Below are 71,624 nucleotides of genomic sequence, written 5' to 3' on the forward strand. Positions count from 1 at the left end.
ATGCTCACAGACCCAACTTTAGAAGAAGTCAGATGCTCCCCATTTTGCAATTTGGAGACAAATCTTCTTCAATAACAAGTGGCCTCACGAAGGCCCCTGAGCCTCTAGTCTCCCACTCTTTGCCTTGCTGACTTGGGAGAATTCAAGGACATATGAAAAACTACTATATGAAGCCAAAATCAAAATCCAGAATTTAGTTAACATTCCTTCTATTTTCACCCTTTCTGTACCCAAGAACCCAACTATAGATCTTTGTGGTCCTCCTGAGAAGACTTGAGCAACCTGCATCTACCAAAAAAAAAAAAAAAAAAGGCTCTAGTAGAAAGGGAAATACTTTGGTTTATAAAGGTTGTTTTGTTAAATGAATGAGTGGTAATTTTACTTATGGAGGGAGAATAAGGCATCAGCTGGCAGGAGAAAGTTACATTGTTCAGACTTGTGCTTTCTACATTTTGTTGTTGCTGCATTCAGACCAGGGCCCAAGGGGTAATTAATCTTAAACAAGCTTAGAGATCTTTAGCAAGTAAAAGCCTGCTACAGAATAGCAGTAAAGGGGGGGCTGTGAGGCATAGAAATGAGGATTTTTTTTTTTAGAGCTTTGATAACATTGTAGCCTTTTATTAAATTAACAGGACTGGGAACTCTGTTCTGAATTTGGGGGCTCTTCCTCCAGCATCCCTGACTTGAATTTTGTTTACAATTCTGCCTTCCTGGGAGTGATTAAATCAAGTCTGTAGGACACAAAAGCCCTTAACCATGTATCTTTGGACAAGAGGAAGGGGACTCTTACCAGCAAAGTTTCTTTTATAAAGGGATGAGAATTTTACTAAGAATGTAAGGATAACACAGTTGCTATTTTTTTTTCTCTCTTCCTTCCCCATTTTTTTCAAGCTTCATATTCTTGTTTGTTCATGTTGAATTAATTCTTGAAGTTGATAAGAGTTGCTTTAACTTGCTTAGTAAGTTAATATTTTCCTTGTTTTTCATAGAAATTTCCCAGAGATATGGAGTGACTTTCTCCTGTGAATCCTGTGGTTCCCCAGTGTACTTGACTTCCTGACAACTGATAATAGACTTTTTTTTTTTTTTTTTTTTTTCCTGTGTCAGAGAACTTCAGCCACTGTGGTCTCTGTTATGAAGCACTCAAGGTTGGGGGTGGAGTGTGGTCTGAGCCCCTCGCAAACCCAAGACTGCCCTAGAGGAGTTGATATCCCGAAGGTGGACAAAATGAAGAAGCAGATAAGACTTCAAACACCTCCCCTTTGCGCCACCCTTTCTTGCTAAAGATACACATTTTGGGGGGGGTTTCAGGTTTTTCTTCCCTAAAAAGAGAATCCCCCAAATCGACAACTAGGTTTCATTTGCACAGTGGTGTGAATGAATTCACTGGATGACCTTGGGATTGTCACTTGAATGGAGTGAGACGTGTGAGTTGTGGTGAGGGGTGGTGTGCTCAAGTCCTCTGGCGAGGCCAGCTCAAACTCATTTTCTGATGGTGGAGTAAGAAGTGAATACGAGGATCCCAAGTCAGCAGCGGAGGCATCCGAAGAAAAGGCACTTAGAACCTAGGGATGCCATCCGCAGACGGGCGTGGGTCCTGGGTTATGCAGAGGCAAAGTACCTCAGACACACGCCATCGAGACATCCCAGACCCCTGGTGCATCCCTTAGGCCCAGACGGACGCTCTGGAAAAGCAACTCCATACTACGCTTTGGTGCCTAGTCTCTGGCCACCAGGGGAACAACCAGGGGAGCCCAGTACCGAGACTTTACCGCATCCATTGCGAAACCTCAGTGCCCTACGCAGCAGACGGGTCACGCTGGGGCTGCGTCACGGAAGGAAGGGCGCGGAGTACCATGGACTCTAAGTCTTTGCTGCCCAGTGGGGAAGCGCTCCCCACCACCCTCCCGGGACTCGGGCACGCGCACCCGTACCCGGGGCCCCGGCGCCCTCCTGCCTGGAGCCGGGACTGGCCGCAGCCAGCGCGCTCCCGGCCCGGGGGGAGGGTGGGACTTGGGGCGGGGGCGGAGCCAGCCCCGAGGCCGGTGTCAGGTTGCTCCGGTAACGGTGACGTGTGAGGCGTGGGCGGGGCCAGCACGCAGGTTGCATATTTTAGGAAGTGAGGAGGAGGCGCGGGCTTGAGCTGCGGCGGGGTCTGGGGCGCAGAGCAGCGGCGGGAGGAGACGGACACGTGGCAGCAGCGGCGGCAGCAACAGCGGCGGCGGCGGCGGCATCGACCCGAGCCGCCTGCCGCCCTCCCTCCCTCCCTCCCGCCCCGCGGCAGCCCTAGCTCCCTCCTCTAGGCTCCCCCGGCCCCGCTCGCTCGGCCGGGAGCTGCTCTCTTCTTTTTCTCTCTATTCTTCAGCGACCGGACCGGGCGCCAGGCACCGAGCATCGCCACCATGGGGAAGGGGGTGAGTGTCCGGTGACCCCGGGGAGGGGCGCGGGGAGCCCTGGAGGGGAAGAGAAGGAAGTCTGGAGGGCCACCGCAGCCAGCGGGAGGCCGCGGAGGAGGAAGCGGCGCGGCGCGGCGCGGCGCGGCTTAAAAGACGACGCACTTTGGAAATGGAGGCAGCCGCAGGGCGGTGCGCAGACCGCGGGCAGAGGCTGCGGGCCTCCGAGACCGTGCGCGCGGTGGCGGGGGGGGGGATTCTGGGGACCGCGCTCGGGAAGTGGCGCCAGGAGGAGGGCCAGAGATAGCGGGGCCGCCGCGGGACGGAGCGGGCCGCCGGTGGCATCCCCGAGCCCGGCTCCCCCCGCCCCGGCCGCCCTCACCTCCCGTCTCTCCTCTTCCTTTTTCCCTCCTCCCTCCGTGCCCGGAGGAAAGGCGCGCCCCTCCCCTTCCCCTGGGGCGCTCCGCCGGGGCCCCCTCCCCGGCTGCCGTTCCCGCCGAGGCCCGGCGCCGGCGGGGGCAGCCTCCGGGTCGAGGCTCCTTCTTGTGGAAGCGCTGGGGCTTAGCCAGCTCCCCGCCGAGGCGGCCGCCCTCCCCCAAAGGAAAAAACTGGCTTCCCCTTACTGCGGAGCCAGTCGGGCGTGCTGGTGCCAGAAAGGGTGTGTCTTCACCGCCCTAAGATGGCCTTTAAGGTATACTTTTGAGAGCTTTATTGGGCCACTTTCCATAACAGGATGCGCCCGAGGTAATCCGAGTTGCCTGGACGGTGGGGAGAGGTGTGCGGATTTATTCGAGGGATGGGCCTTGAAGGATGGCAGACTAACCAACCAGGGCCTCTGGGTACAATAAACCCGAAAAAAAAAAAAAAAAAAAAAAGACTTGGGTAGCACACGGGGGTAGGAATGACTTGCAGGTTTCCAGCACCCAAGAGGCATCTATCTGGAGGGCAGGAGAATGAGTAGCACCCAGCGCGAACAACATCGCTTTCTCACATTTCTGGAACCCTCTGTAGCCACTCCAGAACACCGAATTAAGGACCCCAAAAGAGCTCAAGTCCAATGGAGAAAAATTTACACAAAATGACCCTAAAAATTGTCCGTGGAACGAAAAAGCACTGAGTCATGAGACTCAGGTGGGGGAGAATCCACTCCTTTCTCTCCAGGGCTTAGCGCCTAACGCGCCCCATAGATCTTTGCTGGTTCTAAGGCTCCTGGATGTGGACAGAGAGATGGGTGCAGAGGGAGGGCCCATTCTTCAGTGACTTTAAATAGATTTTGAAGAAGGTGATTGAAAGGCTTGGGCCTGGGAGGGAGAGTGGGATCGAGTGCGAATGCATACCATGTGTTGTTTTTAGAAGCATAAAATGTGGAGGTCTGGTCCTGGTCAGGTAGCATCAGAGCAAAGAGCTGAATGCCTGCCCTCGTTTCCCCCTCCCCAGGATGGAAACTGGGTTAGTGGCCTGTATTGTGTACTACACCATCTAACCTTTCCCCATTCCTATAAATATTTCCTTCTTTAAAGCTCATTCTTTTTTATCTCTTCTTCCCTTAAGAGACTTTTTGTTTCTTTCCCAAATGGAGATACATTACTGATTTTAAGGAGTGTAGAGATCACAGATGTGTACTGAGGCCTAGGAAGGTGAAGTGACTTGCTCAAGGTCAAATGGTTGGTCAGTGAAAGAACAGACGTCCCTGATTCCTGAACAGCATGTGATCTCAAGCCTAAAGGTACACTTACTCCTTCACCATTGCCCTGTAGGCATGACTCTAAAGTTATTCTTCAAATGAAACTGAGGTATTTGTGGTATTGAATTCTAGGCCAAGCAGATGTTTAGGTAAGTAAGTTAATGTCCATATGACCTAGATGTCTCTTAAACACACACTCATGCCCAGTAGTGGTACAGTGTAGTAATATACCTTAGTAGTTAGTGGATGTTCAATCCACATGTCTTAATGATCAGGGCATTATCCAAATGTAGACATGACCCTGTTGTCTTCTGGTGTGCAAGCAGATTGTGGTTAACATAGGATTGCACAGTGCCTGTCTGCTGTGTAGTATTTAGTATTTGAAGTTCCCTGAATCATTGATTATTAGGTTGCAAGTGTACGTGTGTGTGTGCGCGCGCGCGCAAGCGTGTGCCTGTCCCAGTGGTTTATCGTGATAATCCAAATGTTCGGAAGAATATTTCATAGCGAAATGTTGGGATTTTTCCACATGGGGATTAGAATGTGGGTGGAGTGGTGACTAAAGCCCTGCTGATAATTGGTTAACCAGGAAGCCTGTGCCGGCAGTTAATTTTTAAGGTCATTGTTAATATCTTCCCCTCCTCTTCTCAGTACTGTTTAGGGTTTATGTCTTGATGATATTTCAGGTAATTCTTATGTCCTTAAAAATCTAGTTCCTAGCATTTGGTAAGAAAACAAAGAATGGCTCTTGCTGAATCATTCCTGGATGAAATAGGATTTTGTCCCCCCCCCCCTTTTTTTTTTCTTATTGGGTGTTTTTGCCAGTGACTTGGCCTAAGTCCTCAGCCATGCCTACCACCCACAATTGTTTAGCTCACCAAAGGTACACACCATAACTGTTTAGAACTGCAAGAAACTCTGTTCTTTCAAGTTTACTAAAGATGGGGGAGGGAGTTCTCACCATACTTTTCACTGTAGTTCTAGGTTTGGTTTGAATATTAACTTAGTCACCTGGAAAAAAATGGGTAGTGATTTAAAGAGGGGCGAGGGAAAGGATCAAGTGAAGGCTGCACTGGGGTACACATGTCAGCAGAAATCCTGGTTGCATGGTGACATTATCAGCTGCCCTTTTGAAGCTCAACTTGAAAGTGTGACTAAATATTCTTTGGCTGCTATAAAGCTAGTACTTTAGACTCAAAACATGGTAAGCCAGAGTCCTCCAAATGGAAAGTTGGCTGGCCTGGCCAGGAGCAGGTGGAGGGGTTACCGGAGGAACTGCCCTGGGGGGGGGGGGGGGGCTAGAGAAGAGTTTGAGGTTGCCTTTCACTGGTCCCTGCTAGTTATTGTATGTTTAAGTGTAGCAGTTCCTTGCCTCTTGGGTTCTTTCTGTACCCTCTTATCTGGGTTGTATCCTCTTTTGGTAACTTTCTGTTTGTTAATTTGTAGTGTTCTCTGCCAGCAAGTTTGTAGCACTACAGTGACTCACCTTTGGGTGGGAGGGGAGGAAAGGGGGAGGCCTGCATCATAAACCTGAGAAGATGGGGAACAGCCAAAAAACAAGCCTTTAAAAAAAAAAAAAAAAAAAAAAACTAAGAAGCTGCTTCAGAATATCCAGTAAGGTGTTTATGCAGGTGAGGGCTGAACTTTAAAAATGTAGACTGCTGGGAGTGTTAGTCCTAATTCACATTTACAAATAAGAAGTGAATTTCGACATCTGAAAGCACAATAGACCTGGCACTCGCCCATGTTCCATCTCGGAACCCTTCGAAATCATTGTCTGCTTATTATTTTAGCAAAAACTGCAATAAATGGCTTTTTCTTCAGATCAGACTGTGCTCTTTTAAATAAACCTAAACTGAATGAAAAAGAGGCTTTAAATAGCTTTGAAAGATTCTGTTGGAAAAGTGAAATAATTGCTTCCTTGGAAAACAAGCAGGTGTTTAAAAAGGAGAAGAAGAAAAAATCCTGACGCTTCATTTTCTGGTCTGGCCCAGGTGTAGAGTACTCACCCTGAGGATCAAGTGGAGTCATCTGTGTTGTTTATGCATCGAGCACAGGGCCAGTGTGTGCTGGGGCTTACAAAGTAATAGGAATTGAGAGAACATCAGATCTTGAACTGAGTTTGCTGTTTCTCAGTTAATTGTGAGCCCTTTCAAAGCTAGAGAACAATTTTTTCTTTCTCCTGAAAAAAAACATATTAAAGGTTGAAAATGTTGGGAAATACTGTGAGTCGCTCTTCAAAGGAAAAATCAAATGAAAGTGTCCATTGATATTGCTGAGAACTGTTATCTCTGCCCCCCAAAGAAAATATATTGAATAGCATCTTAAGAGTATTCATCTACTTTCACTTTTCAAGTAAAGGACTTTCATCATAATTGGTCATCATTTTACATTTTTTTTTTTTTTTTAAGTCTTGTAAAGCGAATCTGACTCTTGAGCTTTGCGATGGGAACTTGGATACAGGTCTGTGCTGCTTTCTTCTAGCTGCCCAGGGCCTTGTGCCAGCTAGCAGGCCAGAAGGAGAAACACGAGTGTCAGATCAGATGGGCTCTTGGTAATCAGAGTGGCTGGGTTTGGACAGCAAAATACTGGGCAAAATGTTTCCCCATCCCTGCCAGCGCTGTCCAAATCTAGATCACTCTGAAAATAAGGTGTCCAGTACGTGATAATATGAAATGAGGAGGACTTTTAAGTCTTCTCCTTTTTTAAAGCCCTTTTGTGAATGTGCTTTGGGGAAAGGAAACGTTAACCGAGTCTGGTCTGAACTTTCTCCCATTGCTATGAATTGAGTGTATGAAGGGAAGTGTGTTCTTTGGCCCAAGTCAGAGAGAGACTGTTCTTTGCATATGACTCACCTCATTAATTGTGCTGAAATCAGTTGTCAGGAATCCACAAGAAGTTCCTTGCATTTATCTGACCGACTTGGAGTAGCAGGTTATGTTGGCGAGAAAAGAGGTGCCCACCATCCCGTACTTTCTCTCTGGTTTCACTGGGGTCTGGAGCCAAGGGATTTTTATCCAATAGGCCTCATTCTCTAGTTTCTTTGTGAGTTTACAATGAAATATATTTGGACTTTATCTCTTTATCTGGTTTTATTGAAACCCTATTTAGTAACAATGATCTGATCTTCTCTGTTGGTGATCTAAAAAGTTGATTCCTGGTGCCTTATGCTTTATCTTTGGGACTTGCATTGTTTGGGGGCCTGATAATCAGCCTAAGGTTTTGTGATCAGTGGGCTTTGGTGTTTATCTTCCTAGTCTGTAATCATGATGTTATCTGGGGCCCTGGGGCACTTTAGGGCTTACCCTCATGTTTTCCTTTTCCTCCATGTGATGCTTCCATAACACCATTTTTGTTTATTTCCTTGGATGCCTTTAACAGTCATTTTACTTCCCAGTCTAGGCTTCAGGGTATCAGTTGAGGATGCAGGGTTGAATGGAAGGTGTGGCTCAGTGGTAGACGACTTTCTTAGCATGGACAAGACCCTGGGTTTCAGCCCCAAACCACCCCCCCCCAAAAAAAAATACTTGGAATTGATTTGGCCTCACAATTTTGCCAGTTATGAATCTGTTGTCTCTGAAACCAGATTGATCTGGCAAAAAAAAAAAAAAAAAAGAAAGAAAGAAAGAAAAAGGTGGGGTGAGAGATGAAGAGGAAAGCAAATGGAGGATGTTAAGAAAGAAGCAGAAGTTTTAACTGTTTCCGTGCCTAATGTAGAGGTAGAGTAAGTATCCCATTGAGAAACCTCAGAGGTATATATGTGTATGTTCATTTTTGTTATTCATTTTTTAATAAATAGAGAAAACTAAATATGTTTCTAAGCGAGAGCAACTTTAAAGTACACTTTTTAACATTTTTAGGATTTTCATTTTTTTAAGCAATTATAGATGCATGCTATTACAGTTAGGTAGGCTGGTAGGCTTGTTGAAATTTACATTCGGGCAGATGCGGGGGGGGGGGGGGAACAAAGGTTAAGTCCTGTGTGTTCCTCTTGGGATGACGGGGAACCCCATGGCTGGAAGTACAGCAGTTCTTTTTTGTCCCCTGCTGGCTGATGGGCTGCAGCCCAAGTTTAGTGATAGGTAGTGAGCCAGGCTCTCAAAGGGACCTCCAGCTTTGGCCATATTGGAGTATCTCTTCTCCAGCATGTGTGTCTGGGTGAGTGAGAGGAGGAGCAGGAAGGCATAGTAGTCTCTCAGGTATCTGGAGAGCAGCCACTGTATCATGACAATGTGTGTCCTTCCTCCCTCAGACGGGGCCATCTCAGCCTCAGGTCCCTGGCTAGAAAATTCCCTGTATGTAAACTATACCACTTAGTTTTAGGAACCAAAGGAGATAAAATAAACTGGGTTCATCATTTGTTGATTTGATATTTCCTTTAAGTTTTAATTGACAAGATGAAATTTTAAAGTGCCCAAAGTTGTTTTTCTTTAAGGGTTTGAAGAGTTTCTTAGAAAGTGAGGAATAGCAGTAGTATATGTTAATTGGAATGAAGTTAACATCATAATCTCTGTGTGGCACTGTGCAGAGTGCCTTTACATATACAACTGTATTTGATGATGATTTAATATGTTACCCAGGAAAATTTGACACACACACACACACAAACTCCACCACCTTTTATGTTAACCCCAAAATAGGCAGTTCCTCTGGGCAACCAGCCGGATTAGAGCTATCCCCTGGCTTCTCTGCCAAGGTAGAATTTGCCAAATTGAGTTCAAAGGTGCCATTTCTACAACTCTCAGCCAACCTTGAAGTGGGCTGCATGTGGGGCTGTTACTTTTGCCCTCCTTGTACCCCTAGTCCAAAGCTTCTGTTTGTAGGTTTTGGAAACTGCGGTTTGTAGATATGTCGTTTCCAGATTTGGTGACAGTTCCTTGACTAATCAAACTATCGAGATGCCTTCTGTAGGTTCTAATAGTTATGCCAAGTGCTGTTCTCATTTTGGGGAGGAGGATATGTTCAAGGTCATGTAGCTGGCAGGTGGCAGAACTAGAATGACTACAGGCTGAGTTCAAAGCATCACCAACAGGCTGTCTAAAGGAAGAGAGAACCTCGAGCTTCCTATTTTCCTCTGATCATTTTCAGCAGAAATTTCAGAAGTCTAAAATACGCCCAAGATCCCTCCTGGCCACAGGACTTAGGATGTCCTAGTGGGATTGTCCTTAATGCAAGGTGGACGAATCAATGAAGACTGGGGGCTGGGGCCGGCAGCTATTGGTGGCCACTGTGCTTAGGTAGACCTGAAGGGGTACGCTCTTTTTCTAATTTTGTTGCATTTTTTAGTGTGGCCTTTCCCCCGCCCCCTCACTGCTTATTTTTTGATAATTCTCTGTAGCTGTCATATGTGTTCCACACCCTTTCCCCCTTTAAGCAGTTAATTACTGAAGAAGAGGAAGGAGCATCTTCCTCTCTGAAGGTCTTGGGGCCATCTCCCTCACTCATTGTGAGGATTTGGAATATATCGCTAGATGATTGAAACTTGTTACATGGTTTAACTTTGGTTCTTGTCAAGAATTTCCTCTTCCTGGGTCTAATTTCCTTTCTCTGTACATGAATGAAATAGCAAAATTCCTAGTGAATCTTTGAGAAGACAGAAGAAAGTCATGGGAAGCACAGGATGAAACAGTGACACGGGCTGAAACTATGTCACACTGGGAGAGCCCCTGCCCTCTCTGTGACTTCCCAGTTCTTAAATTAGAATGGAAAAGCAACAACAGCAAAAAAAAAAAAAAAAACCCCACCACCCACTGTAGTTTTACCGGTGGCCCTTATGAGGATAGTGTGGCCTGTTGAGTGTCCCTTGGACTTTTCCTCATAGACTGTCAGCAGGGTGCCATGGTGCATGATGGGAGTGGGGAAGTGATCCCGACTTACTGACTGGAGAAGGGTCTGCAGGCCCAGTACCCAAACTAGTGGGAGGTCGCTGAAGTTGAAAAAATGCTGTGTTTGTCCTTCCTCCTTATGGTGACCTTTGTTTTCCCAAAAAAAAGCTTTTAAAAGAAATAATAAAGAAAATACTGTTGGATCCAGTTTTACCCATGTCACCTGTGTCACCCAGCACCCCAGACACACGCACACGCTCACGCTCACACAAGACCTTTTCAGGTTTGAAATTGTAGTAATTAAAACTGACAGGAACTTAAGTATTGCTTGATCCTTGCTAGGATCAGCTAGTTTTAAATTATTGTTTTACTTTTGTGGAGAAGAACTAAATTGAGTAAGCTGCTTAGTTTGGGACAAACATTGCCTGGTGGGGGAAGAAATTAAAAATTTGAAGAAAGACCAATTTCTTATGTGGATACTCTTTTTCATGTGCCTTTTCACAGATGACTTCATTTAAAACTATTGCCTTATGTGGCATGATTTGATGAAGAAAAGGGAGTTTTTAGGGAATCTAGGTTCTCCCAACTAGCTCACCATTGATAGCTATGGAGCTGCAAGCAAGACGTCTATTTTGTGAACGGCGATAAGACTTTGGAATACATCCAAGGCCTTGCTGCTCCAAAAATTCTCTCCCCCTTTCTTTTGGAGTGGAAAATATTGTAAAACTGAGAGTCATCAAAGCATACAGATGGTGAGGATGAGGGGTTTTAACTCTTGATTTCCATTTATTGACATATGTTTTAATGTACTCGGCTTCCTTAAAATTTTGTGAACTGGATTTTAAAAAGTCAAAACAGGACTGGCCAGATAAAAGATCTTAGAGATGCCTGGTCAGTGTCTTTAAAATGATTTTTTAAGTGTTGTGCTTTCCCATGAAGTATGTGATGGTAGTGGCACTTGAGACTGTGGACTCCTCACTGGTAGAAGCCCTCCCTCTCTTTTCCTTTTGTTTAGTTGGCCTCTCTGCTTCCAATGTGTGTGTGACTATTTTTCATTTTAACTCTGGCACCAAGAGCTGTACTCAAAAGAGGCACTCACCAATGTGGATGCCGCACGGTGAGGAGAATGTCAAGAATGTTGACTATCTTTAGACCTGCTCCATTCTGAACAGATAAGATGAAAACTAAAGTACCCCACTCTCTTGGAAGAAGTTTTTTGTCAAGTCACACTGCCAAGGACCGCAGAAGTCGAACAATGTAACTGATATAAATATCTCCCACACCCACTAATGTGGAGCAGGATTTCTCTTTGGAGTCTTAAATTCAAGTGGGAATACTGTATTTTATTTGCAGCTTGATTACTTATGACGGAGACATACTTTTCAACTTCCATTTCAGCACAATAAAAATATAATAATATAGACCCACGAGTTCCTGAGTATTGGTTTGGTGACTGTTAATGGACTTCTGGAAGTTAGAAATGAGTAAGGGCAAGCCAGGAAATAACAGTAACTCCACTTCTCCATTTTAAGGAAATTGCTCATTCCTACCTGGCCCCCTAACTTGTAGTTGTGGGAAGTAGACTGGGGAGTGGGTGTCTGGTCTGGGGACTGACTTCATAGCACCAAGTTGAGGCTTCGTGTAGATAAGCTCAGGCTTTTTAAATGGGTGGGGGAGTGGAACAATCTAAATTTAAACTATAGAATCAACATTTTCTTTAAAAAAAAATATATGTATATATTCTTCCAGTTTTCTAGAGGCGTAGGTGGATCCTGTGAATTATGTGATAGTGCACACGTTTTTCCTACACGCTGCTTATGTCAAAACATTTCCAGTGACTTTGATTTGGGGGATTTCATTTTTAGGTGACAAAATGAGGTGGGGACTCCCTTTGGGGTGGGGGGTCTCAAAGAATTTTAGGGACTTTCAGACTGACTTTTTTTCGAATGAAAGGATGGAAAGGTCATTGTCTTATGTGAGTAGTAACGATTTTTAAAACCAATACATAATATGACTTTGCAATGTAAAGAATTTAAACACAATGTAAAAGCAGCTAGCATTTAGATATGTCATTTAATCTTCTCAGAAAGCCGTGGCTGAGGAAATTGGGTAACAATGTAAAAGATGGTTCCATTGTTTCTGGGGGGAGGATGGAAGGCTGCTGAATAGGGATTTTGGTGGTGGCACAACTCTCCCTATTCACCCCAAATGGAAATTTCTCTGTCAAGGCCATTCTGAGGCTGGCCTGCTCTGACTTCCCTCCTGTTCCTCGTGCCCTTGGGTGGAGACGGAGTGTCTTACGTGGGTGTAGATGGTTGTCAGCGTAGTATGCTGTATCGCCGCGGACATTTTCAGGAATGTTACTCCAGCGACCGTTCCAAATGATGAGGCCCAACTTAAAACTCCGGGCATGCCCTGCCGCAGACCTGTCAGTCTCCGGGTGCTGCGCATCGTTCATAGCCACCCCTTTCCCACGTTCTCCTGTAGGTTGGACGTGATAAGTATGAACCTGCAGCCGTTTCAGAACATGTCGACAAAAAAGGCAAAAAGGCCAAGAAGGAGAGGGATATGGATGAACTAAAGAAAGAAGTTTCTATGGTAAGTACTGGAGGAAGGCTGCTTTCTGTTCTCCTTAAAAATATACAGACCCCTGCCCCAATCCTTCAGTCAGGGAATTGTTTTTTATTTTATAAGAGGTCATAGCATTGGGATAGCTCTTACCCAATTAATTTTATGTTAAAATTCACACTTTAAAAGCTTTTAGAGTATCAGAAAACTTAAAAACTTTGGGCGCAGTCAAAAGTCCACAGAAGGGGGCTGCAGCTGATCTCGTGGTTTTTGCTTTTCTCTGGCTTATTTTGAACCTGGGGGACTTCTAATCTCTTCAGACGTCCACCAACACAACCTATCTAGACTCTAAAGAAGTCAAACAAGGCTTACTAGATCTCAAAGCTGCTGGGTCTCCCTGACTGGATGTGGCAGGCGATAATGGACCGCCATCACCTGGCATTGGCTAGCTTGTGCAAGAGCTGTGTGGTTACCATGCCACTGGGCACTGGTACGGGCACACCGACTGAAGAGATGAGCTGCAAGATAGGAATAAGTAATGGTGCTCTTTTATGCGACAGTGTTTCATTCTTTTCTTCTTGTTTTCTCTTAGGATGACCATAAACTCAGCCTTGATGAACTTCATCGTAAATACGGAACAGACTTGAGCCGAGTATGTTTTGTTTGAAACTTGTGCAGAACCCTGTCACATTTTGCCTCGTGTCATAGGTCTGACCTTGGGGGCTCTTGGAGGATGGGAGGAGGCCTTTTAAATTTTTATAGACAGTGACTAAGAGGCTGAAATGTGTTGAATGCCTAATAGATACGTAGTCACTGTTTCAGTAAAGACTCCCTGGCCACCCTGAGCTGTGAGAGGGGCCTCAACTCAAATCAGTTGCTGACATGGTCACCTGCGCCACCCTATCTCTAAGCACGCTGCCCGTGTCATCTCACTAAGTCACTATTAGAGTCTACTGAAGAGTGCTGTGGCCTGAGTAGGTTACTGAAATGCTCTGGATTTATTTCCTTGCTTTTTTTTTTTTTTTTTTGTTACTGGAGATTGAAACCAGAGGCACTTAACCACTGAGCCACATCCCCGGACCCTTTTATATTTTATTTAGGGACAGGGTCTTGCTAAGTTGCTGAGGCTGGCTTTGAACTTGTGATCCTCTTGCCTCAGCCTCCCAAGTTGCTGGGATTACCTGTGTGAGCCACCATAATCAGCGATTTCCTTACATCTAAAAGGGGTTTAATAGTAGTTCTGAAAGAATTGTCATGAAAATTAAACAGGTTGATTAAAGCACAACACTAAGTACCTGGTGATAGTGCTTAGAAGTTTGTTTGTTGTGTTGATTATTCTTATTATAATTTTTTATTATTATTATTAATCCAGTATGGACTTGAGGCAGAGAGGGTCTTGAATATTTCCATGTTTTTTTTTCTCTGACTGCTTCATTTTTTCTTTCTGCTTTCCCCAAACTCTTGAGTGGATTCTAATATTAAACATAATGGTGACACAGAATATGTCTAAACTAATACTTTAGGCATAAATGTGTTTTATATTCTCTTTTTAGGCTTAGTATTTTGATAAGACCAAATAATCTTATTTTCCCAACTTGATGGGAGTCATATATCTGTATTGTCAGTGAACCTTGGCCCATGAGAAAATAGCAGGGCATCTGTACAGTGGACTTTCCCACTGATACTTTTCACCTGATAGGTTTACTGAGAGTTAGTTAAAATATGCACATTTATGAGCCCTTCCCCACCAGATGACTATCTTAATTGCCATCCTAAGAATAAAGTTCTATTCTTAAAACTTGGCTGTTAATCTGGCAAGAGGTTACATTTCTACAGAAAATTTTCCTTCTGAAGTTTGCAGAGGGTTTTTTCTCCTTTCCCTGACAGAGTCAATACATAGAATACTTGAAGTTTTTAATTTGCAAAACTAAACTGAGTAGTTAAAATAGATAATCTTTTTGGAAAAAATGCAATTTATCATGAATCCTTTGATCTGGAACTTAGGAAGAAAAACAGGCTGGATTCAGATGTGTCCTTGAATCGTTTTTTTTTTTTTTTAAGTTTTAATTGCAGTGTTCTGAGTTTGTCAGGAAACTTGGCCTTGTTCGTTTTCCCAAACCCTCAGAGTTAGTCATGGAGGGATCTGCCAGGTTCTACCTTGGCTCAGCAGCTTGGGAAGCTGTTTCCTCCGTATATCCTTCATTGCAGTCTCCCAGCTATCAGGGAAGCACATTAGCTTGCAGGTACTGGTGCCTGCCTTATCTTGCATTCGCCTTCTCCCCAGGGCTTGACAACTGCACGAGCTGCTGAGATCCTGGCCCGAGATGGTCCTAATGCACTTACACCCCCTCCCACGACCCCTGAATGGGTCAAGTTCTGCCGGCAGCTCTTTGGGGGATTCTCAATGTTGCTATGGATTGGAGCAATTCTTTGTTTCTTGGCTTATGGCATTCAAGCTGCCACAGAAGAGGAACCTCAAAACGATAATGTGAGTTCTGTAATTGTGCATGTGGATTAGAGGGGTACACAACAAGTCTCCATCCCCCCACCCCCCCCCTTTTTTTTTTAAGTTTACCACTAGTTACCTGATGGGTTTAAGCACACTTTCTTCCTAGTTTGTTCACTCTTCTCCCTCCACCTTGCACTCTTGGGTTCTCCTACTAGATGTGTACCCTAGGCAGCTGCTATGGTCTAGCTGTGGTCCTTAGATGACAGAGAACAGCTTTCCTAGTTGGCACATGACATGACACCTGTCCAGAAATGTTTGGTAGCTATTCTTTCAGAAGTCAGAAGTTGTTTGAAAAAAAAAACAAAACAAAACTCTTTGTTTCAGTAACACAGGAGAAATGAATTCATATAGGATATTTCCAAAAGTCTAACATTAGTGAACAGGTGTGTCTGTGACTATTTCTGACCCTTCTGTATGGAGGATCTGGAGAGAAAAGTAGAAGAAATGAGTTTTGCATTTCTGAAGACTTTATCTCTCTTGTTTAAATGTTTGCTTTTTATTCAGCCAAAAATGACCTGAATGTCCCCAGTTCTTTCCCAAGAGCCACTGTCCTAACTTGTCTTTGCCCTCCCAGCTCTACCTTGGAGTGGTGCTGTCAGCTGTCGTCATCATAACTGGTTGTTTCTCCTACTATCAAGAAGCTAAAAGTTCAAAGATCATGGAATCCTTCAAAAACATGGTCCCTCAGGTACCTCACGCTTTGTCCTTCCCCCCTGGGTGACTTAGCCCCTAAAATGTGAACCAATGTCAAGTTAAGATTTTCCAACTATTAAGTGACTCCATCCAAACATGAACTCTTAAAGCAAGCACAGTATCTAAAAAAAAAAAAAAAATACGTGACTACTGAGCAAGCTTTGATATCTCGTATAAATCCAAAGATGAATAATATCTTTGTTTATTATTCAGATAATTAGAAGTATGGGGGTCATTTATAATTTCGTTTTCTTGTTTTGGACACCACCCTTTCCTTGTCGGTATCCATTTAACAATATAAACTGTTTTTCCCCTTCCAAAGCAAGCCCTTGTGATTCGAAATGGTGAGAAAATGAGCATAAACGCGGAAGAAGTTGTAGTTGGGGATCTGGTGGAAGTGAAAGGAGGAGACCGAATCCCTGCCGATCTCAGAATCATATCTGCCAATGGCTGCAAGGTAGGTTTTTCTAGGCAAAAACCTCTCGTAGCTGGATCTGCTTCTTGGGCAGATCCAGTTGGGGATCGGAAGCCCCTGATGAGGCCAGCGTATTCACACGGCACCCTTCATTGTTTTCACACACACAGGTGGATAACTCCTCACTCACGGGTGAATCGGAACCCCAGACTAGGTCTCCAGATTTCACCAATGAAAACCCCCTGGAGACAAGGAACATTGCCTTTTTTTCAACCAACTGCGTGGAAGGTAAACCATTCTCAGGTGCCATTTGGCATGACACGCATTTACCTTGGGCACTAACAACACAGGAAAACCGTGGGGGCAATTGCTCTTCTTCCACTGGTTCCATTTCTGACAGCTTACATCAAGTGCAGAGCAGAGGAGGTTCCTTGCCGTCGGGAAACCTAGGTATCCTGGTTGACAGCACCAGTCCCCTATGAATATTGCAACTGCTGTACTGCCAGTGGGTAGAAATCCCTTTGCCAAACTTAGGTTTAAAACAGACGGCAAAAAGCAACCAAAGAGCTTTAAAGACGTTTATCTTGCCCCTTTCTAAAACCAACCTATGTCATTGTGCAAATTCTGGACTGTCATCCCTGTTCCGTACACAGTTTGGTTCAGTTTCTCTCTCCCTTTTCTCAGGCACTGCACGTGGTATTGTTGTGTACACCGGGGATCGCACTGTGATGGGAAGAATTGCCACCCTTGCTTCTGGGCTGGAAGGGGGCCAGACCCCCATTGCGGCAGAAATTGAACATTTTATCCAACTCATCACGGGGGTGGCTGTGTTCCTGGGTGTGTCTTTCTTCATCCTTTCTCTGATCCTTGAGTACACCTGGCTTGAAGCTGTCATCTTCCTCATCGGTATCATTGTAGCCAACGTGCCCGAAGGTTTGCTGGCCACTGTCACGGTGAGAGGCTCGGGGAAGGCGTGGTCACCCCCCCTCAGTGCGGCATGCAATGGTGCCAAATACACATGCTGGCTTCTTCTAAGGGGTTGCCCACTTAGGTTTTATTCCTCGTGTTTGTATGTCATCTTTCTGCAGCACCCCGTCATGTAGTGAGCTTTGATAGTGAGAAAACCTCAGCATGTGTTTATTCAAAACCCAAATATTTACATTGTGTTCCTAAATGATCACATGATCCAGAACAGTGGAATGGAGAAATGAAGAACTTTGGGATTAGTGGCAGGGTTGGGAGCATACCAATGGGCCCAACTTTGGCCATTATTATTTTTCTTAATTTTTTTTTTTTTTGCGGGGAGGAAGCCCCACATCCCTATTACCATCGTGTCTTCAGAATTCAGAAGACAGTTGAAAAGAATGTAATTTTCGACAAATTTCTTCCACGTTAGGGGATAACGGGTATTTGTGTAGAATCCCAGCCTGGCTCAGTGAAGTCCTCTTGTTCCTCACGCCACCCTAGGTGTGTCTGACGCTTACCGCCAAACGCATGGCAAGGAAAAACTGCTTAGTGAAGAACCTGGAGGCTGTGGAGACCTTGGGGTCCACATCCACCATCTGCTCTGATAAAACTGGAACTCTGACTCAGAACCGGATGACGGTAGCCCACATGTGGTTTGACAATCAAATCCACGAAGCTGATACAACAGAGAATCAGAGCGGTAAGACCTGTGGCTGCCTTGTACGGTAGCCACCTGCCAATGTTGAGCTTGCTTTTAGCTTTTTGATTTTGTGGTTGTTGTTGTTAGGCTCATGACAGTTTTTTTTTTTTTTTTTTTTTTTAATCATTTATAAAGAATCAAGGGTGTTTGGGGCATGTTGATAGATAAGTTAATGTACCCTGCACATGCCTGGAAAATGCCTAAAACCTGGTTTCGTTCATTAGGGAGCAAGACAGAGCATTTCATACTTAACAGAGGACTTTACTGGGATGACTTGAGAACGCAGCACTCTAAGTTAATGCGTCATTTTCCTGCTTGTTTTCTTGCCTCTGATAGGTGTCTCTTTCGACAAGACTTCCGCCACCTGGCTCGCTCTGTCCAGGATCGCAGGTCTTTGTAACAGGGCAGTGTTTCAGGCTAACCAGGAAAACCTGCCTATTCTTAAGGTATGATCAGGAGTTGCGGTTGGCCTGCGGTTGCTTCGGTGGGGGGCTGGGAACACCCCATGGGCACCGCCTCTCAGCAGTCCTGTTAAGAAGCAGCACTCTACCTTTGTGTGTGCCCAGTCACTTCACTGTAGAGGGCTTGGGCTGTCTGTGGGAGGCTTCATGTAGATAGTCCAGATTGTGTTGCCTATAGCTCTGAAGGACTTTTAGTGCCCATGGTCCATGTTCTTTGGGAAAAAGGGGAAATATAGTAAAACTCTGACCCAGGTGGGAGACAGTCTTTCTTGGTAAAGAACTAAGGATCCAGTTTTACTAGTCTTGAGTTCATATGATATTACCTAACCTAGAGGACACTGAGGGCTACTTTAGTGACTTGGATAATTATATTTTCATATTAGGATACACTAGATTCCAGTAAATCCCTTAAGCCATTTATTTTCTTAAAATAGCTCAGCTATTTCTCTTATCTTATTTGTTCTTAGCTTGTTAACTAATGATGCAAAAATAAGATCAAGACAAAAATAAGCTCAGCCTCATGGAATTCTCATGCAGTTTGGAATGACTGAGATTTTACTGTGTTGCCCAAGCAAAGACACAGGGTCAGAAGAATCACGAGGTGCACAGAGTCCTTGAGGAGTTCGGAGTGCTGTGCAAGGCTCCCTGGGCCCCTGTGTCCTCTAGTGCTATCTGTGGTAGTTCTCCATGTGAACAGAGTTGCCAAAACAACTGTGGCCTAGCTGTAACTGAACTGGCTTCTATTGTGAAGATAGCACTTGCTTATTCTTTTTTTTTTTTTAAAGAGAGAGAATATTTTAAGTATTTTTCAGTTTTCAGTGGACACAACATCTTTATTTTTATGTGGTGCTGAGGATCGAACCCAGCGCCCTGCGCATGGCAGGCGAGCGCCCTATCTCTTGAGCCACATCCCCAGCCCCAACTTGCTTATTCTTTAAAAGAGGCTTTCTTGCCGGGCGTGGGTAGTGCATGCCTATAATCCAGTGGCTTGGGAGGCTGAGGCAGGAGGACTGCAAGTTCAAATCCACCCTCAGCAACTTAGCAAGGGGCTCAGCAACTTAGTGAGACCCTGTCTTAAAAACTAAAAAGGGTTTGGGGATTTGACTCAGGGATAAAAGCGCTCCTGGTTTAATTATTCCCGGTACCAAAACAAAAAAAAATAAATTGGCATGAATTGATGCAGGTTTAAGAATGATGTTTATTTTGTGCATAAAACTAGAGATGCCTGCTTTTGAGTTTTTCCATACCTCAAAGTGGAAATTTTCAAGATTTGAACATCAAAACTCACAAGAATCAAATCTAAGTATTTGGGGAATTGATCCATGTCATTGGCATTATTACCATTAACTTGTAGAGGGGTCAGCAGTAGCTTCGCTCTGCTTAACAACTGACTTTTTTGAAGAATGATCCCTGCTTATTTTGTGTTTCTTACCAAACCCAGCCACATTCCTACTGTATTTGAAACCATTAATTTGTTCATCTGCATGTGCAGCCTTAAGGTCAGGGTCAGATGTTGCCCTGTGTAAAAGATATTTATAACTAGCGATGTTTACCTGAATAAAAGTTATTTGTAACGAGCAATGTTGTTAGTAAGACAAAATACGAGTGTTTCACCAGTAAGTGTATCACACGAACAAGGTATGTGTCTTCTGAGTGGAGGCTGTAATGAAAGTGCTGGCTGAGTACGTTGCCGTCTGAACTGACAACAGCCTGCAGTTTACAATCTTCGGGTCCAGATAATTTTGCACTGTTGAATTATGTTTAGAATATAAATTCCTTTGCTGTGCCCTTAACATAGTTTGTCCCCAGTTCTGAAACCACCCCCTTTCCCACGTCCATTTTTTACAAGTTGTAGGACAATGAGATGCTGTAAATGTTTACTTACTTCGTATTTTCAGATTCACAACCAGAAATATGTAGTTGGGAACAGCATTGGCTTTGTGACTTTTCAGCAGGCCAGGGAAGTTAAAAATAGGCAAAGCAGGTTGGGAGGGTGTTTTGCCTCTTCAGGGTAGGTGACACCTTCACCCAGCCTGCTGCCAGAAGCTGCTGTGGGTTGGGGAGGGAGGTTGGAGCTGGACTCTATGGGCTGGGAACCCGGTGGGCTGGGTGCCCTGGGTCCTAGTGATGCTGCTTTTCTCCTCACCTGTCTGGTCTCACCTGATAGGATTAGAATATGTCCAGAACTCTCTTTCATGTTTTCCAGTGATTCCTCGGTGAAGCCAGGCTTTGGCGGGTAATTAACAGGTGATGTTTCCTTCACAGCGGGCAGTTGCAGGAGATGCCTCTGAGTCAGCACTCTTAAAATGCATCGAGCTCTGCTGCGGCTCTGTGAAGGAGATGAGAGATAGATACGCCAAAATTGTCGAGATACCCTTCAACTCCACCAATAAGTACCAGGTCTGGAGATCCAGGGAAGCATGAGTGGGCAAGGGCAGGCTGGGGACAAGGCAAGGGAGGAACGTGAGCCCAAAGAGGACATGGGTAGAATATCAGTAGGATAAATGTCGTCTCTTCCAAAAGACTTGTTGGTGGGTGGGTGGGGTGGGGTGGGATGGGGAGAGGGATCAGGGGGCACATGTGACACTCCCCTTGTTCCCTGATTTCCTTCAGGAGAATTTTATGAACATACCCATAAAAAATGACATGTGTTCTCATAAAAGCTCGTGAATGCACCTACAGTATTAGTTTTCTCTGTAGCATTTAAAAGTTATGTCACCAGACATGAGCTACTTCAGAGTTCAGAAAGGAATTCTGGGTTCATTCTGTGACGTAGACCAAGTCGGGAGTGAAGCCTGTTTTCCTCCTGGATGGCCAGCAGGCGCAGCCAACCCTGTTTCCATCTGACTATTCCCTCTCAGTTGTCCATTCATAAGAACCTCAACGCCGGTGAGCCCCGACACCTGTTGGTGATGAAGGGCGCTCCAGAAAGGATCCTGGACCGCTGCAGCTCCATCCTCCTCCACGGCAAGGAGCAGCCCCTGGACGAGGAGCTGAAAGACGCCTTTCAGAACGCCTACCTGGAGCTGGGCGGCCTCGGAGAGCGTGTGCTAGGTAGGCAGCCGAGCTGCCAGGAGCACCTGGGTGGGACCCTGTCCAGTGCTCTAGTCTCAGGCAGTCACAGGTGACCACCTTCACTCGGCCTCTGTTGGCCTTCCTTTGAGTTGTTCTGGGGCCATCCTACTTCTTAATTCGCCCCCTCTTGCTTTGAAAACAGTAAGTGCTACGAGAGGATCGGCGCAGTGGGCTGTGGGAAGGGGAATCCTGATGGTTTGCCTCTGGCTTGTGGGCTCATGTTGGTCAGTTCTATTAAGGACAGGGGAGGGAATTTTATTATCTCACCTTTGTTGCGATGGCCGTGGTCTGCAAGTTTAATTAAGTTAATTAATTCTCAGCGCGCCTGGGGCGAAGCCTTTCCCGACTGCAGAGGGATAGTTGTGCTGCTCCAGGGGAGCTGGTGCACCCGCCCGGAACCTGGCAGTGACCTGGTTGGGCGAGGCTGCTTCCTGTCTTCTCTATCCTGACAGCTACAGGGGCTTTGAAGTTCATTATGTGGTTCTCAGTGTTCTCCTCAGCATGGCAAACTTACAACTAATTAGTTGGTCTCCTTCTCTGGTTCATACCCTTTGCTGCTGTCCAACCCAAAGATCACCGTCTTCTCTTAAGTCACTGTGCCTCTGCGCCTTTACCACCCCCGAAGTAGCATCGGCCTCTCTGCTTGAGTCCAAATTGCCACCTTTTATCTCCTTGAAAGACCCTTGTGACCATCCTACCGCATTCAAAGGAAGGTCTAGGACATCTTGTCTCTTGTGGCATCCTAATATGATAATATGAGTAATACACCCCTTGGCAGAACATCTGATCTGCATTTAATCTCTCAGCAGCTAGCATGAGTCGCTGCTTCGGTGCTCAGTAATAATATTTTAGATAAGTGAACAAGTGAGCAGATAGGTGACCCCCCACAGGAAGTAGCTGAGATGGAGAATTAAATATTTTTTGCCAAATCTAAACATCTTACTGTCAGTGGCAGCTCTAGAACCCTGGTAGGCTGGTGCCCAAAATTCGTGTTAGCAATTCAGTCTTTTCTACACGAAACAGATCTTCTTTCTTGATAATGCTTGGTGATGGATTCTGTCTTTTGGGGTGTTTCTTTCTTTTCTCAACAATTCTGTATTCTTCTTCATGTTAAATAAAATCTTTCCTCTGTTCTAAAACTGAGACCATCAAGAAATATTCCAGACTAAACATGCAGCAGGGGACGGGCCCCGAGCAGGGGTCCTTCATACAGTGCTTCGGGTCCTCATGGGCTCCCTGCCTTCCCTCGCAGGTTTCTGCCACCTCCTTCTGCCCGATGAGCAGTTTCCTGAAGGCTTCCAGTTCGACACTGATGAAGTGAACTTCCCTGTGGAAAACCTCTGCTTCGTTGGGCTCATCTCCATGATTGACCCTCCACGAGCTGCTGTTCCTGATGCCGTGGGCAAATGTCGAAGTGCTGGAATTAAGGTAGCGCCAGCCCCCTCCTTCCTTGGCCTCATCTATCTGTCTGGGCTTCAGGATGGCCCTCCCTTGTGACTGTCACCTCAGGGGCAGGCCGTTGCTTCTCCCACCTGGAGTATTCATTATAAAAATGTTGGTGTAAACATACAGATGAGCCATTAAAGGGGAGACCAGCTTTTAGATAAAAGTAAGCAAAGTAAAAAGCAAAAGATGTGGAGCTTTAAATTGGGAAATGTTCGAATTGCTCTACATCAATATTCTAAGCATTATCATCACATCAAAAAGAATGACAATTTTGAGTCCTTGTTACATGTTATTCTCTCTCAAAATTGGGCCAGTTCAAGAATGCCAGCTAGCAATGCAGAGCACCTTTACCAGCATCTGATTTTTTTTAATCTTTTTCTTGCTGGGTTTGGTAAGTTTGCATTATTTTTATGTGACTGTGTAAAAGGAAAAATAGGTACTGTGTGTGCATTGTGATGTGATCATGTACCGAGATAAAATCTGGGCATGGCTTTTTGTTTTCTTTCTGTGAATACAGTGTTTCAGCAAGTCGATGTTTATCAGCTTTATGTTTGCATTCTTTCCCTTTTGGCATTCCAGGCTAGATTATCCTAATTTCCTCTTGCCTACCTACATATAAGACTTTTTAAGGGCATTTGCCTGGCAGCCACATTCAGTCGGTTATCCCATCTGTTATCACAGGTCATCATGGTCACAGGCGACCATCCAATCACAGCCAAAGCCATTGCCAAAGGTGTGGGCATCATCTCGGAAGGCAATGAGACTGTGGAAGACATCGCTGCCCGCCTCAACATCCCAGTGAACCAGGTGAACCCCAGGTAAGGTGGGAAGCTTGGTTCTGTAACGGTTTGCTTCTGGGTTGTCCCTGGGTAGGGAACCCACCTGCACTGCCAGAGAGCTCAGCACAGTCGCCAACACTGAGATGCTGCTTCCTGTTCTGGGTGCTGTTTTATCTAGTGACATTGAGAGAGGGATGATTCCCACTGGGAAGCTGAAGCTTAGAAAGGTTCATAGCACCTCAGAACTGTTGAAGTCCTACAGTAAATCCCGACAGTCCCAATTTTGGGCTGTTAACCACTGAGCTATACTGTCTAACACTTAGTACCTTGTCAATCTCCAGATCCATACTAACACAATAAAATGAGAACCAGGTAATTCAGGCCAAAGTGGGGGTGGGGGGGTAGTTGGTAACAAAGTAAAATAGATAACGGGGACAAATTAGTTTTGTTTTGTTAAGGTTTAAGACCTCCTCCTCACTCAGTTTGGGTCTTAGGGTAAGCTTTGGGTCTTTTATCAGCTCTTCCACTTTCTAAAACTTGGCCATTTTATTTCAATGTGTGTCTGATAAAGATGAGGGAAAGGAAGATAGTAGGCAGTCCCCCCAACCCCGCCTAGTGGTTGTGAGACTTGAGTGGTAATATATATGAAAATGCCCTGTAGCCTGTAAAGTTCTGCACAAGAAGTAGCTCTGAGATGACGTTCTGTGTGTGCGGTGTTCTGCAGAGTTTAACAGCATCCCCGCTGGAGGTGACGAGTATCGTGCTGGTGAAGTGATGGATGACGACCTTTTTTATTTCTTTCTGCTCCTGATTCTAGAGATGCCAAGGCCTGTGTCGTGCATGGCAGTGATTTGAAGGACATGACACCCGAGCAGCTGGATGACATTTTGAAGTACCACACCGAGATTGTGTTTGCCAGGACCTCCCCTCAGCAGAAGCTTATCATCGTGGAAGGCTGCCAGAGACAGGTCAGTGGGCTGCCTCAGGCACGCACCCTTGGACTGATGCAGGCCATGTCGGTGAGCGGAGTTCCAGTAAGAACTTGGCCACGGTGGGGGGAGAGCCTGCCCGCTCGGCCAGACTGACGGTATTCATTGCCTCTCAGGAGTTCCCAGATAAGGGATGGGGGCGTATATGAACTGCTAAGCCGTGACAGAAGGACTTGCCAGTACAGGTCCCCACTGTGTGGCTGAAAACCTGATCCTCAGTGGCATCATCTGCATTCGCAGTATGAAGTCTTAGAAACTTAGTATACATGGAAATGGCTTGGAGACTCTGGTCTCCATAGGAATGAGACTTCCAAGAGTTCTCCATTCACCAAAGCCATTCCTAGGTAGCCCTAGTTAACACGGGGTGAATAGTTTATGCTCATTTCTCCCTTCCGGCACGTGGTCTGTCTAGTCTCAGCAGGAGGGGAGCCGTGGCCGTTATCGTGCTGCATGCATCACCCTCATTCCATCCCTGGAACCAGTAAGTTTTATTAACCCATCTCCCTTCTTGTTCTGGGCAGGGGGCTATCGTGGCTGTCACTGGTGATGGCGTTAATGACTCTCCAGCTCTGAAGAAAGCAGACATTGGGGTTGCTATGGGGATCGCCGGTTCAGATGTGTCTAAGCAAGCTGCTGACATGATTCTTTTGGATGACAACTTTGCCTCCATTGTGACTGGAGTAGAGGAAGGTGAGTGTCGTGCTTGAGGATATTCACCACCATCCAGATACTGCAGTTGGCATCCGTGTCTGCACTTGGTGGATATGTTCAGTTTCTAGTCTGCCTGTCTCTTTATTACACCAGACAGTAAAAGTCTTGCTTTCCTAGGTCGTCTGATCTTTGACAACTTGAAGAAATCCATTGCTTATACCCTAACCAGTAACATTCCGGAAATCACCCCCTTCCTGATATTTATTATTGCAAACATTCCACTCCCACTGGGGACCGTCACCATCCTCTGCATTGACTTGGGCACTGACATGGTAAGTGAATGTCACAGCCACTCGTCAGGAAGTAATAACGTCTCCTCCAACACCAGCCCGAGCATTCACTCCTTGTTACTGGGACCCACAAGGCTGGTGTTAGGAAAAGAGTTCTTAGGAGCAGAGTAGCCAGTGTGTGTCCCAACCTCAGCATCAAAGAATGAGTATGAGCATTTTCCAGTCTACACTCACTTATCAGATAGGAATCTTCCCTTTTATGTGGTTTGGTCTTTTTTAAAAAAAAAAAAAAAAAAAAAAACTGTGATCTATAATATTATGGGATTAAAAAAAATTTTTTTTGCACACCTGTAATCCCAATGGCTCAGGAAGCTGAGGCAGGAGGATCGCAAGTTCAAAGCCAGCCTCAGCAATGACAAGGTGCTAAACAACTCAGTAAGACCCTGTCTCTAAAGTCAAACACAAAATAAGGATGGGAATGTGGCTCAGTGGTCAAGTGCCCCGAGTTCAATCCCTCGTACCAAAAATAAATAAATAAATAAGATTTTTAAAAAGGGAGAGTAAGAATTTTATAACAAGAGGCTCATAAGACATCTTCCCTGTTTTTCGTGACTGTGAGTCCTTTCTCCCCTCCTGCAGGTTCCTGCCATCTCCCTGGCATATGAGCAAGCTGAGAGTGACATCATGAAGAGACAGCCCAGAAATCCCAAAACTGACAAACTTGTGAATGAGCGGCTGATTAGCATGGCCTACGGACAGATTGGTGAGCCACAGCACTGAGCAGGAAGCTGCCACATTGAAAGGATGTGTGGTGGCATGTCTGCCTCAGATCAGGACGGATTTCTGAGACTTCAAATCCAGTATGAGCCACATAATATAGGGTTTAGACTGGAGTTTTCTTCCATGTGAAGAGAAATAGAAATCTCTGGCCGCCTGCCCGCTGAGTTTTGTGGAGACTCTGAGTCTTTAGCCTGAGCACCCTGTTTTTGGGGCTTGACTTTGAGAACCAAGGAGGTGCTTCCTCACTGAGCCCTGCGGAACACCAGGTTCTGCTAAGGAACTGTGCGTCTCACTGACTCAAGGTCACCTTCCCTGGGGTTGCACACTTAACTGTCACTCATTTGGATAGAGGGTGAAGAACTTTAGAAATGTCTGGGTTTAACAGTGTGACCAACTGACAAGTGGTCTAGGTGGCATGCCCTTTCATTTCTAAATCCTTTGTTTGGTTTCCTTCAGGGGAACCTGTTGAAGATACCCTGAGCGTCTTGCTCTAGATTAATGGGTGGCCTTGCTGTGAAAACCAAGGTGAAGTAGAACAGATTAGCACCTTATGTACATTATGACCAAAAACTCATTAGACAGTGGCTGGCAGTAGAGTAATTGGATAGCAGCCCATGCCGAGCTCCAGGACAACTTGATTTTGAGAGGAAGACGGCCAGGTCTCCGGATGCATAGCATGAGTCCTATCCTGAGAAACTTGGGGTATGAGGTGGAAAAGAAGTCATTGCTTTTCAGATTAAAAAGGGGGAAGTCGATTTCACCTTGGAGTCATTGCCCATATACAAGAAGATGATCAAGTAAGGGAAGTGGCTGTTTTAAGAGCAAGGCCCACCAATTAATTTTTTTATACTCTAGAAAGAGACTCTAAAAGCAGAGAGGGCTTTATTTAGGTCAGTGCACCCTGCGGTCCTCAAGTCCATCACTCCTAGGGCCCACAAGTGACCAGGCATCTCTCCTGTGCCTTGGTGAGCCATGAGGACCTCCCTTTGTGCTCCCTCGGGCAGCCACCACGATCAGATGAAGGCTGCGGAGATGAACTTCTTGTTTAAAGGTGGTTTTCCCAACTCCAGGTATGATCCAGGCCCTGGGGGGCTTCTTCACTTACTTTGTGATTCTGGCTGAGAACGGCTTCCTCCCGATTCACCTGCTGGGCATCCGAGTGGACTGGGATGACCGCTGGGTCAATGATGTGGAAGACAGCTATGGGCAGCAGTGGGTGAGTGAGTGAGGGCCGCTTACCTGACCAGCCTAGTAGCATGGTAGCTCCTCGAGCCCTGAAGGACTGTGGCCCCACCGCCACCAGCCGTGTTGTCGAAGCACCGAGGCTGACGCTTTTGCCTTTGCGTTTCAGACCTATGAGCAGAGGAAAATCGTGGAGTTCACCTGCCACACAGCCTTCTTCGTCAGTATCGTGGTGGTGCAGTGGGCCGACTTGGTCATCTGTAAGACCCGGAGGAATTCTGTGTTCCAGCAGGGGATGAAGTGAGTAGCAAAGGGCACATCACGGGCTCTGGCGGCTTTTCATTCAGCCCTCTGCAAAAAATCCAGCGTTTGGCACATAATGGGCCAATTTTCTGGAATCTCTAGCCTTGGGAGCAAATTTAAGAAGCAAAATGGAATTTTCCAGTTGTTCTCATTTGGCCTCTGTGTGCTAGTTACGTAGGTAGACATGGATCTGCCGTTCAGTGCGTGGCATTGAAGGTAAACCTTTTTGTTCACATCTTGTATTAAGCTTTTCTTTTTCTCCCCTTGAATTTCAGGAACAAGATCTTAATATTTGGCCTCTTTGAAGAGACAGCCCTCGCTGCTTTCCTTTCCTACTGCCCTGGAATGGGTGTCGCCCTTAGGATGTATCCCCTCAAGTAAGTAGAGCCTCTCACATTCCAAAAAGTGTAGAAATAGCATGTGTGATGTGCGTGGCACCTCTTCAGAATTTTTGGGTGGTGTGTATGAGAATTCCTATGGATTGAAAAGTTAGGAAAGCTTGATGGAGCAGTAAATCGAGCTAGCAAATCCAGACTTGCATGGCTGCAGCTGGTGCCCGGGATTTGGCCCAGCGTGAGAATAGGCAGGCTCGGGTTCCTTGCAGTTGCTCAATAGCTAACTGTTAGGCCCTCAGGTCCCTTACAACTACAGTCCAGCTGTCTTTGGAGACCACCCGGAGCTGCCCTGGAGTTTAGGGACCCAGGCTCAAATCCTGATTTGCTGACCCTAGTCACTGTGTCCTACCTCACAAGCCCTCCTCCTTTTGAGGGCTCTGCTCCCGAAAGAAGATGGATGAAGAAGGAGATCTGAGGCCCCTTTTTAAGTTTATGATCTATCATAGTAGATCTGATGAGAGCCATCAGTCTGACTCCGTGTCTTTGGTCAGAACCAGGCTGGCCTTAAAACACAGTGAATGATTTTCGCACTTCTGTTTAAACTTAAATTTTCACATTCAGTGTTGACCATCATCTCTGGTAGCTGTTTGAAACCGAGTGGGTTTGATGATGTTTCGTAACCGGTTAAGGTGAAGCAGCTGTGACTTGATTAGAATATGTGAAGCCGCAGAATTGGGCACCCAGAAGAGCCTTTGAGAAAGCTTTTGGTTTAAAGCATCAGTGTCTAGGAATTCCCACTCCCCCGGTCTTTGCTCAGATTCAACTGGACCCTCTCTGAGCTGGCCTATTGCCAGCACTACCATTCACCATCCTTACACTCGTCAAAAACCACGGGCTTCATTCACTGTTGTGTATGTGCAGGCATCTGTCTGTGGTGCGAGGTGAGACTGGCATCCGGGGTCTATCTTACCAACCTAAACTGTTCTTTAGCCTTACCTTGCACCCCTGCAAGCCTATGGGAGGCGAGTTCAGTATTCCCCTGTCCTCCGCCTGTGGGTTTGGTAAGGTCCCTCCCTTCTGTTCCCCATCAATCCCGATGGGCTGATTTCCTTGGAGCTTGACTCTGAGTGATCTTGTCCTCTTTCTCCTGGACATTTGCATCTCTTCTTTGGCATTACTTGTCATTTCTTGTTCCCCGGTAGATAATGATCTTGAAGGCATGGCCCGTAGTGTCCTTTTTGTCTTTGTTTCCCCGATGCCCTGCACAGAGTTGGTGCACAGAGAGGCAAGACAGGTCTCAGTTGAATTCTGTCAGCTTGAGCCAGTTTTTATCAGGAGAAGGTCAGAAAAGGTCACCAGGCTCTCTAAAAGGCTTAAATGGAAAATCACACTAAAAGACAGTCATGCCTCAGGACATTGCCATTTTCTGGGCTCCTTCAACCCTTTGTGACCGCTAGAGAACTTGTTCTTTTTTTTAAAAACATTTTATTATTAGTTGTTGGTGGACCTTTATTTTATTTCTGTGTGGTGCTGAGGATCGAACCCACTGCCTCACACACGCTGGGCAAGCGCTCTGCCACCGAGCCACAACCCCCAGCCTCGAGAACTTGTTCTTGACGGGCTCTCTCCAGTTGTGGAAGGTGGTTTGGTTCCTCTGGTAGTTGAGTCAAGTGTGATCACCTGTTCCCTGCTGTGGAAGACACACAGGAGGTGACTTCCAAGGGACCTCCAGAGCCAGCTTCCTCACATGGGAGCTGGTTGTCAAGAGAGCAAGTGGAGGCTGCCCGGAGCCTGTCTCCAGCCTGGGGACCAGGTGGCAGCAGCCTCCAGGGCCCTTGAAGGCCTTTGTCATCTGTTAGAGCTCAGCTTTTTTTAGGTCTAGGACTCAGAACACACAGCTGGCTGTCCCAAATCTCATTGTCAGAGACCGAGCTTAGGGGATGAATAAAGGGGTTTTGATCCACCATGGCAGTTCTTTGTCTTCAGATGTCAAGACTTGAGACAAATGTGTTCAAACCCCTCTTAAGCTCTTTAGATAGGAAAAGAAGAAAGAAAATGTCCAGTTGCTCCAGGTTGTTAATAGAAAGTGTACTTGACTTGCCTGGTAAACCAGTTCTTCTGGAAAGGAAATGGAAGATGGTCAAGGCTTCCTTTAGGAAGCCCGCGGGCCGGCTTCTGCGTCTCCGGGCCCTGGGCACGTGCAGCAGTAATCTGCTCCTGAGGAGTTTCATCTGCTCTGTGATGACTCAGGACTTACCCGTGACCGTTCTGCGCCGATGGCTGCCTCATCACAGTGGTGGCGTGCGGTCTCCGTTCCTTTGAATTGACCGTGTTTGTGTGTGTGTCTAACTGGAACCTGGTTCTACTTCCAGGCCTACCTGGTGGTTCTGTGCCTTCCCCTACTCCCTCCTCATCTTCGTGTATGATGAAGTCAGGAAGCTCATCATCCGGCGACGCCCTGGCGGTAATTGGGACACTTTGGTTGGAAGGGGAGGGTGCTGTCCTTAGGGGGGGTCTCTGGTTTTCATCCTGATGGCTGAGGCCATTACCCCAGCACACTGAGCTGAATGCAGTCACATCTTCATTCCCTGCATCTCCTTCGGCTTTGAGAACAGATTGCATTTTAGATTTATCAAATATAACGTAGAGAATACTTGCCAGAAGCCCAGACAGCCTTTCCAGATGACAGTATTCCTCAAGAATTCAGTAAGTACACTTAGCCAGGCATCGTGGTGCCTACGTGTAATCCCAGCTGCCTGGGAGGCTGAGGCAGGAGGATCAAACTCAAGGCCAGTCTCAGCAACTTAGGGACAATCTGTCCCAAAACAAAAAAAAAGGTCTAGGGATGTAGCTTAGTGGTAAAGTACCCTGGGTTCAATCCCAAGTACTGCAATAAATAAATAAATATATCGATACCACACACACATACATTCAGTTGCGGTCCCGTGTTGAATTGGGGTTGTAACCTCACCCTACCTCCGTTGTTCTCGGGTCGGTTCTCATGAGATTTCTCTTGGAATGCTGGAGCGAGGACTCACTTTAGTATCTTTTTCTCTGTCACAGGCTGGGTGGAGAAGGAAACCTACTACTAGTCCCCTGTCCTGCACGCCGTGGAGTATCATACCACACACTCTGCATCCATCACCCACCCCCTCTCTGTGTACTTCAGTCTTGGAAACTCGGAATTCTACCCTGGTAGGAAAGCACCGAAGCATGTGGGGGAAGCCAGACGTCCTGGAATGAAGCATGTAGCTATACTGGGGGGGTGGGGGGAGGGCTGCCTGAAAAACATCCATCTATAGAATGACATCGGGGGAAGGTTTTTACGTGCCTTTTTGTTTTTGTAAAAAAGGAAAACCTGGAAAGACTGAAAGAATACATTTTATATCTGGATTTTTACAAATAAAGATGGCTATTATAATGGACTTTGTCTTGTGTCCGTGTCGCTTCTTGGGTGTGTGTGTGTATGTATGTGGGATCATCTGCAGTTCTCTGTGTGGGTCCCCAGGCCGGCAGCTTCCCCTGGGGCTTGTTAGGAAGGCCAGCCACACGCACGGAGGCCAATCAGCAGTGTGTGGAATGTGCTCTCCAGGTGCCTGGTTCCCATTCAGGTATGAGAAGCAGGGTTAAGAGGAAACCCTGTGCCCGTGCTTATTTGGAGTAGGTGAGGCTCCCTGGCCCATTTTTTTTCGGGTGCTGTGCTGTGACTCCACCTGCTGCCTGGGCTTCTGGCCCCTTGACAGGAAACTTCAGCTGAGGGACTTCCAGACGCAGGGTGTAATGAGCCTTAGCTCGGGCCTTCATGTGCGGGCCCCTCAGGCCTTCCCGCTGGCTCTCTGAAGACCACCGCAGCCTCCAGTGCCCCAGACTCAGGTTTGCCTGAGGCAGGGATCTGCACACACTAGTCAGGCCTGGGTGCTCATCCGGTGCTTCTCTCCATCCGACTCGTTCTGAAGTTGGCACCAGCAGAACCATTTCAAGAAGTGGTCATGTGCTGGAGGCCCTGGTAAAAAGGTGGAGGGGATCAGTTGCTTCAGGGTCGCAGCAGAAAACACCTGCTTTTAGGGGTCCTGTAAGGCCTCTCGGAGGACTGGTCACTGCCGAGCACTTCCGCTGGCGGTCATCGCCGATTTGTCCCCTTTGAGCAAGGAGCGAGTACGACAAGGAGTACTCTCACCTCGGGCACCAAACAGTGATCATCCTCCGCCAGAAGATCATCGTATTTTTTTCTTCTGTAAAGTTTAATTCATTCCTTAGGCTTCTGTGATGCTCTGACGGGAGGAAGGGGAGGAAGGAGGGTGACCCCCACACACTGCTGCTGCTGCTGCTGCCACTCCGGTGGCATGACCTGGAAGGGCAGGACTGTCCCTTCATCTGGGACACCTCTAGGCTTGCAGGCAAGGCCTCAATGAGCCGTGGTCCAGGCCAACGTAAGGACCCTTAAAGACCTCGAGATGAGGAGGCTGGAGACCAACGGTAATTAGGTCTAACTTGAGGTCATCTGGCACTGCAGGGACTCAGCTGCGATGGCAGGAGAGACGCCACTCTGTGTGCCTAGACTGGCACTGGTCTTCTCAGGCTTGTTCCCACCCCAGGCCCCAGATGTCCTTTTTTTCTGCCCTTTTCTATTTGACAAAAAAAAAAAAATACAAATTTTCACTAATCTATTTTTTTGAGGGATGTTTGGGAAGATTATTTTTTTTCTTTTTGTGGTGGTTACTATTTTTATTTTAATACTAGGATTGAACCCAGAGGTACTTTACCACTGAGCTGCACCCCTAGTCCTTCTCATTTTTTATTTTGAGACAGGGTCTCACTCAGTTGCCCAGGCTGGCCTTGAACTCGTGATCCTCCTGGCTCAGCCTCCGGAGTCACTGGGATTCCAGGTGTGTGCCACCGTGCCCAGCTCCCGCTCACCTTCTGGATAGCATTTAGGTCCTTCCTCTTGGGGAAACGCTCAGTGGGCCCTAGTGTTTGAATAACTTGCTGTGGCACTACACCCCTGTTTCTGTTCCCCAATGGACTGTGAGTTCTATAATATCACAGACCAGATTGTACCCTCCCCAACGTCAAGCACATTCAGTGTTTGCTGAGTGAATGAATGTTCATTCCCAGAATTTTTTTTTTTCTTTTTTCTTTTTTGGATGTTGCCCGAGCCGCCATAGTTTTAACATTGATGGTCCTCTCACCTGGAGTCTGTTTCTTGGCTCAGAGCTGACACTTCGCCCAAGGGAACTCCGTGCCCAGGCTTGCCACCAACCAGTCTGTTAGTTAGGGCCTCTCCTCCTCTCTCCAGGCTGAAGTTGCAAGACGGAGAGTTTACGAATGAACCCTGCATGGAACTGGCTGTGATGGCGTTGAGTGGGGACCGTGGCCAACAAAGGTCTTCGGTAAAAAGATGAGCTCAAAAAGAGACATGGGGACACTCATCCCTGGACTTGCCTGGGCTCTAGAGCTTTTTCATCCTTGTCCTGGGCCTCAAGTGATCTCACAGGAAAACCCTCCTTATTCCCGGCTAATGTGGAATCCGCTATGAAGAGCGCTGACGAGTCCCCGACACACAATTCTGACTCTCTCTCAGCTTTGAAATCATTAACAGCCTTTCCCCCCTCTAACCTAGAGGGTCTGTGAGGTCCCAGAACCTGACTGCTCATTTCCTTTTTTTCCCTAATGCCCAGGTCAGGGCCTCACACAGAAAACTCCTCATTAAGACAGTGGCCCAAGCTCTGTACTCACAGAGAAGGGCCAAGGGCCAAAGAGCTTCGTCCATGCACCATGTGGTCAGAGGTGAAGGCAAGATTGAGACCCACGGGCCCACATGTGACATGTCCCACCGTGACTCTGTGCCACCTCTGAGGCAAACCCGCTGGGCAGGCGTTGAGAGTGGTCTCCACTGTGGTTCCAGAAGCCTCACCCAGATTTTCAGGTGGGCAACGTGGGCACATGGCTCACCTCTCCAAAGCCTCTCTGTCTACAAATTGGAGAGGGCCACAGCCTCCCTCAGGAGGCTGCCGTGGAGTTTAAATGAAATAAAATGTGGAAAGGGCTTGGCACAGTGCCCGATCCTCTGTAAAGTTTCAGGAAACATTTCCCCACCCCCACACACATCTCCACTGCGACTGTACTCCAGGAGTCCCCTGAAGATAAACCCAGGCGGGGAGTTTGATTTCCCACGTAATGGAACTACCTATTTAACTCTACAGTGATTGTCACGTGCCAAGCAATGTCTTGCATTATAACCATTTTATAAATGAGAAAACTGAGGCTCAGAGAGGCGAGGTAGCTTGGCAGAAGTCCCACAGCTCATAAGTGGCAGAGGTGGGCAAGTCTACCTCCAACCCAGTCAGATGTGGAGTCCAGGATCCTAACGCTTTGTACCTGGCACCTGTGCCTGCTAGGGAAGTGGATTACGGTGTAAAGAGCTACAGCAAGGGCCAAGAACCTGGGAAGGGCAGCGTTTTTATGAAAGTACAAAGAACAGGGAAGGTTAGAATTGGTGTTCCAAAATAAGATCATGGAAACTTTCTTGGAAATTAAACCCACGTTGCTGAACAGTTACTCAAATGAATTTGCCCCCAGGAGCTGCCGGGTGATCAAGCTGCGACTTGTGCAATGGGAAAGCAAGAGGGCAGTGGTGCTAATCCTGGGCAGGCTCGGCCTGCCTCTCCCATTGGGCTAAGGGCCACCTGCTTCCCAGGCTGTGGCCCCCTCGGGACAGGGCTTCCAGCTGAAGGGTGGCAGGTCCCTCACGTTCCACCGGCTGCAGAAACGCCCCTCTGCGTTAATGATTGCTTTCCAGGACTCAGAGGTCTTAACACTGTCTTTCCCGGACCCTGCTGTCTATAAACTGTCTTTTCCTATCGGCTCCCTGCTCTTCCCTCCTCTTCTCTTCCTTTCCCTTCCCTTCCCTCATCCAAGGTTCTGACTCAGTACAGTTAATTTGTGCGTAGGAAAGCAGAGCTGTTTAAAGACGTTGTTCAGTAATGTGAAGAATCCTTTTGTAGTTTGAATAATTGCTCCGTTTGAAACTAGTTGCAAGCTCTTACATTCTTCCTAAAAATGACAGGCATGTAAGATGCTAATGCCAGCTAATTTGTAACAGAGATGTACTTTCCCCCTTTACTGGTCTTCCCTGTGTATTCTCCACGCCCAAGATGCCTTCAAGACCAATGAGCGTGCTCAAAGCCGGCTCTTCATCCCATATGGCTGTGCCAGGAGAGAAGCCCAGAGTTCCTGCAGGCCACCTGTTCTAGACCCCATCGTCTCTGGGGCCAGCAGGCAGGGTTTCCTAAGGAAAGGAGAACCAACATTCACTACATGAACTACCGCCTGCCACACTGTCTTTGGCACTTTGTTTATTTGATCCTATGAAGCAGACAGAGCTGGACAGTATTGCCCTGTGCAGAGGGAAACTCAGAGAGTTTAGTGACTTTTACTGAATGAGGGAGGAAGTGTTTGAGCACAGATTTATAAGCCTAGGGTCTTTCCACCACACCAAGGGCTGTGCTCTAGGGGGGCATAAAAGCCCCCCACGTTGTCGTTGGCAGTTTTGACCTCGACATTTCACCCTAAAGCTGAGACCCAACACATCATCTCACACACATAAATGTGGGCTCACAGACATGTGGGTCCACACACTAGGCCCTGCATCTAGGTATGCTCATCCAAAAGTAGCAGTGAGGGCTGGAGCTCCCTGGTTCTTGAAGAAGCCCTGTGCTTTTCTTCTTGGCCCCATTTTTTCCAACATCCCTTATGGGAGGCACGCTCACCTGACCACTCTGGGCAGTGGAATGGACGCTGACCTGATATATGCATCACTTCCAGGGCTGACCCCTAAATCCTTGCAGAGCAGATCATTCTCCTACGTCTGCCAGCCGAATGGCGGAAGGCAGAGTGAAGCCCTCCTTGGCTGCACACTAGCATCCCGTGGGGAACTTCAAACCTCTCCAGGCCCAAGCTGCATTCAAGACCAATGAAGCCTGAATCTCTGGGAGTGGAACCCGGGCATGGAGATCTATTAAAACTCTCCAGGTGACTCTGACGTGCAGCCAAGGTTAAGAACCATGGCCTCAGAGCAAAGCGCGAGCCCAGTCCAGCAGTATAAGCAACAGCTGGGAGCTTGCTAGAAAAATGGACATTCTCAGGCCCCACTCCAGTCCTACTGAATGAGAAACTCTGGGGTTGGGTTAAGCCCTCCGGGTGATTCTGTTGTACACTGATCACTGCCCTGGAGACAGGCCCTGGGTCCTGCACTGCTGCTTGGAGAAGGGCCCTGTGCACAGCCACCCTCTCACAATACCCATGTTGGACTAGCGTGAGGGTGAAAAATAAACTTACTGAGTTAAGCCTCCGATTCCCTAGGTAAAGCGACCCTGTGGCTTCAGAGAGAAGGTGGAAGAGTTGAAGGTGGGGAGTGAGCAGTGGTGTGCAGGAACGGCTCATTTGTTCAGGGTTTGGGAATGCAGCGAGCCTGCTGACTTCCCCCTGTTAACACAAAGTTGACCAAGGCTGGAAGAGTCACACCATGGAAATCATCAAATGCCACACACCAGGACTTCTTTTCCCGGGAGCTAGTGGTTGAACATTAACCAGCACACCACTGGACTCCGGGTCACAACGGCAGAGTGGCGCAAGGGCCCTGCACCGTCATGAACTATCGAAGGAAAGGCCATTCCCTGAGGCTCCAAGCCCCAGCCAGCACCGGGCTGCTCTCAACCACGCCCTGTGGGTACCAAGTCCTTGTACTTAGAGCTTCTGGAAGCTGAGCCAGGAGGACCATGGAAGCATAGGAAGCAAGAAGTGCCTTCCAGGTTAAGAATCAAGAGTAGCTGGAGAGTGGGTTTCTCAGCCTTGGTGCGGTAAACCCTTTGGGTCAGATAGTTCTTTGTTGAGGGTGGTCCTCTTGTTGGTAGCATGTTCAGCAGTATCCCTGGCCTTCACCTGCTAGGTGCCATTAGCCATCCTTCTCCTCCAGGCTGTGCTACAGAAAAGGATCTCCAGGCATTTCTAAATGGCTGCTGGAGGGCAAAATCACCCCTAGTTGAGAACCACTGGTGAAGAACTCTGTAGATGGATCTGATATGCGGATGCTAACACTCAATAATAAGGTGAGGGAGAGGGGGGGAAGAGAAGTTCATTGGATCAGACAAAAGGGAATGAAGGCAGGGAGGGGGGCTGGGAACAGGAAAGATCGTGGAAGGAATTGGATGTAACTCTCCCGTGTTCATATATTATACACCACCAGTGAAACTTCGTGTACAGTCGCAAGAATCGGATCCTAATTAGGATGGATTATACTCCAAATAAATATCAAAATAAATTCTACTGTCATGTATACATACAAAGAACAAATAAACAAATAAGTCACTTGGAAGTCTGAGGCAGGAGGATGGCAAGTTTAAGGCCAGTCTCAGCTACTTAAAGAGACCCTGTCTCAAGGGGCTGGGGTTGTGGCTCAGTAGTAGAGTGCACGCCTAGTACGCATGAGGCACTGGGTTCGATCCTCAGCAACACACAATAAAGATATTGTATCCACCTACAACTAAAAAATAAGTATTAAAAAAAGAGATTCTGTCTCAAAATAAAAAATAAAAAGGGTTAGGATGCAGCTCAGTTGTAAAGCACCTCTGGATTCAATTCCTAGTACCTCCCCGCAAAGTGTTAGATATATAGGAAGAGTCAGCCTCATGGGGGAGGGACAGATCCCATTACAATTTAGAGGAAAAGATCCTCGGGTTCAACAACAATCTCTGTGGACCTCCCCATTTGTTTCGAATCAATCTTGACCCCCTCTGTTCCCTCTCTGATCACTCCATTCCCTTCTCAACCACACAGTTCCTGGAGACGATATCACTACATTTAATTTTTGGATTGGGAGTGTCCAATGGTGCTCCTAGAATGCTCCAGGTGGGTAGGCCTCTCCCTGGACACTATTGGTCTTCATTCCTCCCTCAAGAAAGTATGATTCAATGACTGAGAATACTAGTTCAAATGCCGTCTTGTCTGATGGATCCTGGCTCTGCCACACTTCAGCTGAGTGACTTTAAGCAATTTTTTTTTTTTTTTGAAATCAGGGGTTGAACCCAGGGATGCTTAACCACTGAGCCACATCCTCCGTCCTTTTAAAATATATTATTTAGAGACAGGGTCTCTCTAAGTTTCTTAAGGCCTCAATAAGTTCCTGAGGCTGGCTTTCAACTTGTGATCCTCCTGCCTCAGCCTCCTGAGCCACTGTGATGACAGGCATGCACCATGGCACCTGCTTAAGCAAATTTCTTGACCTCTCTGAGCCTCCATTTCCTTGTTGAGCAAATGAGGCTTTCTCCATTTGAAAATATTTTCTTTCCATGAAAAAATTACTCAACAAATATTGGCTATTGTTTTTCACGAAACAGATTTTACAGGGTCTAACCAGTGTGAAGGACTCTGCACCACAATCTGGGGACAGAGTCTGGCTCTGCCTTTGCCTTGTGTTGAGCAAACACAACACAAAGTCTCAGTCCCTTGCTACTCACAGTCCAGAAGACGGTGCAATGATCAGGGCTTAAGAAGATGTGTGGTAAGTGCCGAAATAAGAAAATGCTCCGGTATTTAAAACTCACTGGAGGAGGCTTGGAGACTGGGAGGAGAGCGGCTCCTTGAGAAATTAAAAGTGGGTACTGGGCAGAACTTCCTGTGCTCCAGTGGGGGTATCTCGATTTTTCTGGGCCCTCCTGATGGACCCCCAAATCTTATCTTTATTTCCTTTTCTCTTTTCTCAATCATGCCCAACCCCCATTACTTTGTTCTGCCCATAGGTAACCATTTTAGTGTTCATCTTTTAATTTCAGTGTATTTTTGCAACCTGGGAATTGTGTGTGTGTGTGTGTGTGTGCGCACATGCTTGTACACATGCTTTTTAACTTTTAACATAAGCAATCTCTAAGGGACACAAAAGTAGAGATGATAATGCAGCAAACCTGCACGTAGCCATCACCTAACTTGAACAGTGGCCAACATTGTGTCAGTTTTGTGCCGTCTCTTTACTGCCTTCCATCCCCCATGCTTTCTTTGAGTATTTTAAGATCTATCCCACACGTCCTTTCACCCATAACCCTGCAGTATGCATCTTCATCAGAAAAGTGACCTTTAGAAAACTCATAACCATCAAGCAGATTCTTTCTCCACCTCTGCCACTTTTCTTGCGAAACATCTTGTCCTTAAGATCCATCCGGGTTGCTCTGGGCACTCCTAATCCACTGCTTCTAATTGCTGAGTACTCTTTATTGAGTGCATCCACCACATTTGACCTCTTCTAAGTAATGGCCACCCAGGTGGTGTGCTGCTCCCCTCCAGTGCCAGTAAAGCAGAGTGAACACCCTCACACGTGGCTCCTTGTGGCTCCGTGGGAACTTCCCTGGAGGCAGAATGGTGGGTCACATGGTACATGCATTTACATAATCTGACCCAAAGGACCAGACTGCCCTTCAGCATGGCTGCACCAGTGCACACGCCTCCCACCGTGCGTGAGGGTTCCCAAGCCCCCTCCTCCTGCCAAACACTAGAAGTATCCAGCTTTCTAGCTTGTTCTCAGCCTGGAGGATGTAAATTTCCATTGAAACTCATATTTCTTGGGTGATTTACAATGATTTGAGTATTGTGCCATATGTTTGCATGTTTGCTAGATTTTTTTTTTTTTTTTGCAGTATTAGGGAATGAACCCAGAGACTCTCTACAGAGACTGAGCTATATCTCCAGATCTTTTTTTATTTTTATTTTGACACAGGGTCTTCCTAGCCTGCCTAGACTGACCTAGAACTTGTAATCCTTCTGCCTGAGCCTCTCAAATCACTGGGATGTACCATTGCACCCAGCCATTTGTTAGAATTTAGAGTTAACTTTTCTATTCATTGCTCGTTCATATCTTTTCCCTGATTTGTCATTGGGATTGATGTCTTTTTCCTATTTGGAGGTGTTCCTGGTGTATTCTAGGTACTAGTCAGCTTTAGACCTGGCAAGCATCTCTCCATTCTGTCATTTGACCTTGGGCAGAACCCTTTTGACCCAGAATCCACCCTCCCCTCCCATTGCCAGATCAGGGAAGCCACCTGCCTGATGCCACCCATTTGTGGAACTCCATACTCTTTGCCAGGGCTGGCTATAGGAGCAGAGTTATGACCTGTTCTCCACTGAGAGAGAAGTCCGTCAGAGGGCTTCCTAGAAAAATGTCCTCACTTTCCAGAGGCACAGGAAGACCTAGTGTTTCTCCCCTCAGGTGTTCTTGGGCTGTGACCAGGAGCTTCTGCAGCCACCTTGCTTTTAGCCTGAGAATAAAACCCATCAGGAAGGCTCCAAATACTCAGTGGCATGATTGAGACACTGTATCAATGACCCTCAGGGCTGCCCAACCTCTGGACTTTTCCTTTTCAGTGAGATAATAGTTGTCCACTTTGTCTAACCTACAGGGAGCCAGAGTTTCTGATACTTTCGGTGAGAAGGATATTGATAGACATCATCCCTAAACCAAAGATTTTCAAATATTCTGATCACAAACCACCACTCAGAATGACTTTTTTTTTTAATATGGCCATCCAGAATACATCTAACAGAAGCAATGCCTACCTCCTTCACTTCATGATGTCCAGTGTGCTCACATAAGCACTCTATCGTCCTATTTCTCACTGTAGTTTTGTTTTTTTTTTTTTTTTTTTTAATGATAAATGTGACCCACAAAGTTAATTACACAAGCTACGAACAGGCCATGATCCACAGTTTGAAAACACGACTTTAAGTCTCAGATTTCTGAACTGGGGCCTGACGGAATAATAGGCTTTAGTCAAGTAAGGTGGGGGCAGGGAGGGAGGTGTGTGTGTGTGTGGGGGGGGGTTCTACATAAGAGGCCTGCGGAGGAGGCCTCAGTTGGACAAGCCAATCAGACACCTCCCTCCCCCAAGGGTGACCAGTGAGGGAGCCCTTGATAAGCTTTTGTGGATTGGCTGTGTCCCCTCCCATAGCTCTCCTCCCAGGATGCCTTTCTGCAGCCTTATTCTGGGAGTAGATAAGACTAGAGCTCTTATCTCACCTCTGCCTGGCCCTCAGGACACTGTGGGCCCTGAAGTCTGCTAATTAGAGATGGCTGGGAGGATTACCAGGCCCTGCTCTGGCAGCTGTGCCCAGCTCTGAATTCAATACCCAGTGCCACACAGGGTAAGGGCTCACCTTGATAAGCCCCCAAGACAAAGCAAGAAGACAGATAGGGTTTGTTCTCCACAAAGCAGTCACCCTCTGAATACAGTTTTTGTTTAAAGCCCCAGGGCTGGGAACATTCCATGGCCTGGTAAACTCCCTGTCTGCTCAAGGTCAGGCCTTCCTCAGCATTCCTCTCTGGAAATGTCTCCCACGGCTGGCCCTGCTCCTGCCCCCTGCTCTGGGGGCAGTTATGTAACTCTTAGGAAGACCTAGAAATGCAAGCATATGGTGCCCTCAATTCCCGGCACAGCCTGCCTGCTTCACATTTTTAGCTGGTGCTGAGAGACTGGCTTTCACACACACAAGGGCGCACATGAGCGCACACACACGTACACGGCCCTGACTCACAACCACATTTCTGCTGCAGTATTTTAGACTTTTTGCAAGTTAAATACAACATCTGGAGCCTCGTAAAAGTGAAAGCATAGGATATTTGTCCCTGTAACTGCAAGGAAGGGGAAATGCATACATTAGAATAGAGAGCAGGAAAGGCCTCTGAGGCAGGATGCAGGAGACCACAAAGTAGTGCCACTGTAGAGCCAGGGCTCCTTGAGGCCTGGGCTTTGGCTCCAAGGACAGTACATGACTGACAGTTGAGTTCTGTGACCAAAGCCCACCAGGCTTGGCGCTGAGTGCACAATTTCCATGTGCACCAATTATATAATTGCAATAAGTAAAATGTTAAGGAAGAAAGCTAGATTTGGGGGGAGGAGGTATCTATAAAATATGTTCCACAAAATGTTTTACTAAAGACCCTGAAAATTAAGATTCAGAAAGCATTTTGCTTAAAGAAGAAAGTATGAGTAGATATTTACAGAGGAGTATAGTTGTTACAAACGCTATTTGTGAAATTAGGGTCAACCCAGATTCTCATTCTGGCTCTACAACTTACTAGCTGAGACCTTCAATAAGTCTCTTTTAACCTCGAAGTCTTAGTTTCCCAATATGTAAAATGGACAAAACATTGTGAGAGTGTTTGTGAGGATTAAGTGAGATTACAGAGCATTTAGCACCATGACTACAGAGAAAGGACTTCTAAATGCAGCTGATAGTACAATTGACTTTAAATGCAACTAAAACGCCTTTCGATTGGATGATGGAACAGATTTTAGGTCAATTTCCTTTTCTCTCTTACTCTGTAAAGTCTGACCTACTGGAGAGAGGAGGAGTCCTGTGAGCTGGCTGCTTCCATAAGCTAACTCAGAGTGCCCTGCACACCTAGAAGCTGCAGGACCTTCATCTGCCAGCAGGGCTGGCTCATAGGGGTGCCACTACTGGTTTGTGTTGCACTTGCTTTGCTTGATCAAGACACACTCTCTCTCTCTCTCTCTCTCTCTCTCTCTCTCTCTCTCTCTATATATATATATATATATATATATATATATATATGGCTTTCCAGGTGTGGCTACCAATGCGTACAGTAAATGCAAATGGCAAACAGAGCAGAGAGTAGATTCACTAAAGAGGGCCCTGATCCAGTCCTCAGAGGGTTTGCTGGCTGCCTAGGCACAGTTGGCTTCCCTCTGATGCTCTCTTCTTACACAGTACCTGCCCTTTCTGTTTACCTGTGTTCGTAATAAGCAGGTAGTAAGGATGGGTACCCATCACGGTGTGTAGCTTGTAGATCATTTTAGTGAAGAAGAAACTTCTACCATTTCCCAAGTTCTAGTTAAATGTCAGGAGATATATATATATATATATATATATATATATATATATATATATATATATATATTTCTCTTAATCCTCACAACAACCCTATTAATTCCTCTTTACAAATGAGGAGAGGAGCCTCCCTCCGCCCCCCACAGGCTGCTGAAATGTCCAGTTGTAAAGGGGCAGGGATGATGGAGAAAAGATTTATTTTAGCACCAACCACTATGAGATACCCTGTAAATATCATCTCATTTAATCCTTTTAACAACCCTGAAGCACCATCCTTATTATAAAAGATTTTGCATTTCTCTTCACTGTCCTCTGCCCGGTACAGGACCGTTGACTGGGGCTCTTCTATTACTGTGGTCCTGCAAGGGTTAGCCAGGAAAACTTCTCTTAGGGTTGAGAAGGGGTCCTTGCATTTACAAGCAGGCAGTCCATTTTGGAACTGGACACTGCAATAGGCACTCGATTACTGCATGGGCATGATCTCACTCAGTCTTCATACAGTTCCTGAGGTCAAACTGCCACCGTCCTACCTCACAGGAGAAGGAGCAAAGGCTGGGAGGTTCTGAGGATGCACACAGTAATCGTCCAAGTGGGTCCAATTGCCCAACCCACCCTCTGTCTGGGATGCTGATTGGTTTCTGAGCCACGGTGGCCTCCTAGGTCCAACCCACAGATCCTAGCAAGACTTTGCTGGTGGGTTTTTGGACTGGGGCCCCATGAAGCTGACCTTGGCCTCCAAAGCCAGCCAGGCCTCTGGCAAACAGGAAAAAGAACCTGGAGACACCCACCGGCATCCAGAGTCATCCAGTAAGAAGTCCCACACTTAAAACTAAGTGCGTTCTCGAAATGTTAGACATTTTAAAAGTGTCAATATGATAAAATAATTTTAACAGAATCTATAGTCCTGCTACCAAGCAAACCATTACTGCTTGCATGTATTCTGCTTCATTCTATGTGTATGGATTTATTGTTATATATATGACACTAATGTTATAAACTTGAGGAGACAGGGAAGGTTTGCCAGGCCAGGGAATGTCCACACTGTGATTTTTAATGATAGCATTTCCCCCTGCATTGGGTCATTTACCTGAGCATCTGCCAGATGTCTAACATTGAAGTGGTTTCTGTGATAAACACTCTTGTGTATAAAGTCTTCTCAACATTTAGACCGGTTTCCTTAGGTCATATCCACAGGAGTGGATTTACGAGATCAAAGAGGGAGGACATTTCAAGGCTTTCAGTATCGCTGAATAGCTTTCCATGGGGGACTGAGGGAGGATTCGGGTACTTTGAACGCTTCCACTTATATCCTAAAAGGTTCATTCATGAAAACAGTTAAAATGTACTTCCGTTGAGAGATAGTCACTCTTTTGGAGAGTGTTTACGTTTAAATCCAGATCAGAGTTGAAATAGAAAATCTTATGTCCTAACGATGGGCATTCAGGCATCAGAGAGCAGGTTAGGGAGGTCCTGTGGGTTAGGATTTTTCTGGTGACCCTGAGTGGGTGGCCATTTATTCTGCCTATACTTAAGACTGCACTTGGTTCCCAGCCCTGGTTAGAATTCTCAAGGAGGTCAAAGGTCATGGGAGAAGTGAAATATTTCCTGAATCCACAGACTTTGAATGATCAGGTCTTTTCTCCTGCAGATGCCAAAGTAACCCAGTAATGATGTATAATCATGGGATAATACCTTCAAACTGTCCCTATGTGCAGCAGTCACCCAGGTACATAAATACTGTTGAATTGATTTTGTTGTCAGTGTGTGGGCTCCAGAGGTGAAAGACGAAGAACCCAGTCCAGTTTTTTTTTCACTCTTATAAATCTACCTGCCGTCCGGCATCACCCCACCAATGTTACTGCCATTGGTTCTGTGATCCCCAGGAATGAGATGGAGATGATCAGCAGGTGGGCCATCTCCCTAGGGGAAGGGAGCCTAAGAGTTCTGCAGGACTGAGATGCGAGTAGATGAGAATATCACCTCTTTGCCTGGCTGGATAAATCCATCTCATCCTAAATGCACTCTGTCTGCTCTGTGATCCTCCCCATCCCCAAATCTTGGCAAGTACCCCTTAGTTCATTGACATCCAGTCCACATTAGAATCTTTTGACCTGGGCTTTGCCCTACACCACTCACATTCCTCCTTAGAAGTATCACACTTATCCCTCTCCAAGCTGCTGGGGCACACTAACGGACAGCGCCCACCAGGAAGTGTCTCTGCTGAAGGGAGATGAATGCCTGCCTCAAGATCACAGCCATCCTTCCCAGGGCAGTCCACACCCCGCGAGGCATATAGGTCTGCCTCCCTCATTCCAGTCTCCTCCAGAGTCAGCTGGGCCTCTGGGAAGGCTGCTTTGTGACCCGTCTTCTGTCTCTGCCCAAACTGTTTCTCAGTTTTCCTTTTCCTGAAGGTGTCAAGCCCAAGGATATTCCCTGATCAACATCCTACCTGGAAATCTCCATCTCTGCATCTGCTTGTGGAAAATCCAAACCGTGACGTTAATCCGACATGACATATTCACTGGCTGCTTTCTTGGTCCCTTATCTAATACATATTATCTAGCAACAACATGGGGATAAGGTCACAACTCAAAATAAATAGGTTGCTTAATGTCTCTGTGACTTGTGTGTGTGTGTGTGTGTAACTTGGTTTTTTTTTTCCCGATTCTCACAAGTTTTGGCACTCTCTGACTCCTATTTCTAGATTACAGATGGATTTTTTAAAATTGATTTATTTATTCTAATTTGTTATACATGACAGCAGAATGAATTTCAATTCATAGTACACATGGAGAGCACAATTTTCATGTCTTTGGTTAGACGCAAAGTAGAATCACACCAGTTATGTCTTCATACATGTACTTAGGGTAATGATATCCATCTCATTCCACCAGCTTTCCTACCCCTACCCCCTCCCTTCCCCACCCTTCCCTTTGCCCTATCTAAAGTTCCTCCATTCCTCCCATGCTCCCTGTTCCATCCCCGAACTGGATCAGTATCCTCATATCAGAGAAAACATTTGGCATTTATTTTTTGGGGATTGGCTTACTTCACTTAGCATAATATTCTCCAACTCCATCCATTTACCTGCAAATGCCATGATTTTATTCTCTTTTAATGCTGAATAATATTCCACTATGTATAATATACCTCAGGGTTTTGTTGTTGTTGATGTTAATAATCAGATGACCTTAAAATAGGAAAATTATTCTGGATAAAAAGAATTCAACATAATCATGAGTTGTTAGAAGTGGAAGGAAGCAGAAGAGAGAGATGTAACTATGGAAAAGGATCAGAGAGATGCAGTATGGAAAGTGCAGGACTTGCTGTTGCGGTCTTTGAAGATGGAGAGAGACCACAAACAAGAACTCTAGGTGGCCCCTAGAAACTGAAAAAGGTAAGGGAATAGATCCTTCTCCAGAGCCTACAGGAAGGAATGTGACCCTGCCAACACCTTGATTTTACCCTTGTGAGATCCATGTCACACTTCCATCCCACAAAATTGCAAAATAAAAAAAAAAGTCTACATTACTTTAAGCTATTACATTTGTGGCAGTTCAGGACAGTAACAATAGGAAACTAATACACTGGGCAAATTCACTCTCTACTCACTTATAGGGGCAGCCCCCAAGGGAACAGCAAGGAGGAAGCAACTAGTACAACTTGTTCACACAAATTACTCTTGTCACTTCTGTCCTGGTGCCACCAGCTAGGTTGAAAAGTTCTAATATTTTTCTGTAACCCACTTTTTTGGAGTGAAAAAAATACATCCAAGAATTTTAGCATCGAAGGAGAGTAGAGTGTCTATCAATCGTTTTCAAGCCTACTTTTAGAGGAAGAACTCTTTTTTTATTTTTAAGGGAAATCACAGACATGCAGTATCCAAGACAGATAAAAGTGGAGCTGTCCTGATTGAAGCCCAAAGTCCGTTTTTGTCTTTTGCTTCACCAAGGAATTCTAGGTCTGAGGGCAAAGTGTAAAAATTGCAGACATGGTCACTGGATCCCTAGGCTGGAGAAGCAAAGCAAAATCAAAACTCGGGTCTCTAGCCTTCATCCAGAGCCTAGAGAAAGAGATTGACTCTATGATGTTCTCAGCAGTAGGCTGTCTCCTGGCCTAGACTCTCGGATTTCTGTGGTCCGTGAAATCTAGGAAGCTTTGCAGAACACTCCTCAATTGCTTATAGGCGGATCTACACCTTTGTTTGCATGTGTGTGTGTGTGTTATGTACTGATTTTCACACCTGTTGTCAATGGAATAGACAATTTACTACTCTTTGGTGTGACTGTCCAGTTGCTGAAGGCCTGTCCGAGTCCAAGCCTCTCTACCCACCAAGATACCAACACTCCACACTGAAGTCACTAAGGCCTTGCCTCCAGCGTCTCCTTTCAAAGTTCAAAACCATTTCATTGATTCAAATGCTCACATCTTGTCATGTTTAAACAGGTTTAATATCGAGCCCTAACAAATTCTCTGGATTCTTGCCATTATAATTCTTTTTTTTTTCTTTTCCCTTCTACATAAACAAATGTGGCATCTTACAAGTCACTGACCTCTTAGATTTGAAAAAAACATGGTATGTGTCTTGGAACGGTGAGAAAGAAATTAATCTGTTAATGCCTTTTGGGGATAAAGTAGAAATTAAGAGACCACAAAGAGTGAAAAACATGTGTGTGCTCGTGGGTACGTGTGTGTACATGCGTGTGCAACACAGTGTGAGGGATCTGAACATCCAAGAACAAGAGAAGAGAGGGGATGGAGACGCAGAGGAGGTTTTCTAAGCCTATATCAAGTTTATATTCTGGTCTAAAAAAATTAAATTAAGATCCTCATTTGCTTGGGGAAGCAAATGAGATTTTAAAATGGTCCACGGAGTTTGTAACAATGACATTCATCACTTCAGAGTCAATAATTAATCAAGTGAACATAGACTATATAACTTCAAGCATAATTGAACTCCTTCGTGCTACAAAATGGATGCACTTACTATTTCTGTGTGCCAGCTAAAGATTAGATGGCAGCTAATGTGAACCCATAGCAAATGACAACAGGATATGTCTGCTCTGTCAGTCCATTTGGTTACATGAACTATTAATGCATTTCACCAGGAGTCTTAATCAAGGTCAGCAGCTAAAAGGTACTTGCCAATCCTGGAATGATATTTAAGATCTAAAAAATAAAAAAAGATACTTTTGAAATACAGACGTTATTAACTTTCATTAATTAATAATCAAGACATGAGTTTGTTATTCAAACAATTTTGTTTGGGAACAGAAGGAGGAACCAAAATTGCAATCCAGGGACTTGTTATTTCGTCTTTCCTGCTACAAAAATTAGCTATCACTTGGTGTCTAGCCAAGGCCATGAAGTCCCATTTTGCTTGCCTTTCATTATAAATTTGGAGATGTGCTCCTCTGGAAAACAAATTCTGCATTAACACATAATAAAATTCTGTGCAAAAGGACAACAGACCTTTAAAAATCACACCAAGGGGAAAAAAAAAAAAACAACAACAACAGTTTTCTGCTAAAAGATTCATCATGTTGTTCTCTGCAATTCACCAACATGGATGCACAAGGCTGGACTATTTTTGTGTTTGGCAGAAAAGCATAAAGGTCTAAAGAAGAAATATCCCTGATGGCTTTGCTGAACAGAACATAATGAACCCCAAATCTCTCAGCTCCTGCAACTCCCTCCACAGCCCTCCCAGCACTCCCAGACCTGTTCCCAGGGGGCTTGGCACACGCTGCTGGCATTTAGCAATGCTCGGAGCTGATCCTATGGAAGGTTCTGGCAGATACGGATGCAGAAGGGACCGCTAAACACAGCCCTATGGGAACAAATGAGATGAGCCTTCTGAAAATCTGGCAAATAGGCACCGTCTGTGAAATCATGTCCCAGAGTGGAAATCATGGTGCGTTTCCACATGCGGAATTCTGCAGAGCAGAGCCCACCCGATTCAGAGAAGGCACATGCCAGAATTCTTAGACATTTCCTAAGGGAGTACCACGTGCAAGGTGTTACATAGGGCACCAGAGAGCATGCAAATTGTAGGATCCACCAATGCCACATTTTGAGGACTCTGAAGAAAGAGGAACAAATGGGAATGTAGCTTAGTTTTCTAGCAATGACAGGAACCGCTGTCTTGCATGTGCTCTGACCTCACGCTTTAGCCTTTATCTTCAGGGCTTGCTCTCGACAGCAGTCACAGCAACAAGCCTACAGAGTCACGACACCCACTGGGCCACAACCAAAGGGAACAAAGAGGACAGAGGCCCTGTGGCTGAGTGATGCTCCCGTTGTCCCTGCCTGGACTGGGATCCAGAGAAGTAGAGTGTCATTCAGCCTGGCACCACAATTAAGTTTAGAACAATTTCATCAGCCCCAAACAAAATCCTATTCCCTTTAGCTACCACCTCCTCAACCCAAGGCAACTACTAATCTGCTCTCTGTCTGGAGAAATCAGAGATTTGCCTGTTGTGGACACGTCATGCAAGTGGAATTACACATAAGACCTTTGGCGTCTGCTTCTGGCTTCTTTCATATAGGACCATATTTTCAAAGTTCAACTGTGTCTTAGTGTATACTTTCTTCCTTTCTGTAACCAACTAATACTTCATTATGGATATACCACATTTTATTTATCGATACATCAGCCGGCAGATATTTGGGTTGTTTTATTTCTTGGCCATTTATGAATAATGCTACTATGAACACTCATATATAATTTTTGTGCAGATGTGTGTTATCAATTATTCTGTTTATAAACCCAGCACCTGACATCGGTAAAGATCCACTGAAGCTGGGCACAGTGGTGCTCAACGGTGATCCCAGCGACTCAGGAGGCTGAGGCAGGGGGATTGAAAGTTCAAAGCCAGACTCAGCAACTTGGCAAGGTCCTAAGCAACTTGGTGAGATCCTGCCTCAAAATTCTTCAGTACAAAAAATAAAAAAAAAAAAATCCAGTGAATGGAAGGGAATAAAAGGTCTCTTTTCATTTTCTTAGAAGATTTTCTGGAGGTTACTACAAGATACACTAATGTTAACAACTAGTGGCCAGTGGTGACTAAACCTGTCACAATTCTCTTTGTGGCTGATGTGGGTTGAGGGAGGCCTGACCCCTCCTGTGAAGCTGGAGGAGGTGGAGGGCGGACAGAGAGACTGTGTGCCTCCCACGTCACCCGGGAAGACAGAGGCTTGTCCTGATGACAGATTCTCACAGCAGTGAAGGCCCCACAATCCAGCTGACCCACTTCAGGTGACATAGCTGCCCCAAGGAGCCAAGATGGGACTTCACAGGGGCAGCACCTCCTAGCCGGGCTGCGGGATAAGGAAAGGAGGAGACCACCTGATCCACCATCCAAGGAATGCTCCAGAAGGGCCCATGTGTGACGTATGTGTGTGAGGTGTGTGTGTGTGTGTGTGTGTGTGTGTGTATACGTGTGGGACAGAGCTGTGGCTCACGCCACTTTGGGTGCACTTGGTATTTCAATGAACATGCTGCTGCTCCTACCAAGGTTTATTATCCATTATCAAGGGCCACACAAGGGTTTAGAGTTGTCACCAGTCATTGGTGACATGTCACCCGTCATCATGCCATGATGAAGCCTCGGCTTCTCAGCCCATTCCTCCTGTCCCACCCACACTTCTCTGCTGCCCTGGCTTGCCCAAGCCTGGGGAGAACTGCTGGAACCCAGAGTTATTAATGGCGGTGTGGTTGGCAGCTGGCCTCCCAGCTGGTGCTAGGCAGGGCCGGGATCCCGCAGGTGCTCCTGTGGCACGCCAGCCTGGACCGGCTCCTCACAGATGCTCTGGCAACACGTGCTCTGACCCAGCTGTCCTGGGTTCACTGGTCTGGGTGGACTGGATTCCTAGGGAAGGAGCTGAAGGAAGCTCCTACTTCCACCCACATGGGGGTCTGCCGGCCCTTCCAGCCCAGCTTCCAGGCAGTGTTAGCCTTCCATCATGTTGGGCTCCAGGGACACTTTCTCCTTTGCTCCCTTTCACGTTTGATGGGCTCTTTTCTCCCTAACAAGAATAACATCTTTCTGGAGGAGAATAGTTCTTTTTTTCTGTAACAGCTTTCCTGAAATCTTCAGAACACAACCCCCAATTTAGAAACCAGCAAGAAATCTTTTCTCTGTCTCATTAAATCATGTTCATGCCTAATACTTACCCCATAAGCCTAGTACTTACTCGAGGCCTCCACAGCTATTTAACATGTAGCCACTATTGTACGTGCAAATAATATTTAAGTGTTTTTTTTTATATTTCAAAAGGAGCACATGTTCAATGTAGAAAATTTAAAAAGCATACAAAAGGAGTAAAATCCACCCATTACCCAACACATAGATGTGATTCCTATAAAATATTGGTGTCTATTTGTTTTTCTATTGGCATTTCTAACTTTTTAAAAAATCGCAATCCTAACGCACATGCTATTTTACAATCTGGGGACTACTTTTGAACACTACTGAATATTTTTCTAAGATACAATGCTATAAATGAAATTACAGGACTAAAAATAATGAACGTTTTAATTAATTAATTAAACTATCTACTTATTTATTTATTAGTGCTGAGCACAAGGCCCTGTAGATGCTAGGCAAGTTCTCTATTACTGAGCTACATTCCCAGCCCTTTCTTTCCAATTTTTAATCTATCTCTTTATTAATTTATTTTAATTGCACAGGGTCTCCCTAAATTACTGAGGCTGGCCTTGAACTTGGGATTCTTCTGTCTCAGCCTACCAAGTCCCTGGGATTACAGGCCTGTGACTGCAGTAGTGTTAAGTGCCTTCTGATTGGAAACCTCAAAATTAAATAATAATAATTAAAAAAAAAACAACAACAGGAAAAGGACTGCAATGAGCAGGCCCAGTGACATCAAAAGGCAGAGTAACAAAAAGTGATAAACAGGCACATTGTTGGGCAGAGAATAATGTGTTTGCAAAAAGACCTGTATTCATCGAGAAAATGTTACCTCGCATTCCCTACTCCAGTGTCCTCTACTTTAAAAGGTAAGAGAGCAGACAACGCATTTCAGAAGCACCACAACAGCAAGCGTCCTTTTAATAGCAGAGCAGGTGGAGCAAGGAGGGGTCTTGGTGTTGGTCTCAAGGCTCAGCTTGCATGCAAACCCCACAGAAACACAGTCCCCTGCCTTCAGTCTGGGGACCGTCTGGCCTCAGTTTCCCCCATCTGAAAATCACAAAATAAATGAGAAGCTGCTCAGCATGGTTTCCGTGAGGATCAGACAAGATTGAACTATGCAAAGTCCTTTGTAAACAGCCAAGGGCTGATCTTACTGGTAAGAATGAGCACTGAAAGGAGGAATGGTTGCTCCCCAAGAGAGGGACAGGTGCTTCCCTGGAGAGCAGGAAGGATAGAGCCGTGGCGATTCCCTCCTATCCTATCCCCACAGCACCCAGGGACTTAGGTGCTGCCCCTCAGGAGCTCTTTTTGACACTACAATGATTGAATAAGAACTTGTTTCTGAAAGGAGAAAAGAAAGGCCTTTTCCTATTACAATTCTGGCCTTCTAAGTTTTGCTCGAGACCTGATACACTCAAGGTGTTTCTTGTTCCTTCATGTCATGGGGATTCAACTGCTCTACATTCGCAGGAAGCTTAATTGGCTCCCTTGCTAAAGCACTCGCCCCTGCCTTTTTCCTTTGCATCCGTGGCAGGTCTCACAGGACCATCCGGATATAATAATGTCCCAAGGTGAAAAAGGGTGACATGCTGGAAATTGCTTGGAAGAGAATAAAATACTATGCAAAGGTAAGGGCCAGCTCTCAATTTGCAATGACATTCAGGAGAGCCTGCATATAGACCAGGTGTCCGCGAATGTGAATTCTGGAGCCAAATAAACGCATGTTGAGTCCTGGCTTTGTCTCTTACTCAGCGCACGACTTTAGGCACATTATTGAATTGGTCAAAGCCTCATTTTCTCCTCTTCATTGCGACTTTAGCCCTGGGAAGTTGTCTCCATTTCCCTGTATTTGGCGCGTGCCTCCCTCCACTAGAATGCAAGCCCCAGGAGGGCAGGGGATGTGTTCAGCCTTGTTCAGCCCAAGACAAGAAGAGCACCACCTCCAAGGTGACGTGTCTGATGAGTGAGTAATTCTGCCACGACCTTAGGGGCCATCTTCTGTAGAAACTCCACTTTGTCCCTCCAACCACTTCAAGAATGGTTTGACATCTGGGATAAAGGTGATACGCCAAGAGTGTCTGTTGCAAAAGGAGGGGAAAGGAGAGACACCACTGGGAAACAACGAACCTACTCAAGTCCAGTAGCAACCAACAGCCACTCTTTTTCAAAAATGGCCACCAAAGGGACTATGATTTTTGCAAGTTTGGGGCCCCTAGGTGCGATGATTCCTTCTAAAAAGGACCATTACTTTTGGATTATAAAATATTGCTTTCCTTTTAAGTACATGTACTTAAATTATTTCTCCACTTCTATCAAAAATAAAAGAGAGTTAAAAATTTGACTAACTCAACTTAAGGCTTCAAACTCAGTCCTATATATGGCCACATAGAGGCCGGTGCACCCTCTCCACCAGGACAGGACATCCTTCTCCCTGCCTTTGGCCATTTCCCACCTGGGACCTCCCCATTGTGTCACCTGATAGAAGGCAGCTGGTTGTGGCAGGTGGGGTGGAAAGGAGCCAGCCCTCCCTATAGAAATATCAGGGAGCCAGGCATGGTGGCACATGCCTGTAATCCCAGTGACTCAGGAGACTGAGGCAGGAGGACTGCAAGTTCAAAGCCAGCCTCAGCAACTTAGTGAGGTCCTAAGTAACTTAGTGAGACCTTGTCTCAAAATAAAATATAAAATGGGCTGGGGATATGGCTCAGGAGTTAAGTACCCCCTGGGTTCAATCCTTGGTACCAAAAAAGAAAAGAAAGAAATATCAAGGGCTGCAAGTGCTGTCAGACCCACTGTGCTTCCTGTCTGGGCTTCCCACACGGATCAGCCCCGCAGCGCTTGCTCAGGAATAGGGGAGAGGACTCGGACTGGTCCAGTTCTGCATCCACACTGCTGGAAGCATGTTGAATGGACAGTGGAGGAGGAGAAGCTGGCCTGAATGAATGAGGAATGAACATGCCCTGGGGGCCACCTCTCTGGAGAAGTCCCCAACCCACCTCCTTATCCATCATCTTGGTGGCAATTCTGTGAAGTCAGATGATCACATGTGTTTAAGGTGAGGAAACTGGGGCAGTATGCTGAAGAATCAACCAAGTACTCAGGTGATGGCTGATAAAAGCTCAGTTTGTGGTTTAGTATATGAGAGACTCCTAATACTTTAAATTTTAAAAAAAGATTTTTTTTTGTTTGTTTATTTGTTTGTTCTGTTTGGTTTGGTCCCGGAGATTGAACCCAGGGGGCACTTAACCACTAAGCCCTATCCTCAGTCCTTTTTTATTTATTTATTTATTTTTATTTTGAGACAGGGTCTTGATAAATTGCCTAGGACCTCACTGAGTTGCTGAGGCTGGCTTTGAACTTGCCATCCTCCTGCCTTGGCCTCCTGATCTGCTGGGATTAGAGGCATGCACCAAGATGGTGGGAATTAGAAGAGTTTTAGCACAATTATCCTACCCTAGACAGGGTCCCTTGGCACTGCCCTGCTTGACCCTGAGCTACACAACATCAGGAGTGAAAACTTAGAGCTTGTCTTATGGGATTTGCAGTAAAAGAACTAGAGGGATTGTTATTCTGTTAGAGGAAAGGATGGAGTTCCAGAAGATCTTGAAGATTTGAATGAGGAAATGGAATGAGTGAAATTTCCTCCCCAAAGTTTTCAATTACAAAAATTAAACTAATATGCTTAAAGCCTGTCACATTCACAAACCCAACTCTTTTTTTGTTTGTTTGTTTTTTGGTATCAGGGATTGAACCCAGGGTGCTTAACCACTGAGCCCCTTTTTATATTTTATTTAGATACAGGGTCTCACTGAGTTGCTTAGGGCCTCACTAAGTTGCTGAGACTGGCTTTGAACTCGTGATCCTCCTGACTCAGCCTCCCAAGCCACTGGGATTACAGGCATGCACCACCATTCCTGGCAAATGCCACTTTATAAGGAAGACAGGGAGCACTGCTCAGTGGTGATTCTGTGATTGACTGGCGATGCTATAGCGTATATACTGTTGTATTCTAATTACCCGGAGGGGAGCAGGAAATGGTTGTGTACAAGATCGAGGGAATTAACTTTTAGCTGCAGAGCAGTCCCCAACCCACACCGACCCACTTCAGCATCCCTCCCACTTACTAAGAGCCTGGAGGAAATTACATGAACTTTATGATAATTACAACTCCCACCTGATAATTATTGTTCCGATCTCATAGAGATGTGGTGAGAATTAGATGAAATCATAAATATAAAGAACTTAATGATGCCTGGCACATAATAAATAACTGACAAATATTGACGAATATCGCTGCCATTGTAAAGTGCCGTATTACAAATTTCTATGATGTCTGTTTTCATTCTTCTGAGACATTTTTTTCTTACTCAGGTTTATTTTCTTAAGCTAAATTCTCAAATGTGAAATAATAAATATAAAGAACTTAATGATGCCTGGCATATATATACCCAAAGGTATAAACACACTTAGATCTCCCCGCACTTTATAGGCATTGCCAATTTCTTTGCTAAATAAATATAACACTGTGCACGATGACTAGGCACAGGGGTACCATCACTAACCCTGGGAGTTATTATTGTTTTTTTTACAATAACTGGATGGATGTTTAGAAGTGATTCTTCTACAGACCCCCCATCCAGAGAAGGAGTGGGCTGAGTCCAAGGCAGAGCCAAGCAAAACTCAGTTGGAACCAACCCCAGGGCAGAAAAGGGCCTCTGAGGTTGGAAGGCTAGAGATAAGGCAACCAACAGAAATGTCCCCGACTCCCAGGGTAGGACGGAGCGAGCGGGGCTGTAAGATGCACACTGACCCACCAGGAATGCTGCAGATCAGCCAGGATAAGACAAGGAATCTCTGAGGCCTGAGGAGCCTGGGGTGATGAAAGAAAGAAGGGACAGGTGACAGGCAGGAAAAGCCCCTGGGAACCCAGCCAGGGAAGCTGGCGATCCGTGGATGGGAGGTGAAAAAAAAGAAGGACATTCAGATCACACCTTCCTGCAGAGGAATTAGGAAAAGAAGCCTGTGGGGGGATTCAGGGACCTGGTACCTTAGAAGGACCGCCAGTTGCTAGAACTCCACCCATTACTATAATTGAAACGCTGGGGTTTATGGAGCTTTGATAGGCAGCCTTAGCAAACTGTCACAAGGGCATGACATACCTGACCCCTTTCGCTTCCCTCCCAACTTTGGTTCCTCTTACCCTGTTGGACTCTCCCCCAAGCCCTGATCACCTTCCAAGAGATGGTATACCCTCCTTATTTAACACATTTATTGCTTTTGGTACATCTCCCCCATTGGAAGTTTCCTTGTGTCATTGCAGGGAGTTTTGTGTGTTTTGTTTCCTGAGGTGTCCCAAGGGTCCAGCACAGAGTCTGACACATGGAAGGCACTCAATATTGGGTAAACACACACACACACACACACACACACACACACACACACACACACGGTGTCGGTGGCTGATGCATGGAGCTCGAGCTGTGTCGGGGTTTCCGTACATCTCGCCCTCGCTGAGCGCTGCCTGAGGCTCTCCACAGCCCTATGGGGTAAGAACTATTATCCCCATTTTAAATCACAGGGGTAAGAACAGTGTTGCCTATTCTACTTCTGGAATGCAGAACATTGCAGTCCCAGGCCTTCTGATGTCACACTGGCTCCTTTAGGACTATTTAGTAGAAGATCCCTTGCCTGGATTCCTAGGATCAGGGTGGCGGGCCAGGGTGGCTGCTGCTTCCCCCCCCCCCCTCCCCGCTGCCTGAGCCATGACTGGCCACCGCACCGCCTAGTGGGTAATCCCTCAGCTTTCAGGCTTGGCTCCCTGGTGATCTGCAGGGGCCAGATCACCCTGATCTGCCACTCACACGTGTGCCTGGGAGGGTGAGAGAAAGGGGAGACGAGAGGGCAGCAAATGAGGGCAGGGGAAAGCAGGCTGTTGAAATTCTAAGACTACCTGGAGCCAAGTGGGCCGGGAGGCTGGCCTTGCTGGCCATGCTCCGCGGGCACCCAGTGGGCACAATTCCTGTTGCCCAGTTCTCCTGGGATGGGGGTTGAAGGGCAGACTGCAGCTCTGTAGTTGTATTGTGACGGAGAAGAGGAAACAAGAGCAGCTGATCCAGCCCGGGTCGGGAGTGCCCACGTGCATACAGACTGCCCTTTGTGTCCTGGGCCCAGACAACAGGCCGTATTCTTCCCCCACCTCGGTGACGTCCTTCACGGACATGTCCCCAGAGCGCATTGTCAAAGGATTAAACAGCTATGGATCAGATGACACGGCATTCCCTCTGGTACTCACTCTGCCCGGGCTGTGCCTTCACTTGTCTTTGAGCACAGAGCAGGTGGCCGGCAGCGGCCCTATCCATGGGGGGCTTACAGGGGCCCCTGGGCAGCTGCAGGCCTCAATGGTATCAGGTGTCAGAATTACAAAACAGAGGAGCTGGAGGGGCCCCGAGAGCAAGGCCAATGGGTGCATTTTCTTGAGGTGATGGAACCAGGCACAGATCTTTCCCTGGGACCAGAAGCCCTGCCCCATAATAGTGTCCTTTCTGGTGAGCTAAGCTGCCCTCAAGCCTGGCTATTATAGCCCCCCACCGAAGGGCCTAGACAACCTTCCAGAGAAGCCCCAAGGAGATGGGTTTCTCGCAAGGGCAGTCTTAACTTAAGTCTGGGCTGACTGTTTTCTAGAGAGCAGCTTTACTCACCCAAGCTGAATGGAAAAAGACTTATCCTCTCTGACTCCTCATGTTTCCCCATAACATGGGGCTTATGACTGCTGCCATTCCCCCCCCCCCCACAGGCCACTGTGAAGTTCAAGTAAAATAATGCACGTGAGCTTGTTATGGCGAGATTGCAATAAATCACAGAGTTCTTCAAGCAGGAGGTGGAAACTTTATTCAGCTGGTAGTCTGGTTCCACCAGCTGGCGGGCCAAGGGGCAGGCTGCAAGTCTACATCCTTTGACCCACTCCCAGGGTTTGAGTACACCTTTTATAGTCCAAAGCCACATTAATCATGAGGGGCTGTTGCTATGATTCAAAACCATAAACAAACATCATGGGATCTAAAATCATAAGTAACAGGGCAAGTGGGTCAAAGTGACCCTAGTTGAGTATAAATTAAAGAATGGTCACTAACGTCTAGACAGTCATTCTCTGACAGGGTTCAGCGATCAAGAAAAATGGGAACCAGAAACAGAACAATTTTATATTGTATGAGAATTGTCATTTGGGGCTGGGGTATAGTAGCTCAGTGATAGAGCACTTGCCTAGCACGTGTGAGGCACTGGGTTCCATCCTCAGCACCACGTAAAAATAAATAAATAAAATAAAGGTATATATTAAAAAAAAAAAAGAATTGCCATTTTGTGTTGCCAAACATGCTATGCTAAGCCACTCTTGATGGGTACAGAGGTGGGGTGTTCCCATGGATGCGCATTTCTTACATGACATGGAGTCTCAGGGTAAAATGGCATCTGTGTGGTCCTTGCTCATATAACCTGGCCCATAAGAAGCTGCACAGTAGCACATGCCTGTAATCCTAGAGAATCGGGAGACTGAGGCAGGAGGATTGCAAGTTCAAAGCCAGCCTCAGCAATTTAGCAAGATCCTATCTCAAAATAAAAAGGGCTGGGGATGTAGCTTAGTGGTAGAGTATCACAAAAATTAAAATAAAAAGCATGTGAAACACATGACAATGATGACAGCCATCCCCACCAGTATTCCTACTGCTGCCACTCTGCTGCTGCCAACAGCAGTGCCAAGCACTAAGCTGCTGCCCGATGACCCAGACGCCATCTTGCCGACTTCTAGTATCTTCACATATAAAGATTCTTTATGCTTTCTACTTGCAAATACAGATCCTCCCAATTTTATTTTCAGTTTTCATGGAGTGAAAATACATATAAAATGAGCATGCCTTCCAGCAGCTCCTCTGCCTCTTCACCTTTTGCCTGAGACCTCAACTCTCTTTGCTTGTAAATGAACCCCAATTGCTCCCCTGCTACTGGTGGCTGCTGCACCTGCTCTGGCTGTTGCACATGCAAAGAGTGCAGATGCGTCTCCTGCAAGAAGAGCCGCTGCTCCTGCTGCCCCACAGGCTGTGCCAGGTGTGCCTAGGGATCTGTCCGCAAAGGGGCATCTGATGAGTGCAGCTGTTGCACTTGGTGTGGGGACAGCACTGCCGCCATGTTTACATGGAGTGAGGTGCACAAACCTGCATTTCTTATCCTAGTCCCCTGGCCCATTTGAAGCATTCCTTTTTCTTTGAAGTGTACAGATGATAATAAAAGCTGTTGACTTGAAAAAAAAAATACATACAAACATAAAGTTAGTTAACCTTATATTACTTATATCATTGATCAAAATCATGTTTAAGTACATTCAAAAATAGTCAACTAAAATACAACTTATTTTCTGTAGAAAATACTTAGCATCCTTATGGATCTGCAGATCTCCTGCAACGACTCTTGGTCTCTCATTTCATTTAAGCCTCCAAACAGTGCTTAGGAAGTGGCCAGTTTACCCACTTGATGGATGAAAGCAATGAAGACTGACGGAAACACCTACTGAACGAACGGTGGAGCCAAGATACAATACCAAATTTTTCAATTTCAAATTTTATACTTGCCTTGGTGCCCTATGCTGCATTTCTTCCAGACCTATGAAGAGACAAAGAACTGTAAACTGGTGTTTGGTTATTATCCACCCAAACTGGCCCAAACTCTATAAAAAACAATTGAGATGCATATGTTATTAGTATCTCTTTTAGTGATTGTACATTAAAATCGCCTCTCTTTTTGATGTAAGGGTCTCTGAAATTTAATACACACATAGATTCATGTAACTATTGACATAAAAAAAGATAGAGAATAGTTCTATCATTCCAGAAAAACTCCCTCACACTGTCTCCACACCTCACCCACTCCTAACTGCTGGATTTGTGCTGTATCTACATGGTGTTCTTTTCAAGAACGTCCTATAAATGGAAGGATTCCATATGCAGACTTTTTTTTTTACCTTAAACTTGTATTTGGAGGTCACATATAGTCATGCAATCGTAAAGACCGATACTGAGATTCCATGTATCCCTTACCCAGTGTTCCCCATTGGCAATATTTTGCAGAACTCTAAAGTTAAGAAACAGATCATTTTCAACACCAAAAATATCCCTCATGTTATCATTTTATAGACACTTGGCGACCTCTGATCTACTCTCCATTTCTAAAATTTGACATTTGTAAAATTGTATTGCATACATCCTTTTGTGATTGGCTTATTATTTTTATTATTATAAATTTACGGGGGCTCTTTTTTTACCACTCAGCGTAATTCTTTGGATGCATCTGGGTTCTTGAGTATACTGATTGGCCACTCTTTTTTTTTTTTAAATATGTATTCTTTCCCTTACATTTAGTATCTCATATTTGATTAATAGTGTCAGTGAGTGGTTTTCAGAGAAGCTCTTATCAAGTTCAAGGTGTCACCCAAATAATGTCAATGCTGAAGATATAGAGTGACATGCTGGTTTTTTAAAAATATTTTTTTTAGATGTTGATGGAGCCACAACCCCAGCCCTCTTTTTTTTTTTTTTTTTTTTTTAGGGAGAGAGAGAGAGAGAGAGAGAGAGAGAGAGAGAGAGAGAGAGAGAGAGAGGAGAGAGAGAGAGAGAGAGAGAGAATTTCCAATGTTCATTTTTTTTTTTTTTAGTTCTCGGCGGACACAACATCTTTGTTGGTATGTGTTGCTGAGGATTGAACCCGGGCCGCACGCATGCCAGGCGAGCGCGCTACCGCTTGAGCCACATCCCCAGCCCCCCAGCCCTCTTTTTTGCTGCTATTATTCTATGGCATGAAGGTACCACAGTTTGCTCAGCCATTCACACATTGAAGGACACATGGTTTCTTTTCGGGTTTGGGCTATTTTCAGTGAAGATGCTATGATCATTAGTGCACAGGTTTTTATGTGAATATTTATCTTCATTTCTCTGGAATAAAGTTCCCAGAAGTGTATTGCTGGGTCATATGGTAGTTATATGTTTAGCTTTTCAAGAAACTTCCAAATAATTTTCAGAGTAGATAACTATTTACATGCCCATCAGCAAAATATGAGTCATCCAGTTTCTCTCCACTATCACCAGCATTTGGTGACGTGACTTTTAAAAAAGCCTTTCTGATAGGTATGTGGTGACATCTCACCGAGGTCTTATTTTCCTTACTCTCATGGCTGATGATATTGAATAACTCTTCTTGTGATATTGTCATCTGCCTATTTTCATCAGTGAAATGTCTATTCATGTCTTCTGCCCATGGTCACGTTGGAATGCTCTCTTTCTTATTTTTGAGTTTTGAATGAGCCTAACATAGTCTACATAATAGTCCGTTATTGGATATGTGGTCTGAAAATATTTTCTCCCACACCATATCTTGTCTTCTCATTCCCTAAGAAGGGCTTTTGTAGATTCAAAATTTTTAATCTTTATTAAGTCCTATCATCTTTTCCTTTTATGCACCAAACTTTTAATGTCAAATCTAAGAACTCTTTTCCTAGCCCTAAATTTCGAATTTTGGCCTATATTTTGATAAAATTTTATATTTTACATTTAAGTTCATTATCTATTTTGAGCTAATTTTGTATGAGGTGTGAGAATTAGATCCTAGTCCTTTGAGGAAGCCTCATACTTATTTCCATAGTGATTGTACTAGTTTACAATCCCACCAACACTAAAAAAGTGTTCCTTTTTCTCCACATCCTCTCCAGAATTTATTATTATTTGTGTTCTTGATGACTGCCATTCTGCCTGGTGTGAGACGAAATCTCAGTGTAGTTTTGATTTTTATTTGCCCAATTGCTAACGATGTTCAACACTTTTCCATATATTTGTTGGCCACTTGTATTTCTTCTTTTGAGAAATGTCTGTTTAATTCATTTGCCCATTTATTATTTGGGGTTTTAAATTTTTTGTTGTAAAGTTTCATTTGTTCTTTATATATTCTAGATATTGATTCTTTGACAAAGGAGTAGCTAGCAAAGATTTTCTCCCATTCTATATGTTCTTTCTTCACATTTCTAATTATTTCCTTTGCTGTGCAGAAGCTTTTTAATCTGATGTCATCCAATTTATAAACTCTTGGCATTATTTCCTGAGTAATCTATTGAAAAAATTTTTGCCTGTGCCTATATGATGCAGTGCTGATCCTATGTTTTCCTCTAGGGGTTGCATATTTTCTGGTCTAATACCCAGATCTTTGATCCATTTTGAGTTGATTTTTGTACAGGGTGAGAGATAATGGTCTAGTCTCATTTTTCTATATCTAAATAACTAGTTTTCCCCACACCACTTGTTAAAAAGACTGTCTTTTCTCCAATGTATGCTTTTTGGCACCTTTATCAAGAATCAGGTGACTATAGATGTGTGGGTTTGTCTCTAGTCTTCTATTCTGTACTGTTGGTCTATGTGTCCATTTTATGCCAATGCCATGCAGGTTTTGTTACTATAGCTCTATAGTATAATTTGAAGTCCAGTTATGTGATGCATCCTGCTTTGTTTTTCTCACTAAGGTTTGCTGTGGCTATTCTGGTCTCTTATTTTTTCCAGATGAATTTTAGAACTGTTTTTCTGGTTCTGTGAACAATTTAATTTGTATTTTGGTGATAATCGCATGGAATCTGTATATTGCTTTGGTAGTATGGTCACATTAAGGATAATAATTCTGCCTATCCATGAAGATGGAGGGTTTTTTTTTTTTCATTTTCTGAGGTCTTCTTCAATTTCTTTCTCCAATGTTCTATAGTTTTCACTATAGACATCTTTCACGTCCTTGGTTAGATGTATTTCTATGTATTTTTTTTAATGTTTTTGTGAATAGAACTGTTTTCCTGATTTCTTTCTCAGTAGATCTTTTATTGATATATAGGAAAGTTATTGATTTTTGTAGTTTGACTTTGTAACCTACTACTTTGCTGAATTTGTTCACTAGTTCTAACATTTTTGGTGACGTTCTTTGGATATTCTTGCCGCAGTCTGGCTGGGCACAAATCATGAGCCACTGAAGCAGGAATAAACTTTATTTCTGAACTCCACCAGCACACTACACACACGCTCCCCGGGAACTCTCTCGAACGCCACGCGGCTCCTCCAGGAACCACCAACCAGAAAATCCCTCCTCCGGCACTTCCCCAACCAATGCGAACTCTTCAGGAATCCCCGCGAGAGATCAACTGGAACTCAAGGGGAACTCTTCGAGAACTCAAAAGTCATCATCTTAATGGCTCGCTGGCGTCACCTCTCAACCACTACTTCTGGCAAAAATGCCATGCGTCATCCCACTCGGCTGTGGCCCTCAACATGTTCTATGTAATGTGGTCATACGACCAAAGCAATAGATGACATAGAAACTTGACTCAGTTTTGGCAGACCATATTTATTTAGAAATGTGTCTATTTCTTTAGGTTTTTCAATTTATTGAAGTATAAATTTTCAAAATATCCCCTAATGGTCCACTGTATTTCCATGGTGTCTGTGGTAATTTCTCCATTTTTACCTCTAAATTTATTAATTTGAGTTTTCTTTCTTTTACTGTTGGTTAGTTTGACTAATAGTTTATCAATATTTTTTATCTTTTCAAAGTATTAACTCGTGGTTTCAACAATCCTTTGTATTTTTTCCCTTCTTAATTTCATTGTTTTTGGCCTTGATCTCAGTTATTTTGATCCTTCTACAGTTTTGGAATTCGTCTGTTCTTTTTCAAGGACGTTGAGATACATCAAAAGGTTGTTGACGGGGATCTTTCTGATTTCCTTATGTAGGTGCTCAGAGCCATAAACTTTCTTCTTAGAGCTGCCTTCATTGTGTCCCCGAGGCTCTGATATGTTGTATCATTGATTTCATTTGAATCCAAGAATTTTAAAATTTCTCCCTTGAGTTCTTTCATCTCCCATTCACCATTCCAAAGTGCATTATTCAATCTTCATGTGTTTATATATTTTCCGTAGGATTTTGTTGTATGGATTTTTAATTTCCTACCATTATAATCTGATAAAATACAATAATATCAGTGTGTTTTGTTTGTTTCTTTGTTTTTGTATTGCAAAGAGTTGCTTTGTGGCCTAAAATATGTTCTATTTTGGAGAAGGTTTCATCAGTCACTGAGAAGAAAGGGTATACAGCTCTTGTTAGATGAAATATTCTATAGATGTCTGTTAAGTCCATTTAATTTATACTTTTCAGCTCCAAGGAATCTTTATAGAGTTTGTGTCTGGATGCTAAATTGAATGGTAAGAGAAAGGTGTTGAAATTATCCAGTATTATTGTACTGGAGTCTATCTGAGCCTTCAATTTGAGCAGTGTCTGTTTTATGTAACTAGTTGCATCCATATTTGGGGCATAAATATTTATCATCATTATATTTTCTTGTTGTATTGTTCCCTTTACCAATGTGAAGTGATCTTCTTTATCTCTTCTGATTAATTCTAGTTTGAATGTGCTTTGTCAGATAGGAGAATAGCTACTCCTGCCTGTTTCCATGGTACATCAGTTTCCATTCTTTCACTTTCACCCTGTGGCTGTCTTTGCCTGAAGGTGTATCTCTGGCAAACAACATCTAGTTGGATTCCATTTTTAATCCATTCTGCCATCCTATATCTTTATTCATTTTTTAAAAATTAATTAATTAATTAAAATCAGTTATATATGATAGCAGAATGCATTTGTTTCATTGCACACAAATGCAGAACAACCTTTCATTTCTCTGGTTATATACAATGTAGCATCGCACCATATGTACAGTCATACATGTACCTAGGGTAATGATGTCCATCTCATACCACCATCTCTCTACCCAACCCAAGACCCCTCCCCAACCCTCCCTCCCCTTTGCTCCATCAAAGTTCTTCCATTTTTCTCATTGTCCACCCCCCCAATTATGGATCAGCATCCACTTATTAGAGAGAACACTTGGCCTTTGTTTTCTGGGAGGATTGGCTTACTTTGCTTAGCATGATATACTCCAACTCCATGCATCTACCTGCAAATGCCATAATTTTATTCTCTTTTAAATGCTGATCAATATTCCATTGTGTATGTATACCACAGTTTCTTTATCCACTCATCTATCGAAGGGCATCTAGGTTGTTTACACAGTTTAGCTATTGTGAATTGATCTGCTATAAACAGGTGTGGCTGAGTTACTATAATATGTTGATTTTAAGTCCTTTGGGATAGGCTGAGGAGTGGGATAGCTGGGTCAAATGGTGGCTCCATTCCAAGTTTTCTAAGGAATCTCCATTGGTGCTTTCCAGATTGGTTGCACCAATTTGCAGTCCCACCAGCAATGTATGAGTGTGCCTTTTCCCTCACATCCTCACCAACACTTATTGTTGTCTGTATTCTTGATAACAGCCTTTCTGACTGGTGAGAGATGAAATCTTAGTTTTGATTTGTATTTCCCAGATTACTAGAAATGTTGAACATTTTTTCATATATTTGTTGATCGACTATATGTCTTCTTTTGAGAAGTGTCTGTTCAGCTCCTAAGGGCATTTATTGATTGGGTTGTTTGGTTTTTTTTGGTGTAATTTTTTTTTGAGTTCTTTAGATATCTTGGAGATTAGTGCTCTGACATGCATGTGGCAAAAATTTGCTCCCCAAATGTAAGCTCTCTCTTTACCTCAGTGATTGTTTCTTTTACCGAGAAGATGCTTTATGTTAGACCAAAGACCCTGAACTTAAAAGAGGAAAAAGTAGGCCCAAATCTTCATCTCGTCTATATCTTTAAATTGGAGAGTTGAGACCACTTACATTCCCTGTTATTACAGAAAGGTGTATATTAATTCTCATCATTTTGATTTATTTACAATGTTTAATGTAGTCCTCTTTCTCATTCATTTAGCTACTCTTCAAATGAGATTTGTTTATTTGTGAACTCCGGTTTGTTTTTAATTTCTTCCGTGTGGAGTATTTTGTTAAGTAGGTTCCGAGAATTCTTTTAGTTTTTGCTTATCTTGGAAGGTTTTTATTTCCTCTTCAATTTTGAATGAAATCTTTGCTGTATATAGCAGTCTTGTTTGACAGTTATTTTCTCTCAGGACTTGGAACACATCATTCCAAGCTCTTCTGGCTTTTAGAGTTGGTGCTGAGAAATCAGAAGTGATCCTCATAGGCTTGCCTCTAAATGTGACCTGACATTTTTCTCTTGAGCTTTTAAAATTCTATTCTTGTTCTGTTTGTTAGGCATTTTAATTATACCTTGCAGTGTGGAGGTTCTTTTTTTTGGAGTTCTGAATGCATTCTGTGTCTGGATGTCCATCTCATTCTCAAGGTTTGGAAGTTTTTCTGATATTATTTCCCTTAAGAAGTTATCAATCCCTTAGCCTGCATCCCACAGTTTTCCTCAATTCCAATGATTCTTAAATTTGGTCTTTTAATGTTGCCCCAGAATTCTTGTATATTATGATCATGGTTACTTCTTTTCTTTGATTTAATGCTGCCTGAATGTTCAAAACTGGCTGCTCTGTCTTTCAGCTCCGAGATTATGTCTTCAGCATGGTCTTCTCTATTAAAGAGACTTTCAATTGAATATTTTATTTTATTTATGGTGTCTTTTATTTCCAAGACTTCTGTTTGGTTCTTTTTTAATATTTCTATCTCCTTATTGATTTTCTCATTCATATCCTTACTATATTCCTTAATTCATTCAGTTTTTCTGTGCTCTCTCTGTTGGAATTCATTTATCTTTTTTTTTTTTTTTTTGGTACTAAGTATTGAACTCAGGGGCACTTGACCACTGAGCCACATCCCCAGCCCTATTTTGTATTTTATTTAGAGACAGGGTCTCACTGAGTTGTTTAGTGCCTCGCCATTGCTGAGGCTGGCTTTGAACTCATGATCCTCCTGTCTCAGCTTCCTGAGTCGCTGGGATTATAAGCATGCACCACTGAGCCCAGCTGGAATTCATTTATCATTTTTACAATGATTATTTTGAATTCTTTATCTTATATTTCACTCAATTCAATATCTTTGGGATCAATTGCTGGTGAATTATAAACTTTAGAAGGTATTGTGTTACTCTGTTTTTTTCATATTTGTATTTCTGTGTTGGGTTCTATGCCTCTGTTTAGAGGTATTATTCTTTGGCTTTTATATGTGGACCTTTTTAGGTCTCAGTCTTCACCTGCCAAAGTGTCCTAGAGGGATCTAGATGGAGACCCCCTCATAGGTGTGATATCCACAGCCTTTGTGTTAATTCTCTGGTTTTGTCGTAACAGTGGATGTCCATAGGTGGAACCTGGGGACCTATCAGGCTTACTTGGGGCCTGGTCATTAGTTTTGTGTTTTGTTTCATCTATTCTTTGTACTAAAGGAAAGATTGAGGGTCATTAATTTGTGTGTGGAGTAAGGTGCACTGTATTTTGGTTGAGTTTAGTTCAACAGCAGAGTCTCTACCCTGTGAACTTGCAGTGTCCCTGTAGGTTCCCAGCACCTCACACAATGGAGAGAAACCAACAATAGCAAGAACCAACGCAAAGAATATATAGCATTGAAAAAAAAAAAAAAAACCCAGGACTGGTAGGACCAGCAAATGTCAATAGTAAAAAACAATAACAATGCTAGATCTGGCCTTAAAGCAAACATCAAATGTCAACTGTGTCATCCACAGCAGTAATAATTTCATCAGCATCAACGGTAAGAGCAGGAATTATACCAACCTATTCTAAAAGGAGGTAAAAATACAGTTAATTAAGAAATTAAGAGTGGGCGCGTGGGTGCATGCCTGTAATCCCAGCGACTCTGGAGGCTGAGACAGGAGGATCATGCGTGCAAAGCCAACCTCATCAATGGCAAGGCCCTAAACTATTTAGTGAGACCCTGCCTCCAAATAAAATAAAAAATAGGGCTGGGGATGTGGCTCAGTGGTCAAGTGCCCTTCCACTCAATCCCTGGTACCTCCCTGCCCACCAACACCCACCTCCCTGCAGCCAAAAAAAAAAAAATTGAGAGAATAGAAAATGTGCTATCAAGGTAGAAAAGAGTTTACAATTTCAAAAAGTGAACAGAGAGAATACAGAGGGGATGTAGCAGGTGATGGTTATAAGAAAGGAGAAGAAAAAAATAGGAGAAACAAAGTAAAGAGAGAGAGAAAGAAAGAACTATAGAATTTGGCTTTTAGCAGAAGAGCAAGAAAAAGAAAGAAATGAAAACAATACAAAACAAAAAAAATACAAACCAAAAAAACACTAACCCACAAAAGAAAAGGCAAAAAAATTTTTTTAAATGCTAAAAATGACAAAAAGGAAACAAACATGTATATGTATTAATATACCTGAACCAATCAGTGCACCAAGAACTCTCTCTCTCACACACACACAGACACATGAGAGGAAAAGAAAAAGATTCTCAGTTACAAAAAAAAAATGATGGAATTGTCTCCACTGAGCTGGGCAAAGTAGTTGATGAGAATGAATGGTCACTGTCTATGCCCAGTTGTCTTTCTTTCCATTTCTTCTTGAGCTATGTACCGAGAAAGAGAGCAAGGGCTGGGGGTTGTTATCCCCTTCTTCTTTTTGTGCTACTCTCTGAGTTGCAAGCTTTAGTGGCCTAAGCCAGAAGCTGGTTGAAATAATTCTCAGCTTTCCTTTTCAGTGGCATAAGGTAGGACGGAGTGGAACGTATTGTAAGTTGGAGTTTTGTGCACATACCAGAGGGATGCACTCCCAGGGTGGGGCTGCTGCAGAGTTCTGAGTGGAGTTGGGGTGGGTGGGGTTCAGTGTTAATCAGACCTCAGGGGCTTTGTTGGGTGGTATCTGCTCTGAGGAGATTAGATCAACACAACTCTAGGACCTGGCAATTGCTGATCTGTCCATGGGTCTGAATCTCAGGAGCCTCCCAAGAATTCTACTTGTGGGGCAGGAGAGCCAATCCTCCACATACTCTGCTGCCCAGAAACACAGACTTCCCGGATGTAATCCCTGAGAGCATTCACCCTCGACTGTTGAGATTTCTGACCCACTTCAGCTGGCCATGTGAGCTGCCAGACGCAAAGGAGAAGAGAGTTGGACTCCCTTTCACTTATTCCAACTTGAATCCCTCTGGGTGCCATCTTTGCTGTGCCTGTTCCACTCCCATTATGCTAAGTACACTATAGGGAGCATAGTGGGCACTTGTGGGGATACTGTGGTGGTGTTTGCTATGATCTGCAGGCTCCCTCAGCAGTGACAGAAACATGACTATTTCAAGGTGGCTTCTGCCTTGGTTCTGCACAGCCAGTTGGGAAACAGAGCATCTTTTCAAGCACCAGTGCTGAGTGCAGCCCTGGGTTAGCTAAGTTCAGGCCTCTTTTCCCGTGATAGGTTTTTCCATGCCAAATCTGTGTTTTCCTCTATTCTCCCTTCCTCTGTGGTGACCCTGGGCTGCTTACAACTCCCACTGCCATCATGGTCTTAATTCCACTGTCCTCTTTCTTTGTTTAATGTACCTACATTTCTGAGTCTCTAAGCCACTCTGATTGTTCAGTATTGAATTTTAGTGAAATTTCTCTTTTAGCCATCTCATTGAGGAGCAGTACACCTGCTATGCAGCAAGTTAGGATCCTAAGCCACGGAACAAGTTGGAAGGCAATCTTCCTCTAAACCACCACATTGAATCTCCATTGTGTGGTTTTTCTGAACACAAGTATTGAACATGTCTTGTTAGACTTACATCTAATATTTCTTTTTTCTTAAAGCATTTGTAATTGGTATTGAATTTCTAAGTTCAGTGTCTAAGTGTGCATCACCAGTATATATTATATATGATTGATTTTTGTATATTTATTTTATATCCTGCACCCTTGCTAAACTCATTTATTAATTTTGGATATTTTTTTTCTTGTCTGTTTGTTGGAGATCTTTGGAATTTATATGTAGACAAGCACGTCATCTGAAAATAGGGACAGTTTCTGATCCATATGCCTTTTAATTACCTGATTAAACTGGATAAAAACTTCCAGCACTATGCTGATTAAGAGTGGTGAGAGCAGACATCATCCTTTGGCACCTGATATTAAGGAGAGAGCATTCAGCCTTTCACAATTAAATACAATGTTATTATAGGTTTTTTTTTTTTAGGTGAACTTTATCAAGTTGAGAAATTTCTATTACTGTTTCCAAAAGTTTTTGTCATGAATAGGTGTCAAATTTTGTTTAGTGTTTATATTTTTTTACATCAAACACTTTCCTTCTTTCTTTAGTCTATTAATATGATAGATTACATTGATTGCACAAATCCTGTTTTACTGGAATAAATTCTAATTAGTCATGGTAGATATTTCTTTTTATATATTGCTGAATTTTGCTTTCTACTATTTTCTTAGGAATTTTTGCACTTATATCCATGAGAGATACTGGTCTGTAATTTTATTTGTTCTTCCTTTGGTTTCAGTATCAGGGTAATACCTGATGTGTATTCTGCATAAGAAGTATTCCTTCTTATTTTAATTTGTGGAAAATCTTTTATAAAATCAGAGTTAATTCTTAAACATTTGACAAAATTCTCCAAAGATTCTACTGGGCTAGAGAATTTGATGGGCTGATTTTTCACTAACAGTTTAAGTTACATAATAGTTTAGGCTTTTCAAAGGATTATTTCTTATTGGGAGAGTTGTGGGGTTTTTTTTGTGTTTTTCAATAAATTTGTCTAACTTATCAAATTTATACACATAAACTTGTAGAGTTGTTCATAATATTCCTGTTATTATCTTTTCAATGTCTACATAGTCTACATTTCTAGGCCTTGTTTTATACTTGATATTGGCAATCTGTATCTTTTTTTCTTGCTAAAGTTTAGTCAATATTATTGATCTTTTCCAAGAACCAACTCTTTATTTCATTGATTTCCTCCATTGGTTTTACCGTTTAAAATTTTGTTGGTACCTGCTAACTTTAGTTTTTCTTCCTTGTGCTTGCTTTGGATTTATTTTCTTCTTTATGTTCCTGAGATGGGAGCTTCGATTATTCATGTGCAACTTTTCCTCTTATCCAATCAATTCATTTAGTGCTACAAATCTCCCTCTTGGCACTGAGTTAACAAAAATTTTTTATTATATTTTCATTTACATTTGTTTCAATGCATTTTAAATGCTTTTTCCCCCCTTTGAGCTACATATTATTTAGAAATGAATTCCTTGGTTTCCAAGTGTTTCTGCTGGTGTTCTGTTTTCTTTCTGTTATTGATCACTAGTTTGAGTCCACTGAGGTCACAGAACACACTCGGTGATTTCTCAAAGCACAGCTCACTGTGATTAAATCTGTTAAGGATTATTTTGTGACTCAAGATATAACCTATCCTCTCGTATATGTTCCATAGATAGTTGAGAAGAATGTGTATTCTCCTGTTTTTGAGTGTAATGTTTTATAAATGCTAATTAGATTTTTAAAATCATGTTCTTATATATATCATTGTTGATTTTCTATCTAATGTTTGCTCAGTTGTGGAGAGGGTGTGTTGAAATCTCTGACTATAATTGTGAATCTGTTTACTTCTCCTTTCAGTTCTATTAGTTCTTTTCTCA

The 71,624-nt window shown here is 44.6% G+C and overlaps 1 protein-coding gene and 1 pseudogene across 1 annotated transcript; both read left to right on the forward strand.

The window, feature by feature from the left end:
- Window positions 1–2,138: 2,138 nt before the first annotated feature.
- Atp1a1 (ATPase Na+/K+ transporting subunit alpha 1) lies at window positions 2,139–31,472 on the forward strand. Its single transcript, XM_026394106.2, has 23 exons — window positions 2,139–2,414; window positions 12,390–12,500; window positions 13,063–13,122; window positions 14,755–14,958; window positions 15,554–15,667; window positions 15,995–16,129; window positions 16,258–16,375; window positions 16,772–17,040; window positions 17,555–17,753; window positions 18,090–18,199; window positions 20,480–20,614; window positions 21,076–21,268; window positions 22,542–22,717; window positions 23,417–23,553; window positions 24,332–24,482; window positions 25,025–25,193; window positions 25,332–25,486; window positions 26,084–26,207; window positions 27,295–27,440; window positions 27,576–27,706; window positions 27,985–28,086; window positions 30,417–30,508; window positions 31,108–31,472. Exons 1-23 carry the CDS (start codon window positions 2,403–2,405, stop codon window positions 31,134–31,136), a joined length of 3,072 nt encoding a protein of 1,023 aa, XP_026249891.1. The 5' UTR covers window positions 2,139–2,402; the 3' UTR covers window positions 31,137–31,472.
- A 27,589-nt stretch (window positions 31,473–59,061) lies between these two features.
- LOC113186643 (metallothionein-1C pseudogene) lies at window positions 59,062–59,331 on the forward strand (annotated as a pseudogene).
- Window positions 59,332–71,624: the final 12,293 nt, after the last annotated feature.

This window comes from Urocitellus parryii, chromosome 11, assembly GCF_045843805.1.
Source record: "Urocitellus parryii isolate mUroPar1 chromosome 11, mUroPar1.hap1, whole genome shotgun sequence".
NCBI lineage: Eukaryota > Metazoa > Chordata > Mammalia > Rodentia > Sciuridae > Urocitellus > Urocitellus parryii.

Excerpts from the sequence above, each read along its gene's own strand:
- Atp1a1 (XM_026394106.2), top strand. Across the intron at positions 25,487-26,083 it reads TTGACTTGGGCACTGACATG|GTTCCTGCCATCTCCCTGGC; the intron begins GTAAGTGAATGT and ends CCCCTCCTGCAG. Across the intron at positions 26,208-27,294 it reads CATGGCCTACGGACAGATTG|GTATGATCCAGGCCCTGGGG; the intron begins GTGAGCCACAGC and ends TCCCAACTCCAG.